General features: G+C 46.5%; 1 protein-coding gene across 2 annotated transcripts; it reads left to right on the top strand.

The window, feature by feature from the left end:
• Positions 1-13,761: 13,761 nt before the first annotated feature.
• LOC142496277 (uncharacterized) lies at positions 13,762-49,350 on the top strand. Of its 2 annotated transcripts, XM_075602934.1 has the most exons (6): positions 13,791-13,920; positions 34,284-34,339; positions 44,447-44,626; positions 46,750-46,849; positions 47,378-47,508; positions 48,231-49,350. In XM_075602934.1, the coding sequence occupies exons 3-6, from the start codon at positions 44,474-44,476 to the stop codon at positions 48,492-48,494; spliced, it is 648 nt and encodes a 215-aa protein (XP_075459049.1). In that variant the 5' UTR covers positions 13,791-13,920; positions 34,284-34,339; positions 44,447-44,473; the 3' UTR covers positions 48,495-49,350. The 2 variants fall into 2 exon arrangements, with proteins under 2 accessions (XP_075459042.1, XP_075459049.1); XM_075602927.1 differs by lacking the exon at positions 34,284-34,339 and having other exon boundaries at positions 13,762-13,920.
• The last annotated feature ends 22,739 nt before the right edge of the window (positions 49,351-72,089 follow it).

Genomic DNA, 72,089 nt, shown 5'->3' with positions numbered 1-72,089 from the left:
GGGGGGACTGGGTGGGGGAGGGGGGACTGGGTGGGTGGGGGGAGGGGGGACTGGGGGGGGTGGGAGGGGGACTGGGTGGGGGAGGGGGGACTGGGTGGGGGAGGGGGGACTGGGTGGGTGGGGGGAGGGGGGACTGGGGGGGTGGGAGGGGGGACTGGGTGGGTGGGGGGAGGGGGGACTGGGTGGGGGAGGGGGGACTGGGTGGGGGAGGGGGGACTGGGTGGGGGAGGGGGGACTGGGTGGGTGGGGGGAGGGGGGACTGGGGGGTGGGAGGGGGGACTGGGTGGGTGGGGGAGGGGGGATTGGGTGGGTGGGGGGAGGGGGGACTGGGGGGGAGGGGGGACTGGGTGGGTGGGGGGGAGGGGGGACTGGGTTGAGGGGGGACTGGGTGGGTGGGGGGGAGGGGGGACTGGGGGGGGAGGGGGGACTGGGTGGGGGGGGGGAGGGGGGACTGGGTGGTTGGGGGGAGGGGGGACTGGGTGGGGGGGAGGGGGGACTGGGTGGGTGGGGGGGGAGGGGGGACTGGGTGGGTGGGGGGGGAGGGGGGACTGGGGGGGGAGGGGGGACTGGGTGGGTGGGGGGGGAGGGGGGACTGGGTGGGGGGGGGAGGGGGGACTGGGTGGGTGGGGGGGGAGGGGGGACTGGGTGGGTGGGGGGTGGGGGGGGAGGGGGGACTGGGTGGGTGGGGGGGAGGGGGGACTGGGTGGGTGGGGGGAGGGGGGACTGGGTGGGTGGGGGGGGGGGACTGGGGGGGTGGGGGGAGGGGGGACTGGGTGGGTGGGGGGAGGGGGGACTGGGTGGGTGGGGGGGACTGGGGGGGTGGGGGGAGGGGGGACTGGGTGGGTGGGGGGAGGGGGGACTGGGTGGGTGGGGGGGGGGACTGGGGGGGTGGGGGGAGGGGGGGGAGGGGGGACTGGGTGGGGGGAGGGGGGACTGGGTGGGTGGGGGGGTGGGGGGAGGGGGGACTGGGTGGGTGGGGGGAGGGGGGACTGGTGGGGGGAGGGGGGACTGGGTGGGTGGGGGGAGGGGGGACTGGTGGGGGAGGGGGGACTGGGTGGGTGGGGGGGAGGGGGGACTGGGGGGGGAGGGGGGGACTGGGTGGGTGGGGGGAGGGGGGACTGGGGGGGGAGGGGGACTGGGTGGGTGGACTGGGGGGGAGGGGGGACTGGGTGGGTGGGGGGAGGGGGGACTGGGGGGGGAGGGGGGACTGGGGGGGTGGGGGGAGGGGGGACTGGGGGGGTGGGGGAGGGGGGACTGGTGGGGGGAGGGGGGACTGGGTGGGTGGGGGGAGGGGGGACTGGGGGGGAGGGGGGACTGGGTGGGTGGGGGGAGGGGGGACTGGGGGGGGAGGGGGGACTGGGTGGGTGGGGGGAGGGGGGACTGGGGGGGGAGGGGGGACTGGGGGGGTGGGGGGAGGGGGGACTGGGGGGGAGGGGGGACTGGGGGGGTGGGGGGAGGGGGACTGGGGGGGTGGGGGGAGGGGGGACTGGGGGGGAGGGGGGACTGGGTGGGTGGGGGGAGGGGGGACTGGGTGGGTGGGGGGAGGGGGGACTGGGGGGGAGGGGGGACTGGGTGGGTGGGGGGAGGGGGGACTGGGGGGGAGGGGGGACTGGGGGGGAGGGGGGAGGGGGGACTGGGTGGGTGGGGGGGGACTGGGGGGGTGGGGGGAGGGGGGACTGGGTGGGTGGGGGTTGGACTGGGGGGGTGGGGGGAGGGGGGACTGGGGGGGTGGGGGGAGGGGGGAGGGGGGACTGGGTGGGTGGGGGGGGACTGGGGGGGTGGGGGGAGGGGGACTGGGTGGGTGGGGGTTGGACTGGGGGGGTGGGGGGAGGGGGGACTGGGGGGGTGGGGGGAGGGGGGACTGGGTGGGAGGGGGGACTGGGTGGGTGGGGGGAGGGGGGACTGGGTGGGTGGGGGGAGGGGGGACTGGGGCGGGAGGGGGGACTGGGTGGGTGGGGGGAGGGGGGACTGGGGGGGGAGGGGGGCCTGGGTGGGTGGGGGGAGGGGGGACTGGGGCGGGAGGGGGGACTGGGTGGGTGGGGGGAGGGGGGACTGGGGGGGAGGGGGGCCTGGGGGTGGGGGGGAGGGGGGACTGGGGGGGACTGGGTGGTGGGGGAGGGGGGACTGGGGGGGAGGGGGACTGGGTGGGTGGGGGGAGGGGGGACTGGGGGGAGGGGGGACTGGGTGGGTGGGGGGAGGGGGGACTGGGGGGGAGGGGGGACTGGGTGGGTGGGGGGGAGGGGGGGACTGGGGGGAGGGGGACTGGGGGGTGGGGGGGGGGGGACTGGGGGGGGGGGGGTGGGTGGGTGGGGGGGGGGGGAGGGGGGGAGGGGGGACTGGGGGGGGGGGGAGGGGGGGGGGGGGGGGACTGGGTGGGGACTGGGGGGAGGGGGGACTGGTGGGTGGGGGGACTGGGGGGTGGAGGGGGGACTGGGGGGGGGGAGGGGGACTGGGGGGGAGGGGGGACTGGGTGGGTGGGGGAGGGGGGACTGGGTGGGTGGGGGGAGGGGGGACTGGGGGGGGAGGGGGGACTGGGTGGGTGGGGGGAGGGGGGACTGGGGGGGGAGGGGGACTGGGTGGGTGTGGGGAGGGGGGACTGGGGGGGAGGGGGGACTGGGTGGGTGGGGGGAGGGGGGACTGGGGGGGTGGGGGGGCGGACTGGGGGGGGAGGGGGGACTGGGTGGGTGGGGGGAGGGGGGACTGGGTGGGAGGGGGGACTGGGTGGGTGGGGGGAGGGGGGACTGGGTGGGTGGGGGGGCGGACTGGGGGGGTGGGGGAGGGGGGACTGGGGGGTGGGGGGAAGGCGGACTGGGGGGGTGGGGGACTGGGGGGGGAGGGGGGACTGGGTGGGTGGGGGACTGAGGGGGGGGAGGGGGGACTGGGTGGGTGGGGGGACTGAGGGGGGGAGGGGGGACTGGGTGGGTGGGGGGACTGAGGGGGGAGGGGGGACTGGGTGGGTGGGGGACTGAGGGGGGAGGGGGGACTGGGTGGGGGGGAGGGGGGACTGGGTGGGGGGGAGGGGGACTGGGTGGGTGGGGGGACTGGGAGGGGAGGGGGACTGGGTGGGTGGGGGGATGGGAGGGGGGGGGACTGGGTGGGGGGGGGACTGGTGGGTGGGGGGGAGGGGGGACTGGGAGGGGAGGGGGGACTGGGGGGGGATGGGGGACTGGGTGGGTGGGTGGGGGGACTGGGGAGGGGAGGGGGGACTGGGTGGGGAGTGGACTGGGTGGGGGGAGGGGGGACTGGGGGGGGAGGGGGGACTGGGGGGGGAGGGGACTGGGTGGGGGGGAGGGGGGACGAGGGGGGACTGGGGGGGGAGGGGACTGGGTGGGGGGGACTGGGGGGGGAGGGGGGGACTGGGGGGGAGGGGGACTGGGTGGGTGGGGGGACTGGGGGGGGAGGGGGGACTGGGGGGGAGGGGGGACTGGGGGGGTGGGGGGACTGGGGGGGGAGGGGGGACTGGGGGGGAGGGGGGACTGGGGGGGTGGGGGGGACTGGGGGGGAGGGGGGACTGGGTGGGGGGAAGGGGGGGAGGGGGGACTGGGGGGGAGGGGGGACTGGGTGGGGGGAAGGGGGGACTGGGGGGGGAGGGGGGGACTGGGTGGGGGGGGAGGGGGACTGGGTGGGTGGGGGGACTGGGGGGGAGGGGGGACTGGGTGGGGGAGGGGACTGGGTGGGGGGAGGGGACTGGGTGGGGGGGAGGGTGGACTGGGGGGGGGACTGGGGGGGAGGGGGGACTGGGTGGGTGGGGGGACTGGGGGGGGGAGGGGGGACTAGGGGGGGAGGAGGGACTGGGGTGGGTGGGGGGACTAGGGGGGGGAGGGGGGGACTGGGTGGGTGGGGGGACTAGGGGGGGGAGGGGGGACTGGGTGGGGAGGGGGGACTAGGGGGAGGGGGACTAGGGGGGGGAGGGGGGACTGGGTGGGGGGACTGGGGGGGAGGGGGTACTGGGTGGGGGGACTTGGGGGGGAGGGGGGACTGGGTGGGTGGGGGGACTAGGGGGGGAGGGGGGACTGGGTGGGGGGAAGGGGGGGAGGGGGGACTGGGGGGGAGGGGGGACTGGGTGGGGGGAAGGGGGGACTGGGGGGGGGAGGGGGGACTGGGTGGGGGGGAGGGGGGACTGGGTGGGTGGGGGGACTGGGGGGGGAGGGGGGACTGGGTGGGTGGGGGGGAAGCTGGGGGGGGAGGGGGGACTGGGGGGGAGGGGGGACTGGGTGGGGGGGAGGGGGGACTGGGTGGGGGAGGGGACTGGGTGGGGGGAGGGGACTGGGTGGGGGGGAGGGTGGACTGGGGGGGGGGACTGGGGGGGAGGGGGGACTGGGTGGGTGGGGGGACTGGGGGGGGGAGGGGGGACTAGGGGGGGAGGAGGGACTGGGGGGGGAGGGGGGACTGGGTGGGTGGGGGGACTAGGGGGGGGAGGGGGGACTGGGTGGGTGGGGGGACTAGGGGGGGGAGGGGGGACTGGGTGGGGGAGGGGGGACTAGGGGGAGGGGGGACTAGGGGGGGGAGGGGGGACTGGGTGGGGGGACTGGGGGGGAGGGGGTACTGGGTGGGGGGACTTGGGGGGGAGGGGGGGACTGGGTGGGTGGGGGGACTAGGGGGGGAGGGGGGACTGGGTGGGGGAGGGGGGACTAGGAGGGGGAGGGGGGACTGGGTGGGGGAGGGGGGACTGGGTGGGGGAGGGGGGACTGGGTGGGGGAGGGGGGGACTGGGTGGGGGAGGGGGGGACTGGGTGGGTGGGGGGACTGGGGGGGGAGGGGGGGACTGGGTGGGTGGGGGGACTGGGTGGGGAGGGGGGACTGGGGGGGGAGGGGACTGGGTGGGTGGGGGGACTGAGGGGGAGGGGACTGGGGGGGGAGGGGGGACTGGGGGGGAGGGGACTGGGTGGGGGGAGGGGACTGGGGGGGAGGGGGGACTGGGTGGGTGGGGGGACTGAGGGGGGAGGGGGGACTGGGTGGGGAGGGGGGACTGGGTGGGTGGGGGGACTGAGGGGGGAGGGGGGATTGGGTGGGTGGGGGGACTAAGGGGGGAGGGGGGACTGGGTGGGGGGGAGGGGGGACTGGGGGGGAGGGGGGACTGGGTGGGTGGGGGGACTGGGGGGGAGGGGACTGGTGGGGGAGGGGGGACTGGGGGGGAGGGGGGACTGGGGGGGAGGGGACTGGGTGGGGGGGAGGGGGGGACTGGGGGTGGAGGGGGGACTGGGGGGTGGGGGGACTGGGGGTGGAGGGGGGACTGGGGGGTGGGGGGACTGGGGGGGAGGGGGGGACTGGGGGGGAGGGGACTGGGGGGGACTGGGGGGGAGGGGACTGGGTGGGGGGGGAGGGGACTGGGTGGGGGGGAGGGGGGACTGGGGGGGGAGGGGGGACTGGGTGGGGGGGGAGGGGGGGACTGGGGGGGAGGGGACTGGGTGGGGGGGAGGGGGGACTGGGTGGGGGGGGGAGGGGGGACTGGGTGGGTGGGGGGACTGGGGGGGGAGGGGGGACTGGGGGGGGAGGGGGGACTGGGTGGGTGGGGGGACTGGGGTGGGTGGGGGGACTGGGGGGGGAGGGGGGACTGGGTGGGTGGGGGGACTGAGGGGGGAGGGGGGACTGGGTTGGGGGGAGGGGGGACTGGGTGGGTGGGGGGACTGGGAGGGGAGGGGGGACTGGGTTGGGGGGAGGGGGGACTGGGTGGGTGGGGGGACTGGGAGGGGAGGGGGGACTGGGTGGGGAGGGGGGACTGGGTGGGTGGGGGGGGAGGGGGGGACTGGGGGGGGAGGGGGGACTGGGGGGGGATGGGGGACTGGGTGGGTGGGTGGGGGGACTGGGGAGGGGAGGGGGGACTGGGTGGGGAGTGGACTGGGTGGGGGGAGGGGGGACTGGGTGGGGAGTGGACTGGGTGGGGGGAGGGGGGACTGGGGGGGGGAGGGGGGACTGGGTGGGTGGGGGGACTGGGGGGGGGAGGGGGGGACTGGGGGGGGGGGGGGGACTGGGGGGGGAGGGGACTGGGTGGGGGGGAGGGGGGACGAGGGGGGACTGGGGGGGGAGGGGACTGGGTGGGGGGGAGGGGAGGGAGGGGGGACTGGGGGGGAGGGGGGACTGGGTGGGGGGAAGGGGGGGAGGGGGGACTGGGTGGGTGGGGGGACTGGGGGGGAGGGGGGACTGGGTGGGGGGAAGGGGGGACTGGGGGGGGAGGGGGGACTGGGGGGGAGGGGGGACTGGGTGGGGGGAGGGGGGACTGGGGGGAGGGGGGACTGGGTGGGGGAGGGGACTGGGTGGGGGGAGGGTGGACTGGGGGGGGGACTGGGGGGGGAGGGGGGACTGGGGGGGGAGGGGGGACTAGGGGGGGAGGGGGGACTGGGGGGGGAGGGGGGACTGGGTGGGTGGGGGGACTAGGGGGGGGAGGGGGGACTGGGTGGGGGAGGGGGGGACTAGGGGGAGGGGGGACTGGGTGGGGGAGGGGGGACTAGGGGGGGGAGGGGGGACTGGGGGGGAGGGGGGACTGGGTGGGGGACTGGGGGGGGAGGGGGGACTGGGTGGGGAGTGGACTGGGTGGGGGGAGGGGGGACTGGGTGGGGAGTGGACTGGGTGGGGGGAGGGGGGACTGGGGGGGGGAGGGGGGACTGGGTGGGTGGGGGGACTGGGGGGGGAGGGGGGACTGGGTGGGTGGGGGGACTGGGGGGGGAGGGGACTGGGTGGGGGGGAGGGGGGACGAGGGGGGACTGGGGGGGGAGGGGACTGGGTGGGGGGGAGGGGGGGGGAGGGGGGACTGGGTGGGGGGAAGGGGGGGGAGGGGGGACTGGGTGGGTGGGGGGACTGGGGGGAAGGGGGGGGAGGGGGGACTGGGGGGGAGGGGGGACTGGGTGGGGGGAAGGGGGGACTGGGGGGGAGGGGGGACTGGGTGGGGGGAGGGGGGACTGGGGGGAGGGGGGACTGGGTGGGGGAGGGGACTGGGTGGGGGGGAGGGTGTACTGGGGGGGGGGACTGGGGGGGGAGGGGGGACTGGGTGGGTGGGGGGACTGGGGGGGGGAGGGGGGACTAGGGGGGGAGGGGGGACTGGGTGGGTGGGGGGACTAGGGGGGGAGGGGGGACTGGGTGGGGGAGGGGGGACTAGGGGGGAGGGGGGACTGGGTGGGGGAGGGGGGACTAGGGGGGGGAGGGGGGACTGGGGGGGAGGGGGGACTGGGTGGGGGGACTGGGGGGGGAGGGGGGACTGGGTGGGGGGACTTGGGGGGGGAGGGGGGACTGGGTGGGGAGGGGGGACTAGGGGGGGAGGGGGGACTGGGGGGGGAGGGGGGACTGGGTGGGTGGGGGGACTAGGGGGGGGAGGGGGGGACTGGGTGGGGGAGGGGGGACTAGGGGGGAGGGGGGACTGGGTGGGGGAGGGGGGACTAGGGGGGGGAGGGGGGACTGGGGGGGAGGGGGGACTGGGTGGGGGGACTGGGGGGGGAGGGGGGACTGGGTGGGGGGACTTGGGGGGGAGGGGGGACTGGGTGGGTGGGGGGACTAGGGGGGGGAGGGGGGACTGGGTGGGGGAGGGGGGACTAGGAGGGGGAGGGGGGACTGGGTGGGGGAGGGGGAGGGGGGGACTGGGTGGGGGAGGGGGGACTGGGTGGGGGAGGGGGGGACTGGGTGGGGGAGGGGGGGACTGGGTGGGTGGGGGGACTGGGGGGGGAGGGGGGACTGGGTGGGGGGGGGGGACTGGGGGGGGAGGGGGGACTGGGTGGGGGGGGGGACTGGGGGGGGAGGGGGGACTGGGTGGGTGGGGGGACTAGGGGGGGGAGGGGGGACTGGGTGGGGGAGGGGGGACTAGGGGGGAGGGGGGACTGGGTGGGGGAGGGGGGACTAGGGGGGGGAGGGGGGACTGGGGGGGAGGGGGGACTGGGTGGGGGGACTGGGGGGGGAGGGGGGACTGGTTGGGGGGACTTGGGGGGGAGGGGGGACTGGGTGGGTGGGGGGACTAGGGGGGGGAGGGGGGACTGGGTGGGGGAGGGGGGACTAGGGGGGAGGGGGGACTGGGGGGGGAGGGGGGACTGGGTGGGTGGGGGGACTGGGGGGGGGGGGACTGGGGGGGGAGGGGGGACTGGGTGGGTGGGGGGACTAGGGGGGGGAGGGGGGACTGGGTGGGGGAGGGGGGACTAGGGGGGAGGGGGGACTGGGTGGGGGAGGGGGGACTAGGGGGGGGAGGGGGGACTGGGGGGGAGGGGGGACTGGGTGGGGGGACTGGGGGGGAGGGGGGACTGGGTGGGGGGACTTGGGGGGGAGGGGGGACTGGGTGGGTGGGGGGACTAGGGGGGGGAGGGGGGACTGGGTGGGGGAGGGGGGACTAGGAGGGGGAGGGGGGACTGGGTGGGGGAGGGGGAGGGGGGACTGGGTGGGGGAGGGGGAGGGGGGACTGGGTGGGGGAGGGGGGACTGGGTGGGGGAGGGGGGGACTGGGTGGGGGAGGGGGGGACTGGGTGGGTGGGGGGGACTGGGGGGGGAGGGGGGACTGGGTGGGTGGGGGGACTGGGGGGGGGGGGACTGGGGGGGGGAGGGGGGACTGGGTGGGTGGGTGTACTAGGTGGGAGGGGGGACTGGGTGGGGGGACTGGGAGGGGGGACTGGGTGGGTGGGAGGGGGGACTGGGTGGGTGGGGGTGGAGGGGGGACTGGGTGGGTGGGGGGGGAGGGGGGACTGGGTGGGAGGGGGGACTGGGAGGTGGGACTGGGTGGGTGGGGGGACTGGGAGGGGGGACTGGGTGGGTGGGTGGACTGGGTGGGTGGGAGGGGGGACTGGGAGGGGGGACTGGGTGGGTGGGAGGACTGGGAGGGGGGACTGGGTGGGTGGGAGGGGGGACAGGGAGGGGGGACTGGGACACTTGGGTGGGAGGCAGTGACTGGGTGGGAGGCAGTGACTCTGACGGTGAGTGAAAGTGACTGGGTGGGTGAGTGACAGTGACTGGGTGGGTGACAGTGACTGGGTGGGGTGACTTACCTTGCCGCCGGACACTTTCCCCTGCTGCCCCCGATATCCCCTGCTGCCCCCGATATCCCCTGCTGCCCCCGATATCCCCTGCTGCCCCCGATATCCCCTGCTGCCCCCGATATCCCCTGCTGCCCCCGATATCCCCTGCTGCCCGGGACAGGAGGTGGGCTTGGGGGCTCGGGAGGGGGTGCCACGGGAGGTGGGCTCGGGAGGGGGTGCCACGGGAGGTGAGCTCGGGAGGGGGTGCCACGGGAGGTGAGCTCGGGAGGGGGTGCCACGGGAGGTGAGCTCGGGAGGTGGGCTCGGGAGGGGGTGTCACGGTAGGTGAGCTCGGGAGGGGGTGCCACGGGAGGTGAGCTCGGGAGGGGGTGGCACAGGAGGTGGGCTCGGGAGGGGGTGCCACGGGAGGTGAGCTCTGGAAGCGGGTCGCGGGGGGGAAGCGGGCCGCAGAGGAGCTGGTACTTCCTCCTCCATCCCACGTTGGGAGCGGGGGGGAGGAAGGGAGCGGCCCTGCTTGCCCTGCGCAGGACCGCGGGGGGAATCGCTGCCATTTTTTTTAACTTGAGCGGGGGGGGGGAGACACCGCGCGGCCAGCCTCGCTGCGACCCGGCAATTTTGGTGCCATGGCCCGGTGCCGGGTCGCGACCCACCATTTGGGAAACGCTTTTATAGGGGAAACATGGCATTTTGGTGGGCACACAATTAACCCCTTCAGTCCCGACAAGGTTTAGGGTTAACCAGCCAGGTATAATACCTTTATTATTGGCCTGGTTAATCCCTTCACCGCCACATAATTACACGTAATGCTTTTACAACAGTTGGGTCGAAGAGCTGACATTCCTGAACCCCAAAACATAGATCAGAGGTAACGAAACGGGCTTAACCTTTATTAGTGAGCCTTGCTACCTCTTCACCGTCACAATTTATATATATTTTTTCTTACCTTCTCCAGCGGCGGCATCTCCTCCTGCAAGGTCCAGTCAACATGGCCCGCAACATCAAATGGTCCAGAAGAAGGCAAACCAAAAAAAAAACACCAGTGATATATAAGGTTGTGTCCCTGCTGGCACTGAGCATGCTGTGCGCTCGCCACTTTGACTTATTGTAGTCTTACAGAAACATGGCTATCCTCTAAAACCCCTGATGCAAATATCGCCATTCAGGGATACTCCATTTTTCGGAGAGATAGGTCAAAGAGAGGAGGAGGGGTGTTATTTTATATTGCAGACACCTTACAATTTACACTGTTACATTGCCCACCAAGTCCACCCTCTTTTGAAACTCTAGTTGGCAAAATCTGCCTCCCCTTTTCTAAGCCCATCTTGCTTGCTGGCATCTACCGCCCCCCTAAAGCCCCACTACAATCCTTGACTGATATCACCCAATTTCTTGGCTCCATTTCCTCTCTGAATGAGAAGAGTGAGCTGCTAGTTCTTGGGGATTTCAACTTCAATTGGCTTGACCCTAAAAACCACAAAATCCAGATACAACTCAAGTCACTTAACCTATCACAACTCATTTCCCAACCCACACGGATAAACCTGAAGTCACATAACCATTCCTTGCTAGACTGGATTCTCTCCTCAAACCCCAGCAGAATCCAATCCCCTGGCATCCTTCCTGATATTTTCAGTGACCATGCAATAGTGTACTGTGTAAGGAAAATTAAACCGCCCATTCAATCCCTAAAGTTCTCCTCACTAGAACATTTAAAAACTTTAACCCACAACAGTTTCTGGATGACCTTACCAACTGCCCATGGCACAGAATCGATTTAATTCCCGACCCTGATTCTGCGCTCGACTATTTCCAATCCGAGTTCTTAAAACTCTGCGATACCCATGCTCCACTACGCAAAATAAGGGTACGGGGGGCCCACCTTCCATGGGTTACACCTGACCTTATAGCACTCTACCAGTTCAGGGATGCCTTGTGGAAAAGCTACAAAGTAACTGGCACTACCAAGGATCTCAATCACTACAGATGCATGCGGAACATGTGCACAAGGCAAACAAGGCATGCAAAAGCACAATATTACTCTGACAATCTCCACCAAAATACATCAAACCCAGCTAACTTCTGGAAGGTTATCAAAAATATATTCCAGGCTCCTAACCATCAACAACCAAGTAATATCACTAAGGGGGATATTACTCTGACAAACCCCACTGACATTGCAAATGCATTCAATGATTACTTTGTGGGGTGTGCCACTAACTTATTAGCGAAACGCAGCACAAACCCCAAACCTGAATCTCATCCTGGGAGTACCCCTATAGTCCCACCCCCTCCCAACACTGCCCACAATTTTCAATTTAGCCCAGTATCTGAAGAGGAGATTACACAAGCGCTCCTCAAACTAAAACTAAGCAGCCAATGTGGACCCGACTTACTACAATCTAGGTTCCTACGACTTGGTGCCCCAGCCATTGCCAAACCAATTGCGTCCATAGTCAACTCTATCCTGTCTGCAGGCCATATCCCTAAGACCTGGAAAACTGCCAGAGTTGTCCCAATCTTCAAAAGTGGGGACAAAAACACTGTCTCAAACTACAGGCCAATCTCACTTCTCCCAATTCTATCCAAAGTCATGGAAAAATGTGTCCACTCCCAATTAAGCGATTTCTACACCAAGACAAATTTCCCTAGCCAATTCCAGTCTGGGTTTCGTCCCAAACACTCCACCGTAACTACCCTGCTAAAAGTTTGCAATGAAATCCAGTGTGGAATGGAACGGGGACAACTTACTGGTGCAGTATTCCTAGATTTTGCAAAGGCTTTTGACACAGTTGATCATGTTATCCTGCTTAACAAACTCCAGAGCTCTGGAATAGGGAAACATGCTTTAAACTGGTTTCAGTCCTACCTATCAGGAAGATCCCAACATGTGTCCATCTCAGACTCTAACTCCAACCCCCTGGATATCACCTGTGGTGTCCCGCAAGGCTCTGTTCTGGGGCCCCTACTCTTCTCAGTGTTCATTAATGATCTTCCCACAGCTTGTAAAAAAGCCTCAATACACATGTATGCAGATGACACAATCCTGTATGCACACAACCATAGCCTCTCTGACCTTCAACACATACTTCAGTCTGACTTTTTGAGACTCGAAAACTGGATTTCCCAAAACAAACTGTTTTTAAACACTGACAAGACTGTAACAATGGTATTTGGGACCAAGACTAAATTTGTAAAGCTTCCAGTGACTGAGCTCCTGATTAGAACCAACGCTAACACCACCCTAACACCTGTCACTAGTTTTAAATACCTGGGCTTATGGTTTGACTCCCACTTAACATTCGGGATGCACATTGATACCCTGACAACCAAGACCTATGCCAAACTAGGGGTACTTTACAGGAACAAATCCTCCCTAAGTCTCCTGGTCAGAAAGCGTATTGCACAGCAGATGCTAATGCCAATTATTGACTATGGAGACATAGTATATGGCTCGGCTCCTCAAACCCACCTTAGCAAACTTGACACCCTCTACAATTCAATTTGTCGTTTTGTTCTCCAATGCAACTACAACACACATCACTGCGAAATGCTCAAAGAACTAGATTGGTCATCACTAGAGTCTAGGCGCAAAGTTCACCTTTCCTGTCTCACCCTCAAATACTTTCTGGGCAAGCTACCCAGCTACCTGAACAAGCTCCTCACCCCTACCACATGCAGTACCTATCACCTGAGATCAGACTCCAAAAGACTATTCATGGTCCCAAGACTCAACAAAGTATCTGGACGTTCCTCCTTCTCCTTCCGTGCACCCCAAAACTGGAACAACCTACCAGACTCTCATATCCACCACCAGCTTAAGTTCTTTCAAATCTAAGGCTGTCTCACACTTTAATCTGGTCTGTAATTGTTTCATACGCTCATAATATATATTTTCTTTAACTGTGCATGCAATGTCTTGTATATAATGTATACCTTGTTCATTTATGTAACTGTATTTGTAACCATGTATTATTTTGTTTTACTCTGTGCCCAGGACATACTTGAAAACGAGAGGTAACTCTCAATGTATTACTTCCTGGTAAAATATTTTATAAATAAATAAATAAATAAATTATGTGGAAGTCCCCGCTCACGCAGCACGCGCTTGAAACAAAAAAATAAGTGACTTTGAAGCGCGCTCAACATGCCTCCAATGCCCCCACGTGCGCGCTAGCAAAATATACAGGACACCCGACGCTCATACTTAGAGAGTTGGTGATGTCACCGCTCTCAAGCATGAGCGCGGTCAGCGCCAGTGGGGACGTAGCCTAAGGAGGGGGAATCTCTTCAGATTTCTCCCTGGATACAATAAAAGAGAATATACATAATAATACAACTACTTTAATGTGTCTATAATTGTATATACAGTAGAGCTGTTATAAATAAAATGAAAGTATGACAAAGGAGGTGCCTACAATATATATATGAGACAAGAAAATATACAGTATATAAATCTAACACAGTAAGAGAGAATGTGAAAAAAAGAAACCTGACATTTAAAAAAAAAAAAAAAAAAAAAAAATATATATATATATATATATATATATATGTATATATATGTATATATATATATATATATATATATATATATATATATATATATATATTGCTGAACTTAATCCCTTTATTTTTTAAATCTTAAATTAATAAGAATGTATACATGTTTAATATAGATGTTGCTAGTTTACATTTATAAATCTGTAACTTGATATGCTGTCTAGTATACCAGAGACGAGCCCTGTCACAAGACAGCTTGGTGTATGAGTCAATAATACAGGGAGGGGGAGACGGAAGGTGTGTTTTCCCCTTAGCCCTGAACCCTGAACCAGGAAACAGTCACTGACAGCCTATTAGCAGTGCTAGGCTGAGCGAGCAGAGTGTGGCTGCATCTGCATCTGCCAGAGAGGTTACACGATCCTGATCAGCATGAGAGGCATAATTAGTCTTATCCAACGTCGCAAATTCTGGATCCCAGCTGTGAGTATTGCATCAAGAAAGTCACCACTAACGGCAATGATCAGTATACTGTAGCTGGGTGTGTTGATTGTCAACACCACTTATATGGATAAGTTGTTATGCAGTCAGTCCTTCATACTGTCACACACAGTCACTGCTACCAATGACTGCCATCTACTGCACTTATTCCCTCAACTGCTGTCTCTGGGTTTCCTATCATACCACTTAGATTGTAAGCTCTCCGGGACAGGGATTTCTTTTCCTATTGTCTTATCTTATTGTACTATAATTCTCAATATTGTCTCTTGTAAAGCACAAAGTACAGCTGTGGGCACTATATAAATAAAGATATACATACTGTACACTGAAACATGTTTTCTGTTTCTTATGCGTATATACACACACACACACACACACACACACACACACACACACACACACACACACACACACACACACACACACACACACACACACACACACACACACACACACACACACACACACACACACACACACACACACACACACACACACACACGACCTAGGCGCAGAAAAAGAAAACAGGGAGGGGAAAACATAGAGTAGTATGTCTAATAATGTGTCACGTGTAGATGGTAAGATATACACTCACAATTAGATGAATATACAAGGGCCTGTATCCAAATAGCAAGGGTATGGAACTCTGTTCTGGTAGTTTTTTTTTTATCTCCAACACTTGTATCTTTATTGCAGGAATCACTCCAACTCAGATGGGCTGGTTCTCAGTATCAGACAGGCATCATAGGAATATAGATAGTGTAATACTGATTTATTAAAAACAATAAAACCCTATAAACATATAGGTTATACACTAACACTAGGTAAGTACAAAATGGGCAGTTGGAGAGATTATAATCAAGCTGAGTCTCTCACTCTCAGCTTGTGCCCCCGATCAATAGTTGTCAGCTTTAAGTTTTGACCTTAATTGAAAGTTTGCTGCAGGCTTTGACTCAACGCACTGCTCTGTGTATTGGCGTCTGCTGTACCTGACCGCCGAATGCTTCCGCGTCACGTGTCCTCTTTCCGATCTCGCCTGCACACTCGCAAACTTCCAAAGCTGCTTGGTCTCACTCTGGGCTCTCTCTCCTCAATCCTCCTCCTGCACGGCTACTAATCATCCAACGTTTCACCGACAAGGCTTCTTCAGGGGATTAATGTTGGCACTATTTGTCCCTACCCTATTTATAGGCACTTCCCCATTCCTATTGGTTCTCGTTAACATAAAGGAAATATATATAATTGGAGACATCTGAGCTGATAATGATACATATCAGAGACATAGAATTATTCCTGAACCAATGATTGTAGAGATCTAGAAACTGAATACTTGTATAAAAAGATACATGTTGTCAAGTAATTAATCATGAAAATAAGACCTATAAGATACAGTAAGCTATTTCCTGCACGCTTTTTGGAAATGTATTATAGGTGTCTAGTCACTCTAATTTTCTCATGCCACATTAAACATAGCTAAAATAAGCACACACCTCAAACCATGGATATACATTATTAATAATATGAAATGCATTCACCAGATAGAGGTGCTCTATACATTACTCATATTATACATCAGAAAGCAGGAGAAAGATATATTGGCTTCAAAATGTACCACAAAGGGAACTATCTCTAATATGGACTTAAATACATATAGTTTAACAGTATTGAGCTTATTTACAACATACATAATAGCACATTAAATCACACATTATATTATTGTTACATCACTAAACTAAATACATAGGGAATATCTTAAATAGACAACCCATCATAAAATGACATAATAAATATAAGTATAGGGAGTCATTATGAATTCACACAATTGGAAAGATATGGTGAACTAAATATGAGACAGAAGATCTTCATTAATATATTGGATAACACAAGGTCTTCAATCGTACAAAAAATCTCCTTACTAGAAATAGAACTGACTCAGGAATAGATGTGTGTGTTGGAGAAAGAATTATCGTTCGCACCAACGAACAAAATAAACTCATTCAACACATATATCGACATTAGCAAATTTACTAGGAAAACAACGTTGTAAAAAGTACTTTTTAAAACAAAATGTTACTTTTGAAAAAACTGATGGGATTAGCACAGACTGCAACAGATTCCAACATACATCACTGAGGAGGAACTCAATTTTTTTTATCCGAGTTACTTAAAAGGAGCACATATTGATACATTTAGCAAATTAGTACAAACAGACATTGAGAAGTTGGAGATCTCTAAAAAAAAAACCAAAGAACACAAAAAAATCTTACAAAAAAATCTTACAAAAAAAGAAATGGAAGCAGTACAGGAATTACGCAAAATGGACAACATTGTAATAAAACCAGCAGACAAGGGGGGGTTACATAGAACAGATTATGACAAAGAAGCATTTAGATTATTAAATGTTGCAGACACATATACAAAGCTTGATGGTAACCCAACAACTAAATTCCATAAATATCTCACAGAATTATTAAATAAAGGATATAGAGATGGAATCCTAAATAAATCTGAATGGGAATATTTAAACATAGAAAATCCAAGGATCCCGATCTTTTACTATCTACCTAAACTGCATAAATGCTTAACCAACCCCCCCGGCCGTCCAATAGTGTCAGGCATTACATCTCTGACATCAAACTTATCAGGTTATATTGACCAATTCCTGAAAGACCCTGTAACAAAACTATCCAAATGCTTAATATCTTGAAAGATACAGTGTGGAAAGAAGATTACGTCTGAGTTACATGTGACGTATCATCACTGTACACTGTAATAAACCACACAGACGGGTGTACTGCTATTGAAAATAATCTAACACAAAATGGGGTATTGGCTCAAAGTCAGATTGATTTTCTGTTCCACTGGTGGGTTCTATGTCTCTGATATGTATCATTATCAGCTTAGATGTCTCCAATTATATATATTTCCTCTGTGTTAACGAGAACCAATAGGAATGGAGGTGCCTATACTGTATATAGGGTAGGGACAAATATTGCCAACATTAACCCCTGAAGAAGCCTTGTCGGTGAAACGTCGGATGATTAGTAGCCGTGCAGTAGGAAGATTGAGGAGAGAGCCCAGAGTGAGACCAAGCAGCTTTGGAAGTTTGCGAGTGTGCAGGCGAGATCGGAAGGAGGACACGTGATGCGGAAGCATTAGGCAGTCAGGTACAGCAGACGCCGATACACAGCGAGTGCGTTGAATCGAAGCCTGCAGCAAACTTTCAATTAAGGTCAAAACTGAAAGCCGACAACTATTGATCAGGGGCACAAGCTGAGAGTGAGAGACACAGTTTGATTATAATCTCTCCAACTGCCATTTTGTACTTAACTAGTGTGAGTGTATAACCTATATGTTTTATAGGGTTTTATAGTTTTTAATAAATCAGTATTACACTATCTGTTTTTCAATCTCTATTCCTATGATGCCTGCCTGATATTGAGAACCAGCCCATCTGAGTTGGAGTGATTCCTGCAATAAAGATACAAGTGTTGGAGAGAAAAACACAGTCCCAGAACGCTAGATTCCAATATCAGAGTTCCAGACCCATGCTATTTGGATACAGGCCCTTATATATTCATCTAATTGTGAGTGTATATCTTAGCATCTACACGTGACATATTATCAGACATACTATTCTATGTTTGTTTTCCCCTCCCTCTCTTTTTCTGCACCTTTGTCATTCCTTTGCAATTCTACTTCTCGGCATACAGTATGTGGGCGCGTGGACCTAATTGACTGCATTTAATAGGGAAAGGTAGACACGGATAATCACCCCTTGTATTTACAGTATATTGTGGTTCTTAATCACATTTAATTAATATTAATATATATATATATACGTATTAGTTTATGGTGGGTGAAAAGGCCAACAAGAAACCTCCACCGTATTGCATATAGCAAATAAAAAGATCACTTGTGAGCATATTCACTTGTACCTCTGCCTTTCACCATTATCCCCAGCATACAGTGCTTCCACTGCAGCAAGGGATTCTGGGAAATGACATGCAAATGAGCACACAATGTGTCACCTTTTGTCTAAAAATTCATTGTGTGTGTGTGTGTATGTGTGTATGTGTGTGTGTGTGTGTGTGTGTGTGTGTGTGTGTGTATATATGTGTGTATATATATATATATATATATATATATATAAACACAGAAGAAAAAGGAACCTCTAAAGTAGCACTCAGACAATAATTTGCAAAAATAAAAAAGGGTACTTTAATTAAATCCAAAAGATAACAGAAATACAAACAACTGACTGATGAGCCTGCCTGTCTAAAAAATAAATTTGGTGGACACAAAGAATTGATCAAAAACACAGTATAATAAACCCAGAAAAAATAAAACTAAAAAATCAATGCCCTAAGAAAAACCTTGCTCACTGAGGGAAAGGATTATTTCCCGCAGTGCAGCAGTACAGACCGGCCGGTCACCAAAGATGTTAATGGCTAATAGACATAGAGAATCAAAAGAAAGAAAAAAAATTTCAGGCTGAGAAAATATACACAGAAAAAAGTATATGTGCTGTACTGATAGCAGTGAGAGTGTCAGATACACAAGGGTAAGCCTAATACAATTATATAATACTATAACAAGGAATATATGTCAAATAATACATTTAGTGACCCAAATACACAAATATAAACAGATGGGAAAAACAAAGGGAGAGATGAATGAACAAAGATACTCAGCTCCTTGAGAATGAAACACTGCAGTCATCAATCAGCACAGCACAGTCCACAAATAAAGTCCAGAATATTGGACAATGTTGATAGTCCCAAATAAGACTGAAGGCAGGCAGGGTCAGCAACAGCAAAAATTAAAATTAGCCCACTAACGCGTTTCGCCCACAAAGGCTTTCCCAAAAAAATATATATATATTTTAAAAAAAATGAAAATTGGTGAGGAAGCCTTTGTGGGCGAAACGCGTTAGTGGGCTAATTTTAATTTTTGCTGTTGCTGACCCTGCCTGCCTTCAGTCTTATTTGGGACTATCAACATTGTCCAATATTCTGGACTTTATTTGTGGACTGTGCTGTGCTGATTGATGACTGCAGTGTTTCATTCTCAAGGAGCTGAGTATCTTTGTTCATTCATCTCTCCCTTTGTTTTTCCCATCTGTTTATATTTGTGTATTTGGGTCACTAAATGTATTATTTGACATATATTCCTTGTTATAGTATTATATAATTGTATTAGGCTTACCCTTGTGTATCTGACACTCTCACTGCTATCAGTACAGCACATATACTTTTTTCTGTGTATATTTTCTCAGCCTGAAAATTTTTTTTTATTTTTTTTCTTTCTTTTGATTCTCTATGTCTATTAGCCATTAACATCTTTGGTGACCGGCCGGTCTGTACTGCTGCACTGCGGGAAATAATCCTTTCCCTCAGTGAGCAAGGTTTTTCTTAGGGCATTGATTTTTTAGTTTTATTTTTTCTGGGTTTATTATACTGTGTTTTTGATCAATTCTTTGTGTCCACCAAATTTATTTTTTAGACAGGCAGGCTCATCAGTCAGTTGTTTGTATTTCTGTTATCTTTTGGATTTAATTAAAGTACCCTTTTTTATTTTTGCAAATTATTGTCTGAGTGCTACTTTAGAGGTTCCTTTTTCTTCTGTGTTTATATATCTATACTTTTCCTCTAGCACCACCTACAGCTTATACTTTATTTCTGTTACAACTATATCAGTTATATTTTTCTGATTTAGGTAGGTTCATTTGACATTGCATTTATTTTTTTTGGAAGTGATGCGGTATTCACTTGTGTGTTTACAATATATATATATATGTGTGTGTGTGTGTGTGTGTGTGTGTGTGTGTGTATCACCAAAAAATCTACTCGCCACCTAGTACCACACGTGTGCTGCTTGGGCCAATAGGAGCTCGCCACGATGTGAAATCCACTCGCCCGGGGCGTGCAAATGTATAGGTTTGTCGAACACATATATATATATATATATATATATATATATATATAATCGATGGTTTGGGGCATAGGTCCCAATAACAGTGCTCAATCCAATTCCAAACTCCAGTCATATGTATAATGATAGTCCATATGTGTATGAAGCCAGTTAAACCATACAGTGAGATATTGGACCCAGTGCTATGTGTAAGCAGCAATACCACAACCACTGATAAATCCACTAATCAAGTGAGATGATCCATATGTATTGATAAGGAGATGTAATAAAGGTATAACATACCATGGGTGTGTGGAATAGTGCCATGCAGGTCACTATAGCTGCAGCGCTGTTACCGGTCATCAAGTCTCCTTGGGGAGAAAAACAATACTCACTGAGGTCTGCTTCCTTGGTTGCGTGCATCAACGCTCCATATTCAAAGTTTGTGGTAGAAATCCCTGGATTCCAGCGGTGCACAGCTTGGTAGATTCAAGAGACCAGCAAGGTGTAAGTTAAAAACAGAACTTTATTGATAGAACATGGTATATGGGGGGTAAAACTCTTACGCGTTTCGGACCTACAAAGTCCTTAATCATAGAGTTGATTCGCGCCGTTTGGTTCCCCAATCTTTAAAGGGTAAGCCCCTCCCCCCTGCGTCATCGCGCTGCGTGATTTTGGCGCGAAAATCGCCAAGCTATCCACTCATTGGTTAATGCTATCAGCCACTGAGCAGCCTTATGCCGCGAGTGTGTCCCGAGCAGGGGAATGACGCGCATGTTGGTAACTGCGCGCATATCCCCTCCTTCCTGACAGATCGCGACGTCGCTAGGCAACCAGAATAAACAAATACAATGAGTTGCCCGTCTCTGTGTTCTATGAGGATAAATACTGCATCGTGAGGAAATGGGGATGGTGGGGGGGGGTAAGGGGGAAGAGGGAAAGAAGGGTATGAGGACAGGGACAAATGACTGGGGAAGAACAGGACGAGTGTTCCATGAAACTGATGGACTTACTAATAAAAACAAAAATCCAAGAAAGGATCAATGTGAAGAAAAACATAAAAGATCTCCAACAGAAATTGAGCGCATTTAAAGAAATGGGAGAGTTCCAAACACTGGACAAGAAATTGTTAAAAAATGTTGAGAAAGCTGAGGCTGACATTATGTTGAAAAAACAACAAAAATTCGAGAGGGACCGTATGGATTATGAGCGTCATCAGATCTACGCCTGGCAGAGACCACCTCCACAGAGAAATAACACACGTCAGGAATCCGGACAGAGAGGATCTCAGAATAATTACAACAAAAAAGATAGATCTAGAAGATCAACTCCCAAGAGATCCATTCTGAAAAAATCTACGGAAACATCAAGTATTTCGGATATCTCTGATGGAGAGAGCCGCCAGCATATGGTTTCATTCTCTACAGATGAGGACACGGACAGATACAGTGAGAATACAGATTATGAGGCCAGGAGTATGAAGCAACATAGTGGGGCCTCCACATCCTATGATCTGAGAAGCCAAAAGACGGCAAAAAACTCAACAAAGGGACAAGGCGCTCGAAAAAAAGACGGAGCCCAGAAGCAATGAAAAATCGACCCTTGATGGAAAGCCATAATGTTATAAATATTTCAGGGATCACTGTATCAGATGGAGAGATAGCCGTGTTGAACAAAGGTCTTAATTTTGCACCTATGAATAACTTTAATTTGTTCAACACGGTTATCGACTTACAGAAGTATGTCCGTAAGTTGTCCTTAAAAAAGTGTTTTGCCTCCACCGACAAATCAACTTCTGAGCCTCCTCCCTTGGGTGATAGTGGTCTCACTGACCCCTCTCACACAAAGGATGAACCTCAGGAGGGGAGATTATCTTTCAAAGAGTGTGGGGTCCTTCAGGACATGTTAGATCTAGAAGGAGATGACACAATATTAGATTCTTTAAGTAACGAAGAGCAGTTCACATTTTTGAGTGGTACAAAACACACACAATTCAGGAGTAGGTCTATCTTCTGTCCTTCCTTCTCCAAGGGTCCCCATTTACAGACCTATGAGAGACTAGTGGAGAAGGATTTACAGGCTCTGGCCAAAGGCTATACATTCACTGCTCCCTCCTTTGATAATTTGTCCAAAGAAGATAGGACAAACCTTAATACACTTAAGAAAAGGTCCGATATCACTATCAAGAATGCGGATAAGGGGGGAGCAGTGGTGATAATGAGCACACAAGCTTACTACACGGAAGCCATGAGACAGTTATCCAACACACAGGCATACTGTAAGTTGGACAGGGACCCTACTCAGATGTATTTGATGGAGATTCAAGAACTGTTCGATCTGGGTAGAGAACTAGGAGTACTTAATAATCGTGAGTCAGCTTACTTGTACAATCCATTTCCAGTCGTACCTATTTTTCACCATCTCCCAAAGATCCACAAAACTCTAGTCTGCCCTCCAGGCAGACCTATTATATCTGGCATTGGATCTTTGGGAGATGGTCTATCTAGGTACGTTGATTACTTTTTACAAACATTGGTTAAAACATTACCCGCTTATTTAAGGGATTCTGCAGATTTGCTTCAAGATATTCAAATGATCAAATGGCTTAATGGTTACACTTGGGTCACGCTCGATGTAACTTCTTTATACACTATTATTGATCACACTTTGGGCACGAGAGCAATTAGTCACTTTCTTAATCACTCAAATTTAAATTTAGCACAAAACACTTTTTTGTTAGATTCGGTAATGTTTTTGCTACAGCACAATTATTTTATGTTTGATGCACAATTTTATTTACAGTCACAAGGCACAGCTATGGGCACGTCATTTGCACCTTCATATGCAAACTTGTTTATGGGATTTTGGGAGTCCACTCATATTTTTGGTGATAGCAACCCGTTTAGAGATAATATCATTTTTTATCGTCGCTTTATTGACGACTTATTATTTATTTGGAATGGGGATGTAGACACCTTACACTCTTTCTTTGAATATCTTGAGGCAAATACATACAATTTGAGATTCACACATTCTTACAGTGACTCACAGATTGATTATTTAGATCTGCACCTCTATATAGATACTGGACAACAAATTCAGACCAGTATATATAGAAAAACAAATTCCAAAAATTCTCTGCTCAGATCGAACAGTGCCCACCCGAGACCACTTATAAAGGGGATACCCAAAGGGCAATTTTTAAGATTAAGGAGGCTATGTTCCACAAAAGAGTCCTTTTTGGTACAAGCTCAAGAACTCAAACAAAGGTTCAGAGAGCGTGGTTATGGAGAGAGGGACCTGGAGAGTGCCTATGAACATGCTCTACAAGCAGATAGGGAACACTTGATTAAGAAAAGAAACCCCAAAAAACCATTTCATAACAACGATACTGAACAGGGCCCTCTCTTCATAACCACCTTTTCCAAACAAGCAGAGCAGATAAGATACATCTTACAGAAACATTGGGGAGTTCTAAGACTAGATCCAGAATTAGATCCTTACACTAGACAAAACCCGAGACTGGTTTTCAAAAAAGCCAAGACAATCGGCAACTATGTATCCCCTAGTATGTTTAGCTCTAGGAATAAGAAATCAACACATTTACCAAGGGGATTCTATAAGTGTGGCCAATGTACCCTTTGTAAATATGCGGAACCCCTAAAGTCGTTGAGGGATATCTATACGGGTCATACATACAATATTGAAACATTCATGACTTGTAACACCAACTTTGTGATTTATCTGCTGAAATGTGCATGTGGCAGTGGCTACATAGGTAGAACTATTAGAGCATTAAAAGTGAGGATCACAGAACATATCCGTAGCATCAAAAAACGTGACGAACGCTTCCCCGTAGCGCGCCATTTTAATACATGCCCATTAGGATCCATTAAAACATTTACATACAGCGCCATCGAGAATGTATCTATGCATCCTAGAGGGGGACACAGGGAGGCTTCATTAAATCGTCGAGAGATGTTCTGGATTTATGCCCTTGGGACAATGGCACCCAGGGGCATGAATCAGGACTGGGAGTTGAAACACTTCCTTAATTGACAAAAACATCAGTATAGTGTCCTCATTTTGGATTCACACATTGACCTATGATTATTCATTTGCCTCACGCATCAAAATACTTGAAATACTTAATTGTCAAAATAACTTCCATGAAAAATTTGGGGTCTACTCATATAATAGATTTTATCATACCTATTCTGATATAACAACTATTACAATATCTCATCTAGAGTATACATGCAGTATATATAATTTACTTTGTTTGTTTATATACCACAATTAATATACTATTGGTTATCACATTAATTAAAATATATGGGGTCAATATTAATTCCCCCATATGGTGAAACTAATATGGTACTCACAGATATGATTGATCACTATATCTTAACATGTAGTACAATAGGGACACATTGTTTGATGCTTTGAGATAAATATATTGCAATGATTAATTATGGAACAAATAGCATAAATGGATTGCCCTTTTCATAGACTATGTGTTCTCTATTGCAGCTAAAAGATTTGCTATATAAGGTTTTAACTGTTTTTGTCTGCTATATACGTTGTTAATTATCACTGTGCATGTTGCATCATGCCATTTTTTTATTTTAATCCGTTTTCCTGTTCTTCCCCAGTCATTTGTCCCTGTCCTCATACCCTTCTTTCCCTCTTCCCCCTTACCCCACCCCCCCCCCCACCATCCCCATTTCCTCACGATGCAGTATTTATCCTCATAGAACACAGAGACGGGCAACTCATTGTATTTGTTTATTCTGGTTGCCTAGCGACGTCGCGATCTGTCAGGAAGGAGGGGATATGCGCGCAGTTACCAACATGCGCGTCATTCCCCTGCTCGGGACACACTCGCGGCATAAGGCTGCTCAGTGGCTGATAGCATTAACCAATGAGGGGATAGCTTGGCGATTTTCGCGCCAAAATCACGCAGCGCGATGACGCAGGGGGGAGGGGCTTACCCTTTAAAGATTGGGGAACCAAACGGCGCGAATCAACTCTATGATTAAGGACTTTGTAGGTCCGAAACGCGTAAGAGTTTTACCCCCCATATACCATGTTCTATCAATAAAGTTCTGTTTTTAACTTACACCTTGCTGGTCTCTTGAATCTACCAAGCTGTGCACCGCTGGAATCCAGGGATTTCTACCACAAACTTTATATATATATATATATATATCAAAAATGAATAGACAATACCGTTCTGTGACTAACGACAGGGGTATCGTCTATTCATTTTTGCTTATTGAAGCTCGGCTAACACGGTACTGATACATCTACATATATATATTTATATAGAGGTATCAGTACCGTGTTAGCCGAGCTTCAATAATCAAAAATGAATAGACGATACCCCTATTGTTAGCCACAGAACAGTATATATATACACATATACACACACACACTGTTCGACAAATCCGGTCGCCCGCATGCCCCTGGTGACTGGATTTGACCTCGTGGTGACTTCGTGGCCGCCCAAGCAGCGCACGCAATTTTCCCGCTCGCGCTATATGAGCTCGCGCTTCTACGGGCATATTTTTCTCCTCCAACTGCAATGGCCGCGCGGCGTTTGTTGCCATGTTGCCATGCTAACATGACGCTCGTGATGTCATGACGTCACGCAGCATCAAGAAGCTGAGGAGACAGCCTCTGCTGAGGCACCGATTCGAGTCTGGCCCCCGTCCGCACCTCCTACCTGGCTGCCCGACATCCGGCCCGGCTGCCCGACATCCGGCTTGGCTTCACCCCCACCCCGTCTGGCTTCACCCGGCCCGGCTCCCCCCCCCCCCGGCTGCCCGACCGCCCGACCACCAGCCGGCTTTCCAGCTGGCCGCATGTGGAGGGCATGAACTGCTGCACAGGTGGGCCCCCTCCCTTTCAATGAATAAGTGAGTGTGTCTTTGAGTGTGTGTGTGTGTGTGTCTTTGAGTGTGTGTCACCCACTCTCTCTCTCTCACCCTCTCTCTCTTGCACCCTCTCTCTTTCTCTCGCACCCTCTCTCTCTCTCGCACCCTCTCTCTCTCTCGCACCCTCTTTCTCTCGCACCCTCTCTCTCTCCCACCCTCTCTCTCTCCCACCCTCTCTCTCTCGCACCCTCTCTCTCTCTCTCGCACCCTCTCTCTCTCTCTCTCTCGCACCCTCTCTCTCTCGCACCCTCTCTCTCTCTCGCACCCTCTCTCTCGCACCCTCTCTCTCTCTCGCACCCTCTCTCTCTCTCGCACCCTCTCTCTCTCTCGCACCCTCTCTCTCTCTCTCGCACCCTCTCTCTCTCTCGCACCCTCTCTCTCTCGCACCCTCTCTCTCTCTCTCACCCTCTCTCTCTCGCACCCTCTCTCTCTCGTACCCTCTCTCTCTCGCACCCTCTCTCTCTCGCACCCTCTTTCTCGCTCGATCGCACCCTCTCTCTCTCGATCGCACCCTCTCTCTCTCGATCGTACCCTCTCTCTCTCGATCGCACCCTCTCTCTCTCGTTCGCACCCTCTCTCTCTCTCTCGATCGCACTCTCTCTCTCTCTCGATCGCACTCTCTCTCTCTCTCGATCGCACCCTCTCTCTCTCTCTCGATCGCACCCTCTCTCTCTCTCGATCGCACCCTCTCTCTCTCTCGATCGCACCCTCTCTCTCTCTCGATCGCACCCTCTCTCTCTCTCGATCGCACCATCAGGTAAGATCCCAGGCGGGATTGCTGCTTTAGATATTGTGAAGCGGGGGCATCCAGACACTAGCTTTGGGGTTCAGTAAAACTAGTCATTCACATCTGGCTTTTTTTTCTAAATCCGACATTTACACACACATGTAACAAGGACTAATTGTAGTATAATGTAATACAATAAATAAACTAATGTCAAAAACGAATGTTGTTCTTACTAGGAATTTATTCATTTTTTTTTTTTAAAAAGCGGGTCTGGGGGCGGGGCTAGGTGGCGAGTAGATTTTTTGTTCAGCGAGTAGATTCTTGGGTTATTTGTCGACCAGTGTGTGTGTGTGTGTGTATATGTATATATATACACACACACACACACACACACACACACACACACACACACACACACACTGGTCGACAAATCACCCAAGAATCTACTCGCTGAACAAAAAATCTACTCGCCACCTAGCATCTAGCACCTACATATACATACACTTGTATTGTGGTCTTTATTAACCTATAATTGATATTATTTATTGTAGCGCTTATAAGTTTTTATATATATATTTTAGCTGATATACCCGGCGTTGCCCGTGATTTACCCCCCTTCACAGCTGGCTGGCCCCCACGTTCACAACTCCGTTCCCCTTCACAGCTCCGTCCCCCCCCCTACTTCACAGCTGCGGTCTTCCCTCCCTACACCCCACATCAGTCCCCACCCCCCCTGGCCCCCACATCACTGTCCCCACCTTGCATGTCACATGACCCCCCCCTTGCACCTCACATGACTCTCTCCCCCTTGCACCTAAGATGACTCTGCCCCCCTTGCACCTCACATCTCTGTACCCTCCCTTGCACCTCACATTACTCCCCCCCCCTGCATCACCCCCCGGCCCCCACCACACAGACTGTCTCCCATACACACACACATTGTCTCACACACACACACACACACACACGTAATTATGTAAGAAGGATAAAGTATAAATGTGTTACAATAAATAAACTGTTGTCAAAAACGAATGTTGTTCTTACTAGGAATTTATTCAATTTCTTTTTTAAAAAGCAGGGCTGGGGGCGGGGTTATGTGGCGAGTAGATTTTTTTGGTTCGGCGACTAGATTTTTGGGTGATTTGTCGACCTGTGTATGTGTATGTGTGTATGTGTATGTGTGATTCCACCTCTGAGATCACTTGGAAAGACACGTTTTGTTGGGCTACATGTGATGTATGTTCTCTTTACACCTGCATAGACCATACTAAGGGCTTAGAAGCCATCAATCACTTTTTACAATTAGATTTGAATTTGCATGTGTCACAAAAAGATTTTATTTTATCTTGTATTATTATTATTAATGTTAACAATATGGGGCTAAAATTCACCCATTCTATACATCCAGATACAATGGTATTTTTAGATCTTGAGCTGTTCATTGATAGGTCGGACATGAGGATACATAGTAAAACACACTTTAAACCTGTCTCTACCAATGGGTATCTGCAGTACAGTAGCAACCACTATAAAAAGTGGCTTAATAACATTCCTAGAAGCCAATTCTTTAGGATCCGCCGGAATTGTTCTTTGAACTCAGATTTCTGTGCCCAAGGAGAGACTTTAACAAATAAGTTTCTCCAAAAGGGTTATGACAGAACAGTGGTGCAGAAGGCGTTTGATGATGCTAAATCTACTGTTAGGAGTGCCCTACTTGAGAGGTCCAGGACCAGATCTGATTTTGCTGGCCTTGATCCAGCGGTGAACGGATTAAGCAGGAATCCTTTACATTAATTTCCAAAGTTTATCACAAAGTACAATACATTGGCCTATCAGGTTAAACATATTATTAACAGACATTGGAGCATTATTCAGAATGATCCTATTCTAGGCCCTAAGGTGCCAATACGAGCTCCAATTGTCTTTAAAAAAGCAAGGTGTCTGAAGACCATGATTGCCCCTAGTAGACTTAAGCCTATTATTGATTTACAATCTATAACATCTATCAAGACTCCTATAAGGGGAAATTTCCCCTGTGGTAGGAATAGATGTATTACTTGTGGGCATATAAGTAAGATTCATTCCTTCAAATCTTTTTCTAATGGCTCTATACATGAGATAAAACACTATATAAATTGTCTTAGTACCTACATTATATATCTCATTACTTGCCGTTGCTGTCTACAATATGTGGGCCGCACATCAAGGACTGTTGGTACTAGATTTCTCGAGCATCGTAGAAATGTGAAACATGGCCTTCAGTCACATTGCTTATCACGGCACTTTGATAGTGTACATAATAAGGATCCCTGCTCTCTGTCCATCTTTGGTATCGAGGCCATTCCACCTTCCCTTTCGGAGGGTGATAGGTTCAAGAAATTATGTGTCAGGGAGACCTACTGGATATATGTACTTGGTACGTTGTGTCCAGGGTGTCTCAATGACACAATAGATATTAGTACAGTAGTTTAATGACACCTTCATGCCTGTGATGGGGTGTAGTGTTTTCACGGAGGTCTGGGTTGAGCGATGTAATTCGTTCCCTCCGTGGTGACATTCATACTATCGCACTGGTATAGTTGATTGTTCCCTTTTTGACAATGGTTGAGATGTGGTATATCTATTATAAGATCTTACTGTGTATATAGCTGTATCAGCTTTGCTTGCGTGACCACCATTGATCCAAAATCCTTCTCCGTCCATTCTTCCATTTTGTCCATTCCCTCACTCCTTTTCCTCCCCTATTCACCCCCCTCCAATTCGTCTCCCCCCCCCACCACCCCCCCTCCCTCTCCCTTGCACTCCCCCCCCCCCCGCATCACTCTGTTGTCTTTTATACTTTGGCCTCTCTGAATCTCTGTATCATTATCTCTGTATATGTATTATCTAGTAGAGACCCATTTATTTAAATCACTAGGATCAATGTTATCTCTCTACTAACATCTGTTTATTATATTATTATTTGATTTTGCCGATGATGCAATATTATGTTGTATGATGTTATATTATATTTTGTTGTAGTATTTAAATGTATTTTAATTTAATTTGTTCAATTGTATGTTATCACATGTATCTGTTTATTTGGTCACTTTCTCTAGTATTGTTGGTCCACTTTGCCCATATGTGTTCTGGAACATATAGGGGTTAATATTATCCTTACATTGACCGTGTGTACCTGATTAGCAATTAGTAGTCTTCTTTGCCCTGATTGGTTCATCTTACTATAAAACTACGTCCCCTATCTATGCTATTATCTCCTGATGAAGTCTCTTTGAGACGAAACACGTAGAGAGTGTTGTGTGGAGGTTTACTGCCCAGTTTTATTATATTTCCACTCACTGGCTTGCTACAGCAATTTATTGTGTTTTTGGAAGTATTACTCTCAGCTGTCCACTCGTTGCATACATGGGAACTTTTTCCGGTCGAATCCACTGACGTCACTGATTTCTCGCGGTATCTGGAGCTGAGTACTCACTGTGTGACGCAGGATTTGAGAGGAAGGCGGCGTCCCTCGTGTTCCCCGGGCTCCGGAGGTGTCCATAGAGGCTGCTGCAGTGTACGTACACCGAACACTATACCAAATTCATCTGCTACCGGGTTCCTGCGTCTGGCTGGCTGAGTTTTACTCAAAAATGCTTTTTATTAAGCTATGTTTGTGAGTGTGCATTTTTAAATCCTTGACTCCATAAATATATTGTTATACCTTTTACGCTATGAGTGCGCCTGTTTTTTCTGTGTTTTTATAGATATCTTCAAGGAAGTGGTGTTCCCTTCAATCGGGCTGCAGAGACTCTTTTGGATAGCAATTGGAGCATTTTTTAGGATTTGTATTTTTTATATTATATATTTTTTCTGGACTTTTCATCTGTTATTTTTATATGTTTGTGTATTGTTTATACTATTTTTCTCCACCTTGTATAGTATAGGGTTTTTTTCATCATTTATATTCATTTAGTGGTTTAGGTTGGCGCCATTTTTTCTTTTTGTTGTGATATATATATATATATTGTGACAAACACCCCTCTTTTGTAGCGCTGACGTCTGTCTTCTAGGGTTAATTATACAACAAACAGGGTCATGCAAAGTATTACGTTGCTTAACTCAGGCTTCTGCCTGCTTTATTTTCATCCAAATAAGGGACTGCAGCTTTAACATGTGTAGGCAGGAGGCACTCAGAAAGTAACCTTCAGCGGTTTACTCATATCAGTGTTATAGCATTTCACACAGTGTCACTTTTCAGAACCAAACCAAATCAAATAAACAAAATCCTATCCCATTCAGGGATCTAACTATACCGCAGCATCAGCGTCTCTTAACTGCTGCTGGGCCAACTAACCTGGTTCCCCAGTTTAAAAGAATGCCCTTTCATTTAGGGTCACTAGATAAAGCATACAGTCTTTTAGATACAGCAATAAAGATTTGTTTGTCTTATCTGTTCGTGGTGGGAACTCGGTCCCAAGTGTCCAGGCAAATCCTCTGGTACTGTGATACTTGGAGGGGCCGTCCACCCCGAACTGGGTGCAGGGGAGCAGCGACACCCCCAGCCTCCAGGCTCTAAGGAGAGAGTGAAATGCAAACCTCTCTGCTCTAAATACCTGTGCTAGTGATTAGGAGAGCAGGTGAGGGAGAACTAGACCCATTGTAATCTGTGGTCTGGATTTTCCATCCACCAGCCTGAGTTAATGTGAAGCTGTGGAATGGATCATTTTTAACTATTTCTGCACTTTCTGACCTAAAACGGGGCAGAAAGCTGCCTAACATCTTTGGACTATGTCACTATATATATATATATATATAGTGACATAGTATAGACCGAAACGTTCGTTTTTTGTGTATTCTATCAAATATAGAAAATGTATGATTTACTTACCTGCGTGCTGTCCCTTGATGTCGTGTTGCAACCGGTATTGTATGGTCTGTTATTGCTTTATGGGATAAGCACCAAAACTTATTTACTTGCAAATGGTGTGCCGGCTGTGCACTGGATTTCCCTGTTGCGCTCTCTCCCTGTCGCTCTCTCCCTGTCGCTCTCTCCCTGTCGCTCTCTCTCTGTCGCACTCTCTCTGTCGCTCTCTCTGCCTTTGTCTCTCATTCTATCTCTGTGTGTGTTCTCTCTCTCTGTGTCTCTCTCATTCTCTCTCTCTGTGTCTCTTTTTCTCTGTGTCTCTCTCTTTCTTTCTCTCTGTGTGTGTGTGTCTTTCGCTCTCTGTCTCTCTCTCTCTGTCTCTCTCGGTCTCTGTGTGTGTGTCTCTCTCTCTCTCTCTGTCTCTCTCTTTTTCTTCTAAATCCGACATTTACACACACATACACACACACAAGTAACAAGGACTAATTGTAGTATAATGTAATACAATAAATAAACTAATGTCAAAAACGAATGTTGTTCTTACTAGGAATTTATTCATTTTTTTATTTTTAAAAAGCGGGTCTGGGGGCGGGGCCAGGTGGCGAGTAGATTTTTTGGTGATTTGTCGACCACTGTGTGTGTATATATGTGTGTGTGTGTGTGTATATATATGTATGTATGTATGTATGTATATATATATATATATATATATATATATATATATATATATATATACAGTGTTCGACAATCATATACATTTACACGCCCGGGGCGAGAGGATTTAACCCCCGGGCGAGTAAATATTGGCCCAAGCAGCACACGTGTTTGTTTTTTTAAATTTTCCCTGCTCGCGCTGAAAAAAAAAAAAAACTCCCCCTACCTGACAACTGATTGGCGCGCGCTCCCAGGCTTTGTGGCCGCGCGGCCAGGCTCTATATGTGCCCGCCCCCAACGAGCGGCCATTATTTTCCCATGGAGGACACAGTAAGTATTATCTGTGCCTTCCCCCACCTCCCTCCCCGGTACTCCTGCTGCCCGCAGTTATGGAGATGGTAGCGGGGATGCCCCCTCATGTCCCTGCTTCCCCCGCTTCCCCCCGGTCCCGTGTCAGAGAGCGCGGGGGGTGATGGGAGCGGGGATACCCCCTCATGTCCCTGCTTCCCCCCCCCATTTCCCCCTGGTCCCGCGTCAGAGAGCGCGGTGGGAGATGGGAGCGGGGAGGTCCCCTCAGGTCCCTGCTTCCCCCGCTTCCCCCCGGTCCCGTGTCAGAGAGCGCGGTGGGTGATGGGAGCGGGGATGCCCCCTCATGTCCCTGCTTCCCCCCCCCCATTTCCCCCTGGTCCCGCGTCAGAGAGCGCGGCGGGAGATGGGAGCGGGGAGGTACCCGCGGAGCAGGAGATGGGCGGGTGGGGAAGGGGAGCGTGGTGGTGCTGGTCGCGGCCTTTCCAAAAGGTGTGTAGAGAGAGAGAGAGTGAGTGTGTGTGTGCATGGGAGAATGTGTGTGTGTGTGTGTGTGTATATGGGAGAGTGTGTGTGTGTGTATATATAGGTGTGTGTGTGTGTGTATATATATATGGGTGTGTGTGTGTGTGTATATATGGGAGTGTGTGTGTGTGTGTATATATGGGAGTGTGTGTGTGTGTGTGTCTCTGTATATATGGGTGTAGAATGTGTATGTGTATGGGAGTATGTGTGTGACACCAGAGGTACCCCCCCCCAATCAGTCGCCCACCCCTTCCCCGGTCAGTCAGTCACCCCTGCCTGGTCAGTCAGTCACCCCTTCCCCGGTCAGTCAGTTACCCCTGCCCCGGTCAGTCAGTCACTCCTGCCCCGGTCAGTCAGTCACCCCTGCCCCGGTCAGTCAGTCACCCCATCTCCCCTCTCTCTGGTCTCCCCTCTCTCTGGTCTTCCCCCTCTCTGGTCTCCCCCGTCTCCCCTCTCTCTGGTCTCCCTCCTCTCTGGTCTCCCCCGTCTCCCCTCTCTCTGGTCTCCCCCTGTCTCCCCTCTCTCTGGTCTCACCCCTCTCCCCTCTCTCTGGTCTCCCCCGTCTCCCCTCTCTCTGGTCTCCCCTGTCTCCCCTCTCTCTGGTCTCCCCCGTCTCCCCTCTCTCTGGTCTCCCCCGTCTCCCCTCTCTGGTCTCCCCCGTCTCCCCTCTCTGGTCTCCCCTCTCTCTGGTCTCCCCCGTCCCCCGTCTCCCCTCTCTCTGGTCTCCCACGTCTCCCCTCTCTCTGGTCTCCCCTCTCTCTGGTCTCCCCCGTCTCCCCTCACTCTGGTCGCCCCTCTCTCTGGTCTCCCCTCTCTCTGGTCTCCCCCGTCTCCCCTCTCTCTGGTCTCCCCTCTTTCTGGTCTCCCCCATCTCCCCTCTCTCTGGTCTCCCCCGTCTCCCCTCTCTGGTCTCCCCTCTCTCTGGTCTCCCCCGTCTCCCCTCTGTCTGGTCTCCCCGTCTCTGGTCTCTCTCCCCTCTCTCTTTCTCTCCCCTCTTTCTCTCTCCCTCTCTGTCTCTTTTTCTCTCTCCCACCTCTGTCTCCTTCTCTCTCTTCTCTCTCCTCTGTCTCTTTTTCTCACTCCCCCCTTTGTCTCTTTTTTTCTCTCCCCCCTCTGTCTCTTTTTTTCTCTCCCCCCTCTGTCTCTTTTTTTCTCTCCCCCCTCTGTCTCTTTTTTTCTCTCCCCCCTCTGTCTCTTTTTTTCTCTCCCCCTCTGTCTCTTTTTCTCTCTCCCCCTCTCTCTTTTTCTCTCTCCCCCCTCTGTCTCTTTTTCTCTCTCTCCTCTCTCTCCTCTCTCTCTCCCTCTCCCTCCCTCTCTCTCCCTCTCTCCCCCTCTCTCCCCCTCTCTCCGCTCTCTGTATCTGGATATCTTATTTACCCTATATATCTTAACTGTCCTATACTACACCAAAATAACTTATACTGCTTTCTTCCAGATCTGACTCAAGCTTCACACGGAAGACATCGGAATCCCACCTAACCCAGAAGACAGGTAGGGAACACCTCCCCTCCAACTTATAACATTGCGGGAATGAGGTACCTGGACATTGAGGGACTGCGGATCAGGTAAGATCCCAGGCGGGATTGCTGCTTTAGATATTGTGAAGCGGGGACGTCCAGACACTGGTTAAGGGGTTCAGGAAACTAGTCATTCACCTGTGGCTTTTATTTCTAGATCTGACATTTACACACTCACACACACACACACACACACACACACACACACACACACACACACACACACACACACACACACACACACGTAACAAGGACTAAGTGTAGTATAATGTAATAAATACATTTGTCAAAAAAGAATGTTGTTCTGACTAGGAATTTATTAAATGTATTTTATTTATATATTTTATTTTAAAGCGGGGTTGGGGGCGGGACTAGGGGCTTGGTTGGGGGCGGAACTAGATGCGGGTTTGGGGGTGGGACTAGGTGGCGAGTAGATTTTTTGGTTGGGCGTGTAGATTTTTGGGTGATTTGTCGAACACTGTGTATATATATATATATAGATATATATATCTATATATATATATATCTATATATATATATATAGATATATATATCTAGATATATATAGATATATATATATACCACAATTATTAAGGTTATGGTGGGTAAAAAAAGGGACAAAAACCCTCCACAGTAAAGCATAAAGCAACTGTAAATATTACTGTATGTTCGTTTGCATGTTTTAGACAGGTCTGCAACCCTGTCTCTCCCCATTATCGCCCAGCACACAGCGTTTCCACTGCAGCAAGGGATTCTGGGAAATGACATGCAAATGAGCACATAGCCAGTAACCAACCTCACACTGATGATACCCCCCCAAGGTTGAAACATGTCTGTGAGTGGGTTTACTGGCTTTGCATCTCATCCCAGCCTTTGTCTAAAAGCTGTGTTTAAAACAGTATGCATTGGCTTGAGGATTTGCTTGTGTAATACGAGCTTGAGACAAAAGGTGGCACTGTATTTGAAAAATCTGGTGCAATGTTTTTCTTCCAGTTTTGCAGCTTGTATTCTTGGATATTGCAGTATGTGTGATACTGCTTCGATCGGCAGTATTGCAGTTTATAGAGTAGAAGAACAAAGTTCAGCAATAGTGCTCAAATGACCATAGAAAAACAGTTTATATAACATCCATAAAGTATTTCTTGATTGAAGAATGAAGATAAAACAGGCAAATCACAATTAAGTGAGTGTATGGTATATAGGTGAGCGTAATGTATTTGACATATCTCTAGAGGTCCTAGGAGTGCTGTAACTGGAGAATGATTGGCTCCACTACACCACACCTAATGAGGACAATGTCACACACGCTTGCAACCACCTTATTGATACCTCCCAATATAGTAAATGGTAGAACTCACATGAACAAAGCCTGTATTCTTCTTGTCTTTGGGGCGTGCATCCGTAATGGCAGTAGATCAGTAGAGATTCCGCACGAAGCAGAGTAGCAGAGCACAGCCATGCAATGATCAGGATCACAGCGGTGCAGTAAAAAACTTCTTTATTTGGACACCATGGTGCAGACAGGAATGGAGGGTAGCTCTTACGCGTTTCACGCCTGTGTGGCGCTTCGTCAGACGAAGCGCCACACAGGCGTGAAACGCGTAAGAGCTACCCTCCATTCCTGTCTGCACCATGGTGTCCAAATAAAGAAGTTTTTTACTGCACCGCTGTGATCCTGATCATTGCATGGCTGTGCTCTGCTGCTCTGCTTCGTGCGGAATCTCTACTGATGTATTGCAGTTTATGTATGTGCTTCCTTTACACCGAGTCCTCCACATGTTCCCCACTTTGCTCCTTGGTAGAGATGTGTAAGGTTTTCCACAAATATTTGTGCACAGGAAATAAAACATTCACAGTGCTGCAAAACTTTGTGCATTTTATCTTTATTTTAACATTAGCAAAAACAACCACAAGTTCACACAACTTTATGATTGAATTTTAAACCCTGAGTAAGATAGTCAAGTTGAGATCCATATTTTATTTATCTTTATTTCAGGCCCTTCTAAAATAAGAGAGGTCCACCCCTTTTTCTACTTCGGTATGCAAAACAGCCTCAAACTTCTTTTGTTTGTGTCGTTGGCCTGTAGTAGTTTGGGATATAATCAGGGGGCTTCCAATGTGGTGTCTTCTAACAATTAATCCAACAGCAAGACAGACGATAATAATAATAGTTAGAACAGCTTTGTGTGTGGGAATAGGGGATAACACTAAGTTTGTTAATACCGTTGCGTTAACGTGTGTAAAAGGCCATTAAAAATACTCCATATACAGTAGTATGACTTGCCAAGCTAGTAACCCCACTGTCCTCTTCCTCTGGTAGATGTAAACATATACTGTAGTAGTACGCACATGGCGGTGAAGAGAGAGACAAATAGTGAGGAGGCAGATAGTGTGTAGGTAAGATTGGATCTGGGTGAGAAAGAAGATGGTGAATGTCACGGTAACTTGTTATAGGTTATAATATACACCAAATATCTGGGTTGAATTGAACACGACTTAGATATAATAAATATAGTTTATTCCTTAAAGAAGGAGAACACACAAGATGATACAAATAACAGACGAGAAATAGCACTTAAGGGTTGGACAATGAAGCAATCAGGTACAGGGTTGGCAATTCATTCAGTAATACAGGTTCAAATGAAGACATCACGAAAGACACTGGGCATAGAGCTTACACTAGTTTATATGGAGTTTCAGCCCCATACCCTAACAGGAGGTGCAAGACATTGGATGACAATTATCTGCACCCAATCCCTCCTTGCCACCTCACTTGAGAGACCTTGTAGAATTGATAGAAGTATGTTCCTGATGTGCAAATCCTGTGTAAAAGACAGACTGACTCTGGCCTTGTAGAATTGATATAAGTATGTTCCTGATGTGCAAATCCTGTGTAAAAGACAGACTGACTCTGGCCTTGTAGAATTGATATAAGTATGTTCCTGATGTGCAAATCCTGTGTAAAAAACAGACTGACTTTGGCCTTGTAGAATTGATATAAGTATGTTCCTGATGTGCAAATCCTGTGTAAAAGACAGACTGACTTTGGCCTTGTAGAATTGATATAAGTATGTTCCTGATGTGCAAATCCTGTGTAAAAGACAGACTGAATTGATATAAGTTAGTATGTTTGAATTAAAAAGTGTTTTTTTTCCCCTCTTAACTCTGTGCTGTTAATTGACCAACTGGAACAAGCTGATTTATTGGGGAGGGGGAGGGTCGTGTGACTGCTTTTATCTGTATAATACCAACACCTTTCCTGCATCTTTGCAGGAACTGCATTAGGCATTAGACAGTGAGGCATTTAAAGTGAGCTTTTTAAGTGATAAATACAGTTAGACTACAGTTTGACTAGAGGTGACTGGGGACTGGATCTACTGCAAACTCTTTTACTCAAGACAACAAACGGTAAGCTATTCAGATCTCACTATGATCCCAAGCTTGCTAACCTGCCTATTTCAACCCCCCACCCCTTTACAACTTATTTACTGCAGTCTCTCCCAAAACTGACTGCACAATACACTGAAACCCTGAACTGACTCTAGCATTGCAATACAGCTAAACATTTGACAAGGAACAGGCACACACCTGCTGTTTAGTCTGCTCACACTCACTCTGCTCACAACAGCTCCTTGCAGCACTGCCTACCTCTGCCATCATGAACCTGCTATGTATTTTAACTTTTTTCTTTCTCCTGGCCTCATGGAGATGTTACTCCCTCTACCCACTACAAACTCCTCCATCCTGGCCCACACCCAACATCACCATACACCCTGGACTACTCAGAAGCCTTGCACTATCTACTGAATGTTGGTGGAGAACTCTAAAAACCAGCACACCAACCACTGCTCACTCAAATGGCAAACACCACAAATTTACAACTTGCAAACAACTACCCAAATTTCTACTCATACTGTTACTCTCTTTAGCAGGTGATATTGAACCTAACCCAGGTCCTCCCATTTCAGCTCTGTCCCATGCCCCTGAGAATTCCACCTTTAAATTCCAAAAAGGGCTATCTGTCGCCCATATAAACATCCGGAGCCTGCTGCCCAAACTGGATGAACTAAGGGCATGGTGCCTTATGCATAAACCCAAAGCCATCGTTCTTACAGAAACATGGCTATCCCCTAAAATCCCTGATGCAAATATTGCCATTCAGGGATACTCCATTTTTAGGAGAGAGAGGTCAAAGAGAGGAGGAGGGGTGTTATTTTATATTGCAGACACATTACAATTTACACTGTTAAATTGCCCACCAAGCCCACCCTCTTTTGAAATTCTAGTTGGCAAAATCTGCCTCCCCTTTTCTAAGCCCATCTTGCTTGCTGGCATCTACCGCCCCCCTAAAGCCCCTGTACAATCCCTGACTGATATCACCCAATTTCTTGGCTCCATTTCCTCTCTGAATGAGAAGAGTGAGCTGCTAGTTCTTGGGGATTTCAACTTCAATTGGCTTGACCCTAAAAACCACAAAATCCAGATACAACTCAAGTCACTTAACCTATCGCAACTCATTTCCCAACCCACACGGATAAACCTGAAATCGCATAACCATTCCTTGCTAGACTGGATTCTCTCCTCAAACCCCAGCAGAATCCAATCCTCTGGCATCCTTCCTGATATTTTCAGTGACCATGCAATAGTGTACTGTGTAAGAAAAATTAAACCGCCCCATTCAAGCCCTAAAGTTCTCCTCACTAGAACATTTAAAAACTTTAACCCACAACAGTTTCTGCATGACCTTACCAACTGCCCATGGCACAGAATCGATTTAATTCCCGACCCTGATTCTGCGCTTGACTATTTCCAATCAGAGTTCTTAAAACTCTGCGATACCCATGCTCCACTATGCAAAATAAGGGTACGGGGGGCCCACCTTCCATGGGTTACACCTGACCTTATAGCACTCTACCAGTTCAGGTATGCCTTGTGGAAAAGCTACAAAGTAACTGGCACTACCAAGGATCTCAATCACTACAGATGCATGCGGAACATGTGCACAAGGCAAACAAGGCATGCAAAAGCACAATATTACTCTGACAATCTCCACCAGAATACATCAAACCCAGCTAACTTCTGGAAGGTTATCAACAATATATTCCAGCCTCCTAACCATCAACAACCAAGTAATATCACTAAGGGGGATATTACTCTGACAAACCCCACTGACATTGCAAATGCATTCAATGATTACTTTGTGGGGTGTGCCACTAACTTATTAGCGAAACGCAGCCCAAACCACAAACCTGAATCTCATCCTGGGAGTACCCCTACAGTCCCACCCCCTCCCAACACTGCCCACAATTTTCAATTTGGCCCAGTACCTGAAGAGGAGATTATACAAGCACTCCTCAAACTAAAACTAAGCAGCCAATGTGGACCCGACTTACTACAATGTAGGTTCCTACGACTTGGTGCCCCAGCCATTGCCAAACCAATTGCGTCCATAGTCAACTCTATCCTGTCTGCAGGCCATATCCCTAAGACCTGGAAAACTGCCAGAGTTGTCCCAATCTTCAAAAGTGGGGACAAAAACACTGTCTCAAACTACAGGCCAATCTCACTTCTCCCAATTCTATCCAAAGTCATGGAAAAATGTGTCCACTCCCAATTAAGCAATTTCTATACCAAGACAAATTTCCCTAGCCAATTCCAATCTGGGTTTCGTCCCAAACACTCCACCGTAACTACCCTGCTAAAAGTTTGCAATGAAATCCAGTGTGGAATGGAACGGGGACAACTCACTGGTGCAGTATTCCTAGATTTTGCAAAGGCTTTTGACACAGTTGATCATACTATCCTGCTTAACAAACTTCAGAGCTCTGGAATAGGGAAACATGCTTTAAACTGGTTTCAGTCCTACCTATCAGGAAGATCCCAACATGTGTCCATCTCAGGCTCTAACTCCAACCCCCTGGATATCACCTGTGGTGTCCCGCAAGGCTCTGTTCTGGGGCCCCTACTCTTCTCAGTGTTCATTAATGATCTTCCCACAGCTTGTAAGGAAGCCTCAATACACATGTATGCAGATGACACAATCCTATATGCACACAGCCATAGCCTCTCTGACCTTCAACACATACTTCAGTCTGACTTTTTGAGACTCAAAAACTGGATTTCCCAAAACAAACTGTTTTTAAACACTGACAAGACTGTAACAATGGTATTTGGGACCAAGACTAAATTTGTAAAGCTTCCAGTGACTGAGCTCCTGATTCGAACCAACGCTAACACCACCTTAACACCTGTCACTAGTTTTAAATACCTGGGCTTATGGTTTGACTCCCACTTAACATTCGGGATGCACATTGATACCCTGACAACCAAGACCTATGCCAAACTAGGGGTACTTTACAGGAACAAATCCTCCCTAAGTCTCCTGGTGAGAAAGCGTATCGCACAGCAGATGCTAATGCCAATTATTGACTATGGAGACATAGTATATGGCTCGGCTCCTCAAACCCACCTTAGCAAACTTGACACCCTCTACAATTCAATTTGTCATTTTGTTCTCCAATGCAACTACAACACACATCACTGCGAAATGCTCAAAGAACTAGATTGGTCAACACTAGAGTCTAGGCGCAAAGTTCACCTTTCCTGTCTTGCCTTTAAAGTCTTCATGGGCAAGCTACCCAGCTACCTGAACAAGCTTCTCACCCCTACCACTTGCAGCACTTATCACCTGAGATCAGACTCCAAAAGACTATTCATGGTCCCAAGGCTCAACAAAGTATCCGGACGTTCCTCCTTCTCCTTCCGCGCACCCCAAAACTGGAACAACCTACCAGAGACTCTCACATCCACCACCAGTTTAAGTTCTTTCAAATCTAAGGCTGTCTCACATTTTAACCTGGTCTGTAACTGTTTCATACGCTCATAATATATATTTTCTTTAACTGTGCACGCAATGTCTTGTATATAATGTATACCCTGTTCATTTATGTAACTGTACTTGTAACCATGTATTATTTGTTTTACTCTGTGCCCAGGACATACTTGAAAACGAGAGGTAACTCTCAATGTATTACTTCCTGGTAAAATATTTTATAAATAAATAAATAATACCTGCCCATTGGGTGTGCATTATTCTAATCAGGGGCTCATTTCCCTAGCCCCCCTCCCACAAGACTGGCGTCACCCAGTCTGCTTGGGACAGGAAAACTTTTGTCCCAAGGTGTGAAACACAACACTTATCACAAGTACCCATGTCCTGCTTTCCTTTGTGCTATCATACACAAGCAGGGTGGGGGAGCCTTTGATCAGGGGGTTTATTGTAGACCACTTGTCTCCCCCTGAACATTAACATACTATATGTGCTCTAGCGTTCCCGGGCTTTTACCCTGGACCCAAAATACAATACATTCCTTAATATCTAAATATATTAAAATAATCCGTTCTGTGGGTCTGAGCGGGCTGAAATTTGCCAGGTCCTCATGGCAGAGGACCCTTGCCATAGTGGCCAAATATCAGCCTTCCATGACCCCCAGAACCGGAGATACAAAAAAAAAGTTAAAATCCCCTATTAACTTTAATGCAGGATTCTCCGCTATAAGCTAAAGGGAATCTCTGCGTTTCACTCTCCCATTGAAATCAATGGGCTCCGCAGCTATAGGCTTTCAATGGAGCAACTCCACCATTGAAGTCAATGGGAAAACCACAATTTTCACATTTGCCCATACTCCGTCTGGTTGATCGGGGAGGGCTGGAAATGGCCATGCAATCATGCCGGAGCAGTGACTACATACGACCAAAATCCCAGCCCTCTGGTACTCACAGAACTGGAGATGTAGGTTTACACTTTATACACTTTCGGACATAGCTGTTTCAAAGCCACGCGGCTTTCCTCCATTAGAATCAATATGGCCGGCGCCTCCATAGGAAATGCATGGGCCGGCGCCGCCATAGGATTCAATGGGACCTCCGCTACCATTAGAGTCAATGGTGCGACTCTAGTGGCGAGCGCGACCCTTTACGGGGGGTCCTTAATTCTCGGTCCCGGTGGTGGTCGAGTGTGGGGGTTCCTAGGGTCTAGGGGCAAAAATAATTTTATTCCTGGGTGCCCTAGAACCTAAGTTTCCCACGCCAATTGTATTTGAACTTGAACTAGTGTGATCACATCTCTTTTTTTAGATATTGTATCCGCTTCTGCGGTCTGCGGTTTGGATGGCTGCCAACCCGTTCCTGGAGGTCGGCATCGAGGAATCCCCATTGAAGTGAATGGCTCCATTGACTTACAATGGGGGACCGCCATTCCTCCTCTCGGGCGCCACCTGCAGGTCTTCTCTGATATCAGGCCCAAATTGCCAGAATCCCCATAGGATTGTATGGATCTGCCATGGCGGCCTATGGGAAACTGCAAAATGGAGCCATCAAAGGCGGGAAAATGGAACAAAGGGCTACAATCACTTCCTAACTATTAACCCTTCTCCTCCCGAATGGATCCCAGTGTGAGTGTTGGTGCAGACACTGGAATAGGGAAAATACATTGTTACAGGGGAATACACATTTGGGTGCTGAAGCAGGGTAAAAACACATTACTGGACCGCAGTCCAGTTAACCCCTTGCCTCCCAAGTGAGGTCAGGGGTGGCCATATGGGGTGCAACCCCTTTAATACCGGGCCAAACCACCTCTCCCATGACAGTGAAGAATCAGAGAAAAGAAAGATGATTGAAGAATTGAAGAATGGACAAGAGGAAACTAATTCAAGACTGCAATGAAAAGACAAAATAAAGAGGAGATTGGTCGTAGAATGTGAAAGTGTTCAGGTGTAAATGGCAAGATTTCATATAAGCATTGTCCAAACCAAATTAATTACATTTTTATTAAGTCATTAAAATAATTCTGAAGAAGGTGACTGTGACAACCAAAACGTAATTTTTTGTTGTTGTTTTTTTAGATTGGGTTAGTAAAAATGTAATGTATTTTTCTGAGGTTAATTAATACCCTGATGCAGTTTTGGGAATACATTACCATTCTCAAAGAGAGTGATTTGGCTTCTACTACAGTTAATGGGGGTGATGTATACGGTAAATGCAAATTTGGAGCAAAATTGAATTGTGCGTCTTTTTGCGTTGGCGTATCAAGGTTTTGCTCGGTTTTTCACCTTGCGTTATGAGGACTGTCAATAGGACGAGTTAGGGAAAATTTACATGACACACAGAGTGTAATGAGATGTTGCAAACTTTGCATTTTTGTGCATAATTTTTGTATTTGCATCAGAAAAATCCGCCAGGTCTGAGGTGGCGTAAACATTTCTAGCCAACAGTTTGCATCAAAACAAACTTCTATTTACAGGTTTTTTTTATTTTTTACTAACCTATCTCCCCCTTTGTTTATAGTGGAGGTGTTGATCAGTATGCTGTTGTGTTGCAAAGGGAGCAGGAAATAGGGAGATTTTGTAGAGCGATGAAGTAATAGAGTGTGTGCATTCACTCGTTGATAACACAACATACCGCATTATAATGCAGACTATAACAGTTTCATATAATTTATTTGCAGTATTCCACCATTATGCACCATTAGCAGCAATAACCTTTGCTACAGTACATCTATAAATATGGCCCCTTGTGTCCTATTCAGAATTATTTAAAAAAAGTCTCTGCATGCAGGAAGAAAAGTGTAGTTGAGTCAGATGGACATGCTGAAGTATAGATTTATTTGCAGCAGAAAAAAAGCGCAACATTTCAAGGAAACAATGCCCTTCGTCAAGTTAAGTGTCCTATTCACTTGAATGGGCTATTTTCTGTCGCTGGAAGATATCTTGGCCAATATCCCTAAGAAGATAACAAGCATAAAGATCCAATTTTTCTCTACCTAAGACATATTTATCTGTACACTGCACTCAATGTTTATAGCTAGAATTTAAGACATTTCTGAAATCAGTAGCAATTTGGAATCGAAGTGACCTGTAGAAATGTGACTAGAAAGTTCAAACAATGGCTCTAGTGGGGGGTGGGGGGATTTGAATAGTATCCACAGTAATCTTTTTACTAAAGGATTATATTTATGTACAGTTTGCACTTTAATTTTCTTTAAATGGATGACGATAGAAAAAATGAACTTCTCTTTTTTTAGCCCCTGTCTGTAAATGTATCCAAAGGAATGTTGAGATCCTCCCAGGCTGTTGCACTAGGACGCCATGAGTACTGCACACAATCCGAAGGGTCCTCAAGGCCAATCAGCCGCTACCCCATCCCCTATAAAAAGGACTTACCATATGATCTAGTGGAATTGATGGAAGAAGTAGAAACAAAGGTAAGAAAAAAGCGTCTAAAGACTTCTTAGAAATTAAGTGCATAACATTATTGTGCCTTGGTCCCGTGAATGTGTACTATATGATTCTTTCAGTTTCCACTCTGTCGGTGGGATTGGACTCAAATAGGTTCTTTGCTATATATGTGGTGGACATGTCTATCTTGAGTAAGGGCCAGTATCTCATAGTGCGTTTTTAGTTTTGTTGATGCACTCTTCTATTTTCCGTGTAACTTTAACATGATTTGCATTTGAAGATGTATGTGACATGCATTATGTCCTCCATGAATGGAATCTCAAAGACGTGGTCCAAATAATACCAATATGATAAAGTTTTGAACTAATTCAAGGATATATTAAGCTTTCAAGATTCATATCAAAAACAGACATGCAATGAAACCAGGAGAGTAGTAGACCTGAGGGATGTGTGAGTTTTTGTTAATGAAAGAGTAGCATATTCTCCCAGCAAAAGTGTTGGGAGCACATACACTATGAAAAATAAAAAAAATACCTTTCTGGTGCTTCCAATATGATTAAGAATAGTCTTGTTTAGTTACATCAGAAAATAACATTACAAGCAGAACTGTTAAAGAATAAGGTTGTCTGAAGGTTTATTCACATATTGGGGGAATGGGCCAGATGAAGAGATAGTCCCTCGAAACGTCGCCCCCCTAGCATACTTTCCGTTCTCCTTTTTTTGTGTATATTCCTTGTGTTTCATGTTTTTTCCCCTTTTCCTCTCCCCCCCCCCCCATCCCTCACTTTGTGACATGCCCATTTGTGATACTGGTTTCTGCAAACACATTTGATTTATTTCTGGTTTGTTTTATTATTAAATGTTTATTCTGCATTACAACTGTTTTCATCATTTAGCTATTAGACAGTGAGTGCTGGTACTTACGTAGATTTGTTAGTACTATACAGGGGAATAAGGGTCCCCTTTTGTTCCGTGCACCCTGCAATTACATAAATTTAACACTATCAGAGTGCTGTCTATCGTCCCCTTTTACCCTTAGAATGGTATTTGGTTCTTTCATTGGAAAAACACACTAGTATTTTTGGTTTATTCACTAATCCAGATGTTGGTGTGTTAGGGGAAAAGGTGGCAAACGGAAAGGATGGGTTTTTAGCATTTTTCTTTAGTTAATGTTTTAAAAGCATTTACAGGTGTGTTGTTTTATTTTCCATCTGGGAGTTTTTTATATTGCAAAACTGCCTCTCAAATCACGCAGGGCTTGCTTGATGGTGGTGACCTCTGTTGCACTGTACCGAACCCCACAGTTACCACGCTCTCCCCCACAACAATTTAAAATGATCGCCTGGAGAGTGTGTGGAGCCTCTGTATGTGTATCTTACCTTCTCCAGAGCGGATTTCATATTGCGCCGTGTTGCCATGACAATATGATGCTGCGTCTTAAGGAGATACAGTACCACTCCAGAAAAGGTAAGAGGCTCCGCCAAAACCCCACTGCACGGAGCGCTGCAATACCCCTAGTTGGCCCTGCACAAATGACACACCAGTTACCATTAGTTGGCCATGAATGCAAAAAGAAAAGCTTCATAGTTGATACGTGTGTTGCTGGTAACAGGTAGTGTTGTACATTAGAGCATTCACATGCCCAACTGTTTGTTTGATAATCGAAAAGAAAAATGGTTGAAATATTCGCAGAATCAATCTGTTTTTGTGTACAGTCGCTAGCTGGTATGAAAACCTGAATATTAAACCTCTCATATAAAAAAAATCACTTTTACATGTAAAAATAGCTGTCCTGACAGTTTTTATTGTCACACAAATTGTCATCTAGTGCTAGCCATAAATAAAATACTGATGGATGTTACTAGGATTCTATTTTCTCTATTAATACAAAGTGGGAAAGAAGAGGTAATGAACTTTCAATACATATGATTATAAAATAAAGTGAATGCGAGAAACACCGGGTAGTGGTTTGATAATACACTTAACGTTCTTCTTCATTCTGACTTTACAATGCAAAGTAATGCAGTACATTTTTCTACTAAAGTAACTTTTTACAATGGTTTTGATTTCATTGTAGGTGTTTTCTTTACATCTATAGTATAAAAACACCTTTAACGGATTGGATTGTCTCTCCCCTCCTTCTTTACAGGGCGGATTTTTGCCAAATGTCTTTAAGGCATTAGCTCACCGACCAGCTGAATTCAGAGCATTCTTCGCTTATTACAATGCTCTTATGAACAAAGAAACAGGTAAAACAAAGACATTTATATTAATGTAAAATTGTTGGGATTGCTGCTTCAACTTTCCATAGATGCTAGGAGGATACAATTAAACGAAATTATCAATACTTTTAACACTGGCGATATATCACTTTTAAAAAAAATTCTCAAATGAAAATGATTAAAATCCCGCCATTGCAAACACCCCTCCTGTCACTAAATGGTCCCTGTCACAGGCAGAGTCATACATTACATGACAGAATATGACAACAGAGATGCAAGACACTGAATGTAGCAGAAAAGAGAGGAGAACCATGAAGTCCATTACTTGGTATCATTTACTTTGATTTATTGATATTTAGGCCTTTCTTGAGTTACTACCATTCATGAAAAAATGTCAGATTACAGTTTTTGTTAATTGTGGTATAACCTGCCTTTAGAATGCTGGTATGTTTAGTGGACGATTCCAAACATGAACTATATTGTTACTGTGTGTATGTTAAATAGCTGATCTACGGTGTTATGCCATGCAAACTGAATATGTACTTTCATCTGCAGGTAATCTGACCAAAGCTGACAGAGAACTTGTTGTTGTGGTTACAAGTGCAAGCAACGGGTGTCCTTATTGTGTGATTGCTCACAGTGCTTTGCATAGAATATATTCCAAGAAACCAACATTGGCTGATGAGGTGAACTTTTTTTCCCCAATTTTATTTTTTCACTGCTCCAGCAGATTTCCAATGGAAAAATCTAATTGCTTTATTTAGAATCCTTTGTAATCATATTTCACTCACTTTATACAATACTAGGTCTTGCTGAAAACTATTTCTATGATCTGAAACTTCATCCAAGGTTGTGAGATTCTGTCTATACCAGGGGAGAGCAAACTTTTAGAGCTGCTCTCGCGCCCCCCCTTACCTTGTTTGGTGCCATGGAGGCAGGCGTGTGACGTTACTCCGCATGACACCGTGGCTTCATTTGACGCCTCGTTGCCATGGCGACGCGTCACAGCAACTGTTCTGAATCCCGGTAAGTGAGTTACAGAGGCCTCACGTGATCCCCCGGCATTTAATTTAAATGCCTCAAGGAAGAGCGCGGGGCCTCTGCAACTGCCCGTGCCCCCCCCCCCCCCCCACACAAAAAAAATCCTGCGTCCCCCACTTTGCGCACCGCTGGTCTATACTATGAAGTTTTTAATCTTTTATTCATATTAAAAGTTAAGTATTTGAATATACATTTTAGAAGTGATATTGAGGGCAGTCTCTTGGAGGGAGCGTTTTCTTTGACCAGCAAGTAGTTTCATCGAAACCGATGATGGAACTTGCAACGGGCTTTTCTAGCTTCAGAGCAGGTGATTAAACCAAAAAGCTGTGTTTGTATGTTTGATACTTAGCATGCTATGTCCTTGTAGGTTATTATCAACTGGGAACTGGCAGAGCTCAAGCAGCGGGAACATTCTATGCTGGAGTTTGCTCTAGCAATCGCCAAGGCTGAGAACATCACTGAGAAGCACTTTGCCAAACTGGAAGAGCATGGGTTTGACCGTGAAGATGCTTGGGACATCGCCATGATCTCTGCCTTCTTTGCCATGTCCAATCGCATATCTCACTTCATGGACTTACGCCCCAACAAGGAATTTTATACACTAGGAAGACTGCCCAGGGAAAAACCTTAAAAAAATTAATATTAAAGATTGGCATGACCAGACCGCTTGAGATTGCTAGAGGGCAGGTTGAGTCCGTCTTTAACTCTCGACTAACTTCTCGTCTGTTTTGGACAGTTACAAATATTTATGATTCAATATACAGTATATGATGATCATGTAGTTATAAATCTCTAAATGTAATTGGCAAAAAAAGGGGTTGACCGTACTTTTTAGGGCTATGCTCCACTAAACTCCAAAAGTTCAAAAGAAGTAAAGATTGGAACTCAAAAAATCTACTTTATATGTATATTTGTGATGCGATTAATCAGATGGTTATAAAACACCAGTCACCATCTTTCATCTTAATCAGTTACCAGGACATTTAAAATACTTGAACAGAAATTCTGTCTTCTTGATGTCGCTTTTGATAATAATGGGTCAAGTCATATTTTCTGTATGGAAAAACAAAGTATATCAGAAAAAAATCAGAATGTATAACATAAGGATTCATATCTACTAAGCAGTGCTATGCCCTAAGTCACCTAACCAACCAATGGCTTGAATAGGTTGAAATGTGCCTTCTGGCACCAGAAGGTGTCTTATTGAAGAGCACATACTATATTTTATTTTAAAAATCTAGTAGTGGGGAGTGCTGGTACAGTACTAGAATAGCGGAAAATGTTACCTGCGCTAAAATGTTACACAAAAAAAAGTGTGCCGAATACTACTAATCAAGAGCTTGCAAACATACTGTACTGTATTTGACAACTTTTTTAGTTGAGTATTTTTCATTGAGATGCTCAAAGTATTTGTATTATGGGGGGCTTCACAATTTTTTAATGAGTCCTTTTTTTGTGGAAAATAAAAATCTGCACATGCGAGAATATTTTCATTGTATCAACTGGCTTCATTTATATGGAGTGTAAGTCCTTTAACGAACCGTCAACAGTGACGTTTCCAAATTTAGCTTTTTAAGGTCAAACAATGTGTTCCACTTTGTGGAATTCCGCATAATGAATGTATTCTGTGCTTCCTATAGACACGGGAATATACAGAGATATATTCTGATGCTTTCATCAAGGGTTCCATAGCAGTATAGAGTTTTGTTATGTACCAGGAGGAACCACACAATGTATCTATCGCTATCTCTACATAAACCAGGGAACCATTTATACAACTTAATGCAGTTAGCCAAATGAGCAGACAAGACATATTCTGCCAACGATTTGAAAGAAAAAAAAAAGTGAGCCCGCGAGATCAGAACACGATGGCGGCTCCTTTCCGAGCCACACAGACTCCGAGGAAGACCCGGGCCCACAGCTCTACGAAAAACTACATAAGTGAACTTTATACTAATCTTAAAAATGCTTTTCAGCTTGAGGTCCAAAAGGTTGGTAAGGAACCCAGGGGAGACTTAATAAGGGAAAAAGGGACCCCTGCTCAGCTAGTTCCGTATGGGGCAGTGATTTTATGTGGTTACGGTGCTACTGCTGGGATAATGTTACTGACAATATACCAAAGAAAAAGAACCCAGCTGGTTGAGCACTCCGGTATCTCTAAGTGAAGTAGGTAAATGGGACTAGATTAAAACTTAATTTTAATGATATCCAAGTTCACGTGGGCCGTGATGCAAGACATTTAAACTTGCAGGAGATACTGGGCACCCAATATGGAAGCCTGTATCTCGGGAAGCAGGGGGTCCCCAGATCTGAAATTAAAGCGTTTCAGCTCCGGAAACCCCCTGCTTCAATCCTGCAGATGGAGCACGATTCATTGCTACATTTTTCTTGCGGGAGGCGCCCTCTCTACCCCTCCCCATGTGTTACCCACCTGCTCGTGGGTGATATGCAAATGTGTCACGGCTGGGATAATTGAGTTTTAGCATTGGTTGCAATACCGCTCAGAAGTAGGCGCTATTGTGCTATTGCGTCTTCAAACTCTAAATACAATGTAATGTAACCCATCCATTATTCCCGTTCATTTCGTACAATGCAATATGATATGTAATTGTATTGAAATGTAACCCACCTCTTATTCCCCTAAAAACTTCAGATGACTAAAAAGTATTTTAAAATACTAAATATTTTTATTAGATAACAGTAATTGAATGTATGAAGAACACAATAATACACATTTCTGCGCTCTTCCAAATATACAATCTTCATTCGGCATCTTCTTTGAGCTCTTGGACATTTTCACCTGTAAAGAGAGAATATTGTATATTAATAATTGCGAATAGATCCTCACCCAAAGTCCCACATAGCTGAAAGGGTTCCCCAAGACTCAGAGTTTATTAAAATGTATTTTGATGTGTTTTTACATTCAGAACCCATGTCCAAACAAGCAGCCCATGCAAACCTATGGGCGCTGGTATGTCTGCTGGACATCGGAGTTCAAAGCAGCCAAAGGGAATAGTTTCTGCACCCTCCACAATATGACATTTGGTCTTATACATTCGGACCATATAATGGTACACATCCCTCCATATGGGACTGCGCTTTAGGATGAATGAATTCATGAAATTAATTTATAGATTAATTCTTAATGTTTGATATATACAATTATGTGTACAGTGGGCACTTTTGTCCTCTATAGACTTCAAAACACCCTTTTCCCTGATAGTTGGTTTCATAGTATATACCGCGATTATTTGTATCTTTCAGGGCGTGAACCTAGATACACAACATTATGATATTATGACATTTCGCAACACTATTGCTTTTATCTTATAATTTACAAGGAGGATTTATACATGTATACATTGTGTATCCTTATACAATAGGTCCCCTTAGATGTGGACATATTGTGTCTCTGTTGTCTATACTGTATCATCATATAGCAAATTAGTTAGTTATGTGATTATCAAGCCATCAACAGGCTTGTCAGCATGTCATGTCATTTCTTTACATTTTAAATTTTAAGTGTATTATTTTCATATTTTTGCTTACTGAGCAGCATGATTTAGAGTTGTTGTGTTGTGTTATATGCAACACAACTATACTACACTCTGCATTTTATTTTGTTCAGCACTTATATGGTGGAATAACATGATTGTTTGGATTTCATTTAATTATCTTATTTGATTGCATTTTGTTGTTTGTCAGTATAGTTCTTGTTTGTGTCACATTTCTTTTGCAAAGTTCGGCTTTTATAGATTGCATCATTGGAATACTTTTGCTTTCCCCTATGCACTGCGGAACAAATATATGGTTCATCTATGACCCTTTACATACACACAGTGGAATGGGTTATAGCATTTATATCAATATTGGTCATTTATAAGGTTCCATCTCTCCCCATATAGTTGGCAGTGCATTTTGGAGAAAGACTTGCCAATAGATACCTTTAGGTTTGTTATTTGTATCACTTTTTTTACAAATGTTTTTTCATTCTTTTTTTCACACACATTTATATATGTAGCCCACTCTTTTTCAAGGGACCAAAAGTAATTGGACAATTTACTCAAAAGCTGTTTCATGGACAGGTGTGGGCTATTCCTTCGTTATTTCATCATCAATTAAGCAGGTAAAAGGTCTGGAGTTGATTCCAGGTGTGGCATTCACATTTGGAAGCTGTTGCTGTGAACCCACAACATGCGGTCAAAGGAGCTCTCAATGCAAGTGAAACAGGGCATCCTTAGGCTGCAAAAAAAAAAAAAAATCCATCAGAGAGATAGCAGGAACATTAGGACTGGCCAAATAAAACAGTTTGGTACATTCTGAGGAAAAAAAAAAAAACGCACTGGTGAGCTCTACAACACAAAAAGGCCTGGACATCCACGGAAGATAACAGTGGTGGATGATCGTAAGATCCTTTTCATGGTAAAGAAAAAACCCATTCACAATATCCAGCCAAGTGAAGAACACTCCAGGAGGTAGGCATATCATTATCCAAGTCTACCATAAAAAGAAGACTTCACGAGAGCAAATACAGAGGGTTTACCACAAGGTGCAAACCATTCATCTCCAGAATAGAAAGGCCAGATTAGACTTTGTCAAACAATATCTAAAAAAGACAGCCCAGTTCTGGAACAGCATTCTTTGGACAGATGAAACTAAGATCAACCTGTACCAGAATGATGAGAAGAAAAAAGTATGGAGAAGGCTTGGAACGGCTCATGATCTGAAGCATACCACATCATCTGTAAAACACGGTGGAGGCAGTGTGATTTCATGGGCATGCATGGCTTACAATGGCACTGGGTCACTAGTGTTTATTGATGTGACAGAAGAAGCCGGAAGAATTCCGAAGGGATATATTGTCTGCTCAGATTCAGCCAAATTCAGCGAAGTTGATTGGACGGCGCTTCACTTTACATATGGTCAATGACCCAAAAACATACTGCGAAAGCAACCCAGGAGTTTTTTAAGGCAAAGAAGTGGAATATTCTGCAATGGCCGAGTCAATCACCTGATCTCAACCCTATCGAGCATGCATTTCACTTGCTGAAGACAAAACTTAAGGCAGAAAGACCTACGAACAAAAAACAACTGAAGACAGCTGCAGAAAAGGTCTTGCAAAGCATCACAAAGGAGGAAACCCAGCGTTTGGTGATGTCCATGCATTCCAGATTTCAAGCAGTCATTGCCTGCAAAGGATTCTCGACAAAGTATTAAAAATGAACATTTTATTTATGATTGTGTTATTTTGTCCAATTACATTTGATCCCCTGATATAAGGGGACTGTGTATGAAAATGGTTGCAATTCCTACACGTTTCATACAATATTTTTGTTCAACCCCTTGAATTAAAGCTGAAAGTCTGCACTTCTATTGCATCTCGGTTGTTTCATTTCAAATCCATTGTGGTGGCGTACAGAGCCGAAATTATGAAAATTGTGTCAGTGTCCAATTATTTCTGGACCTAACTAATATACAGTGTTTGACAAATCACCCAAAAACCTACTTGCCCAACCAAAAAATCTACTCGCCACCTAGTCCCGCCCCCAACCCCGCCCCTAGTCCCACCCCCAACCCTAGTCCCGCCCCTAACCCCGCTTTAAAATAAAATATATAAATAAAATACATTTAATAAATTCCTAGTCAGAACAACATTCATTTTTGACATAAATGTATTTATTGTATTACATTATACTACAATTAGGCCTTGTGTGTGTGTGTGTAAATGTCAGATCTAGAAATAAAAGCCAGGTGTGAATGACTAGTTTCCTGAACCTCTTAACCAGTGTCTGGATGTCCCCACTTCATAATATCTAAAGCAGCAATCCCGCCTGGGATCTTACCTGATCCGCAGTCCCTCAATGTCCAGGTACCCTCATTCCTGCAATGTTATACATTGGAGGGAAGGTGTTCCCTACCTATCTTCTGGGTTAGGGGGGATTCCGATGTCTTCCGTGTGAAGCTTGAGTCAGATCTGGAAGACAGCAGTATAGGTTATTTCGGTGTAGTATAGGGCAAGTAAGATATATAGGGTAAATAAGAGATCCAGAGTGTGGGGGGGAGAGAGAGTGTGGGGGGAGAGAGAGAGTGTGGGGGGAGAGAGAGAGTGTGGGGGGAGAGAGAGAGAGTGTGGGGGAGAGAGAGAGAGAGTGTGGGGGAGAGAGAGAGAGAGAGTGGGGGAGAGAGAGAGTGTGGGGGAGAGAGAGAGAGAGTGTGGGGGAGAGAGAGAGAGTGTGGGGGAGAGAGAGAGAGAGTGTGGGGGAGAGAGAGAGTGTGGGGGAGAGAGAGAGAGTGTGGGGGAGAGAGAGAGAGAGAGTGTGGGGGAGAGAGAGAGAGAGTGTGGGAGAGAGAGAGAGAGAGTGTGGGGGAGAGAGAGAGAGTGTGGGGGAGAGAGAGAGAGAGTGTGGGGGAGAGAGAGAGAGTGTGGGGGAGAGAGAGAGAGTGTGGGGGAGAGAGAGAGAGTGTGTGGGGGAGAGAGAGAGAGTGTGTGGGGGAGAGAGAGAGAGTGTGTGGGGGAGAGAGAGAGAGTGTGGGGGAGAGAGAGAGAGTGTGTGGGGGAGAGAGAGAGAGTGTGGGGGAGAGAGAGAGAGAGTGTGGGGGAGAGAGAGAGAGAGTGTGGGGGGGAGAGAGAGAGAGTGGGGGTGAGAGTGTGTGGGGGGGAGAGAGAGTGGAGAGACACAGAGGTGGGAGACACAGAGGGGAGAAATGGTGGGTGACACACACAGAGTGTGGGTGATACACAGAGAGAGGGCGGGGGTGACTGACTGGGGTGGGGGTGACTGACTGGGGCGGGGGTGACTGACTGGGGCGGGGGGCGACTGACTGGGGCGGGGGTGACTGACTGGGGTGGGGGTGACTGACTGGGGCGGGGGTGACTGACTGGGGCGGGGGTGTCTGACTGGGGCGGGGGTGTCTGACTGGGGCGGGGGTGTCTGACTGGGGCGGGGGTGTCTGACTGGGGCGGGGGTGACTGACTGGGGCGACGGGGTGACTGACTGGGGTGACGGGGTGACTGGGTGACTGACTGGGGTAACTGACTGGGGTGATGGGGTGACTGACTGACTGGGGTGACGGGGTGACTGACTGACTGGGGTGACGGGGTGACGGTTGACGGGGTGACTGGGTGGCGGGGTGGGGTGACTGGGTGGTGGAGTGACGGGACACTTCTGGTATCCTACTCACACACACTCTCCCATGCATGCACGCACACTCTCCCATGCATGCACACACACACACCCTCCCATGTATGCATATGTACACACACACACTCTCCCATGTATGCATATACACACACACACACACACACACACACACACACACGACAGGGGGGAAAAAGAGGAAAGGCCGTGCGACCGAGCACCACCACCACTGCCCCGCTCGCCCCCCCCGCGACCATCTCCAGCCCCGCGCGGGGATCAGGAAGTGGCGCGGGAAGCCGGGGTAAGCGGGGAACACTCCCAATCAGCCCCGCGCGGGTATCGCGAGAAGGGGGGGACACCTCCGTCCCACGCGGGAAGCCGGGGGGGGGGGAGAAGGGGGGGGACACCTCCGTCCCGCGCGGGAAGCCGGGGTAAGCGGGGAACACCCCCAACCAGCCCAGCGCGGGGATCAGGAAGTGGCGCGGGAAGCCGGGGTAAGCGGGGAACACTCCCAATCAGCCCCGCGCGGGTATCGCGAGAAGGGGGGGACACCTCCGTCCTTCGCGGGAAGCCGGGGGGGGGGGAGAAGGGGGGGACACCTCCGTCCCGCGCGGGAAGCCGGGGTAAGCGGGGAACACCCCCAACCAGCCCAGCGCGGGGATCAGGAAGTGGCGCGGGAAGCCGGGGAGGGAGAAGGGGGGGGGGACACATCCGTCCCGCGCGGGAAGCCAGGGTAAGTGGGGAACACCCCCAGTACCATCACCAGGGGAACGGGGGAAGCGGGAAATGGCGCGGGAAGCCGGGGGGGGGGGGTGGGGGGTGAGAAGGGGGGGACACCTCCGTCCCGCGCGGGAAGCCAGTGGGGGGGGGGGGGGGAGAAGTGGGGGGACACCTCCGTCCCGCGCGGTAACCCGGGGTAAGCGGGTGCCGGGGAGAGAAGGGGGAACACCCACGCTACCATCTTCGGGGGGGAAGCGGGGAGTAAGGGGGAACTGCAGGAGGCAGGGAAGGAGCAGAGGGGATGGAGGATTGGAGAGTACTTACTCTCGTACTCTCCAACAGATCCCCTTGCAGAAAAAATGGCCGTTCATTGGGGGCGGGCTCATATAGAGCCTGGCCGCGCGCCCACAAAGCCTGGGAGCGCGCGCCAATCAGCTGGCAGGTAGGGGGAGTTTTTTTTTTTTTTGTTTCAGCGCAAGCGCGGGAAAAACTGCAGCGCGAGCGGGGGAAATTTAAAAAAACAAACATGTGTTCTGCATGGGCCAATATTTACTCGCCCGGGGATTAAATCCACCCGCCCCGGGCGTGTAAATGTATAGGATTGTCGAACACTGCTAATATATATATATATATATATATATATATATATATATATATATATATATATATAGTGTTCGACAAACCTATACATTTGCTCGCCCCGGGCGAGTGGATTTAACCCCCGGGCGAGTAAATATTGGCCCAAGCAGCACACGTTTTACACTAGGTGGCGAGTAGATTTTTTTGTGTGGCGAGTAGATTTTTTGGTGATTTGTCAACCACTGTATGTATGTATATATATATATATATATATATATATATATATATATATATATATATATATATATATATATATATATATATATATATATATATATATATATATATATATATATTAATATTAGAACAAAAGAGAAAGAAAAAGCACCCGATCCATGTGTAAATTCTTATATAAAAGGTTTCATTTACCATAGACAGACAATTGCACACTCACACTTTTTCAGTGTTTTAAAAGCATTTTATGGGACAAGCCCATGCACCAGGCGGACGTCAGACTTCCACTGCTTTCTTCCGTTTTCATGCGGTTGTTTGCACTGCACGATGTTACTGCTGCTCTTGGTGTCACCGTTTGAGCCTCTCTCCGACAACCCGGATGAGCTTCTTGTGGTTCCTGGTCTGCACGGCTGTACACGAACCTTCACCAATGAGGAAGCAGGGAACTCCTGTACTGGCGTCTTCACGTGACCCTACGCGTTTCTTCCGTCTCAGCGGATTTCATCAGGGGATGGACTCTAGTTGAAATGACTTGCTTTTTATAGTACTTTAGTCCAATAAAGCAAGTCAAACCCAAATGGTTCCAATCAATTAGATTAATATAGGTCATCTGTGCTGGATGTTAACAAACTGACAGATCACTTTAGAGAGGACAAGATTTAAAATATGCACATAACAAGTGGCCATAAGATATATTACATAGTTAACACAATAAACGAAACCCTAATGTATGATAAATGAATTGTCTATATTGATATAAACGACATATATATATATATATATATATATATATATGAGTGAAAAGAGAAAAAAGTAACCCGTATGGGGAGCACTCAGGTATGCAAATAACATATAATATTTTATTATTTTGACACAATGCAAAAAAGGATGAATAAACAGTACATGATTAAAAACACTTAAAAAAGGCTTGGACCCCTGTCACGGGTACTACCCATAGACACAAATGGGCAAAACTAGGGAATGACACAAATTGTCAACCCTTATCATGAGAAGGATAGTGACTCAAGAAACACTAGGATAGATTAGTATAGATCACAGTAGGTTAATGGGTTCACAGGCACCTATACAAAGCTAAAGATAATACGTACTACACACCAGTGAAATGACTAATCAAAATATAAATGACAATCTTAAACCATCATGAATCTGCTTGAGCATACAAATATGTAATCAATATCAACAGCTCAAAGTAATCACTTATAGGGAAAAGGTAGCATGATGGGATGAAGTCACTAGATGTGTAGAGCAGTGAAATGTATGAATAGCATGTATGGAAAATTACCTGATGAACGCCTATTAGATAACCTTGTGTGTGTTGTCAGTATCCAAAATGAAAAAATAGAGTGTCACAGTCCAAAGATAAGTTGCATCAGTGCTGGGTAGCATAGTTACGTGAATATCTGTCAGGGGTCCTGCCTAGCACCCCCACAAAATGGAGTGGGGGTGCTAGGCAGGACCCCTGACAGATATTCACGTAACTATGCTACCCAGCACTGATGCAACTTATCTTTGGACTGTGACACTCTATTTTTTCATTTTGGATACTGACAACACACACAAGGTTATCTAATAGGCGTTCATCAGGTAATTTTCCATACATGCTATTCATACATTTCACTGCTCTACACATCTAGTGACTTCATCCCATCATGCTACCTTTTCCCTATAAGTGATTACTTTGAGCTGTTGATATTGATTACATATTTGTATGCTCAAGCAGATTCATGATGGTTTAAGATTGTCATTTATATTTTGATTAGTCATTTCACTGGTGTGTAGTACGTATTATCTTTAGCTTTGTATAGGTGCCTGTGAACCCATTAACCTACTGTGATCTATACTAATCTATCCTAGTGTTTCTTGAGTCACTATCCTTCTCATGATAAGGGTTGACAATTTGTGTCATTCCCTAGTTTTGCCCATTTGTGTCTATGGGTAGTACCCGTGACAGGGGTCCAAGCCTTTTTTAAGTGTTTTTAATCATGTACTGTTTATTCATCCTTTTTTGCATTGTGTCGAAATAATAAAATATTATATGTTATTTGCATACCTGAGTGCTCCCATACGGGTTACTTTTTTCTCTTTTCACTCATACTATTTTCAACCCGTGAGCACCGCCAATTCTTACTAATGTAAAGTTAAAAATAAATTTTTTGGCTCATGGTGGCATTAATATTGTAAAAGTAGATGCGAGGTTCCTTTTCCCCACCCTCCCCCCCTTTTTCCCCCCGTTATTTGAACATATATATATATATATATATATAGCAACTGTAAATATTCCTGTATATTCATTTGCATGTCTTAGACAGGTCTGCAACCCTGTCTTTCACCATTATCACCCAGCAAACAGCACTTCCACTGCAGCAAGGGATTCTGGGAAATGACATGCAAATGAGCACACAGTGCCACCTTTTATCTCATGCTCACATTACATGAGCAACCCTTAGTCAATGCATGCTGCTTTAAACACAGCTTTTAAGCAAGGACTTGGGAGATGCAAAGTCAGTTAACCCAGTCACAGACATGTTTCAACCTTGATGGGTATCATCAGTGTGAGGTTGGCTTGCTGACATTTGCTCAAATGAGATAAGAGTAGGTAATCACCACGACTATTAAGGTTATGGTGGGTAAAAAAAAGTGACTAAAACCCTCCACAGTAAAGCATAAAGCAACTGTAAATATTCCTGTATATTCATTTGCATGTCTGTGGAGGGTTTTAGTCACTTTTTTACCCACCATAACCTTAATAGTCATGGTGATTACCTACTCTTATCTCATTTGAGCAAATGTCAGCAAGCCAACCTCACACTGATGATACCCATCAAGGTTGAAACATGTCTGTGAGTGGGTTAACTGACTTTGCATCTCCCAAGTCCTTGCTTAAAAGCTGTGTTTAAAGCAGCATGCATTGACTAAGGGTTGCTCATGTAATGTGAGCATGAGATAAAAGGTGGCACTGTGTGCTCATTTGCATGTCATTTCCCAGAATCCCTTGCTGCAGTGGAAGTGCTGTTTGATGGATGATAATGGTGAAAGACAGGGTTGCAGACCTGTCTAAGACATGCAAATGAATATACAGGAATATTTACAGTTGCGTTATGCTTTACTGTGGAGGGTTTTAGTCACTTTTTTTCCCCACAATAACCTTAATAGTCGTATATATATATATATATATATATATATATATATATATATATATATATATATATATATATATATACAAAAATAACATATGACTAATATTGTTAGTTATTATGTAACATACAATATTCCATAGATCCGTTGTGTTCAAATACGTTAATAGAACATAAAAAGTAATAATTAGGTCTTCCTATTTAACCACAATGATAACATGTCATAGCAATAAATTAGATAAATCTGACAAATAAATGGAATAAATGTTAAACCATAAATTAAATTGCACTACTGCATTTATAAATGTCTAAGCTTGAAATTTTAATCACACAACGTTTGCATTGACAGCAGAACGCTATGTGATTTAAAGAAGAAATGAAACCATGATCAAACATAATATTTATATTTTGAATTAGTTTGATCCAACCATAGAATGGACAACAAAATGGATTGAATAAAAACTTTGGGATTCTGTGTGTATATAGATGTGAAAACACCATCTGAACTATGCATGGGTATAAATTCCAGATAGAGATGATAACAGAGACAGATATCTAATAAAAATTAATACATATTATTTTTCATAGAATAATGTATTACAAAAGAACCATGTGAATATATATTTAAAAAATGAGGAGACATATACAAGTTTAATCACAAATGTAGTGACCCCAAATATAAAATATATCAATATGAATATGTGATGTTAGTACAGGTACCCCGATAAGGGAAGAGAGACGGGCAGAGAGAGAATATAGATGTAAATATGGAGACGTAATGTCAAAGAATCAGCAATCCATATTTACAAAATTTATAATATACTAATACTTTAACTAAAGAACAAAGTGTATGTTTGTAACAAACATGTATAATATAATACACTATACATGGTGTATATATAAATACACACACAAACTCATCAATTAACATTAATGAATTATGTGTCTTAACAATTATATGTAAAATAGTGTTATGAACCTTATATTGGTTCACAATCGTGTATAATAAACATAACCTCACAAGTGTAATATGACGATATATGTATATCGAATAAGTAAAGAAATAATAAACTAAACACTAAACTAACTATTATCATTTGTATATAAATGTGAAGTGTAGAATATAATATATACAAAATACGCAAAATGCCTCTGACCAGGGGCCCCCTCTCAAACACTACTTGGGGAAACAGAGGGAACATGCTACACACGTTCAACCCAGACCTCTGTGATAAAGCGCTCCTACAGCGCGAAACGCGTCAGAGGTACCCCCTTTTTTGTAGCCCGGTCTACTAATGCCATAAATTAAAGCATTTTTTAATCTGCAAGCAGCCTCCAGCCCTTTTATTTATTTTTTCAAGCAGTGCTCCACCACTTTCTTCTTTACTTGGATTCATCATATTGGAACGAGGCACGCTACACCGGTAAGGAAGGTTTTGTGAGTTACTTGTTTCTGTGATTGCAGTTCCAATATTCATGTTATTATCATGTCTTATGCCTATGGGTTGAGGGGTGCCGTCCCATAAGTGGGTGTGCTCTCTTCAATGAGGGTACATTTCACACACCTGCTATGGTGCTTGCATACCACTCTATTACCCTATTATATGGCCATCAAGTGAGCATTCAGTGCCCTACATACTGCATTAGAAGTTAACTCTTGCCTGGACTCCTATGCTATATTGCACAATACTGCAGAGACATTTGTAGCACCTACAGGGATTCATTTCCCATACCTGCTGTGACCCCAATGATGTTGAACAGAGGAAAATAGCCACTACACAATTGTACTCGTATCGATGCAATCATTGAGACCACCCGGACTTAGTGTATCCAACACATAGATCCAGTAGGTCTCCCTTAAATTAAGTTTCTTGAGTCTATCACCGCTAAGTAATGTGGGTGGTATTAGTTCTAACCCATTAACCAAGAGAGAAGATGGATCCTTGTTGTGTTTTTCAAGATAGTGTTTAGATAAATTGTGTGAAGTTATACCATGAATAATATTTCGCCTGTGCTCTAAAAAGCGTGTACTCAAAGTACGTGTTGTCCTACCCACATATTGATAGCCACATGGGCATGTGTCACAGTCCAAAGATAAGTTGCATCAGTGCTGGGTAGCATAGTTACGTGAATATCTGTCAGGGGTCCTGCCTAGCACCCCCACTCCATTTTGTGGGGGTGCTAGGCAGGACCCCTGACAGATATTCACGTAACTATGCTACCCAGCACTGATGCAACTTATCTTTGGACTGTGACACTCTATTTTTTCATTTTGGATACTGACAACACACACAAGGTTATCTAATAGGCGTTCATCAGGTAATTTTCCATACATGCTATTCATACATTTCACTGCTCTACACATCTAGTGACTTCATCCCATCATGCTACCTTTTCCCTATAAGTGATTACTTTGAGCTGTTGATATTGATTACATATTTGTATGCTCAAGCAGATTCATGATGGTTTAAGATTGTCATTTATATTTTGATTAGTCATTTCACTGGTGTGTAGTACGTATTATCTTTAGCTTTGTATAGGTGCCTGTGAACCCATTAACCTACTGTGATCTATACTAATCTATCCTAGTGTTTCTTGAGTCACTATCCTTCTCATGATAAGGGTTGACAATTTGTGTCATTCCCTAGTTTTGCCCATTTGTGTCTATGGGTAGTACCCGTGACAGGGGTCCAAGCCTTTTGTAAGTGTTTTTAATCATGTACTGTTTATTCATCCTTTTTTGCATTGTGTCGAAATAATAAAATATTATATGTTATTTGCATACCTGAGTGCTCCCATACGGGTTACTTTTTTCTCTTTTCACTCATACTATTTTCAACCCGTGAGCACCGCCAATTCTTACTAATGTAAAGTTAAAAATAAATTTTTTGGCTCATGGTGGCATTAATATTGTAAAAGTAGATGCGAGGTTCCGTTTCCCCACCCTCCCCCCCTTTTTCCCCCCGTTATTTGAACATATATATATATATATATATATAGCAACTGTAAATATTCCTGTATATTCATTTGCATGTCTTAGACAGGTCTGCAACCCTGTCTTTCACCATTATCACCCAGCAAACAGCACTTCCACTGCAGCAAGGGATTCTGGGAAATGACATGCAAATGAGCACACAGTGCCACCTTTTATCTCATGCTCACATTACATGAGCAACCCTTAGTCAATGCATGCTGCTTTAAACACAGCTTTTAAGCAAGGACTTGGGAGATGCAAAGTCAGTTAACCCAGTCACAGACATGTTTCAACCTTGATGGGTATCATCAGTGTGAGGTTGGCTTGCTGACATTTGCTCAAATGAGATAAGAGTAGGTAATCACCACGACTATTAAGGTTATGGTGGGTAAAAAAAAGTGACTAAAACCCTCCACAGTAAAGCATAAAGCAACTGTAAATATTCCTGTATATTCATTTGCATGTCTGTGGAGGGTTTTAGTCACTTTTTTACCCACCATAACCTTAATAGTCATGGTGATTACCTACTCTTATCTCATTTGAGCAAATGTCAGCAAGCCAACCTCACACTGATGATACCCATCAAGGTTGAAACATGTCTGTGAGTGGGTTAACTGACTTTGCATCTCCCAAGTCCTTGCTTAAAAGCTGTGTTTAAAGCAGCATGCATTGACTAAGGGTTGCTCATGTAATGTGAGCATGAGATAAAAGGTGGCACTGTGTGCTCATTTGCATGTCATTTCCCAGAATCCCTTGCTGCAGTGGAAGTGCTGTTTGATGGATGATAATGGTGAAAGACAGGGTTGCAGACCTGTCTAAGACATGCAAATGAATATACAGGAATATTTACAGTTGCGTTATGCTTTACTGTGGAGGGTTTTAGTCACTTTTTTTCCCCACAATAACCTTAATAGTCGTATATATATATATATATATATATATATATATATATATATATATATATATATATATATATATATATATATATATATACAAAAATAACATATGACTAATATTGTTAGTTATTATGTAACATACAATATTCCATAGATCCGTTGTGTTCAAATACGTTAATAGAACATAAAAAGTAATAATTAGGTCTTCCTATTTAACCACAATGATAACATGTCATAGCAATAAATTAGATAAATCTGACAAATAAATGGAATAAATGTTAAACCATAAATTAAATTGCACTACTGCATTTATAAATGTCTAAGCTTGAAATTTTAATCACACAACGTTTGCATTGACAGCAGAACGCTATGTGATTTAAAGAAGAAATGAAACCATGATCAAACATAATATTTATATTTTGAATTAGTTTGATCCAACCATAGAATGGACAACAAAATGGATTGAATAAAAACTTTGGGATTCTGTGTGTATATAGATGTGAAAACACCATCTGAACTATGCATGGGTATAAATTCCAGATAGAGATGATAACAGAGACAGATATCTAATAAAAATTAATACATATTATTTTTCATAGAATAATGTATTACAAAAGAACCATGTGAATATATATTTAAAAAATGAGGAGACATATACAAGTTTAATCACAAATGTAGTGACCCCAAATATAAAATATATCAATATGAATATGTGATGTTAGTACAGGTACCCCGATAAGGGAAGAGAGACGGGCAGAGAGAGAATATAGATGTAAATATGGAGACGTAATGTCAAAGAATCAGCAATCCATATTTACAAAATTTATAATATACTAATACTTTAACTAAAGAACAAAGTGTATGTTTGTAACAAACATGTATAATATAATACACTATACATGGTGTATATATAAATACACACACAAACTCATCAATTAACATTAATGAATTATGTGTCTTAACAATTATATGTAAAATAGTGTTATGAACCTTATATTGGTTCACAATCGTGTATAATAAACATAACCTCACAAGTGTAATATGACGATATATGTATATCGAATAAGTAAAGAAATAATAAACTAAACACTAAACTAACTATTATCATTTGTATATAAATGTGAAGTGTAGAATATAATATATACAAAATACGCAAAATGCCTCTGACCAGGGGCCCCCTCTCAAACACTACTTGGGGAAACAGAGGGAACATGCTACACACGTTCAACCCAGACCTCTGTGATAAAGCGCTCCTACAGCGCGAAACGCGTCAGAGGTACCCCCTTTTTTGTAGCCCGGTCTACTAATGCCATAAATTAAAGCATTTTTTAATCTGCAAGCAGCCTCCAGCCCTTTTATTTATTTTTTCAAGCAGTGCTCCACCACTTTCTTCTTTACTTGGATTCATCATATTGGAACGAGGCACGCTACACCGGTAAGGAAGGTTTTGTGAGTTACTTGTTTCTGTGATTGCAGTTCCAATATTCATGTTATTATCATGTCTTATGCCTATGGGTTGAGGGGTGCCGTCCCATAAGTGGGTGTGCTCTCTTCAATGAGGGTACATTTCACACACCTGCTATGGTGCTTGCATACCACTCTATTACCCTATTATATGGCCATCAAGTGAGCATTCAGTGCCCTACATACTGCATTAGAAGTTAACTCTTGCCTGGACTCCTATGCTATATTGCACAATACTGCAGAGACATTTGTAGCACCTACAGGGATTCATTTCCCATACCTGCTGTGACCCCAATGATGTTGAACAGAGGAAAATAGCCACTACACAATTGTACTCGTATCGATGCAATCATTGAGACCACCCGGACTTAGTGTATCCAACACATAGATCCAGTAGGTCTCCCTTAAATTAAGTTTCTTGAGTCTATCACCGCTAAGTAATGTGGGTGGTATTAGTTCTAACCCATTAACCAAGAGAGAAGATGGATCCTTGTTGTGTTTTTCAAGATAGTGTTTAGATAAATTGTGTGAAGTTATACCATGAATAATATTTCGCCTGTGCTCTAAAAAGCGTGTACTCAAAGTACGTGTTGTCCTACCCACATATTGATAGCCACATGGGCATGTAATAATGTAGATGACAAATGTAGATAAACAATTAATCTGGCCTTTTATTGCATAGATGGACTTATTGAAATATGAAGTGACATGATCCCCTTTAATCATATGTCGATTTGTTAAGCATCTACTGCGTCCACAGGATGAGTTGCCATTTTTTTTTTTTTTCAAATAGTTTTATTAGGCATTGGTACAACAGGTGATTTACAGTTTCATTACATTGCCTAATACGTAAACATTTGAACTTTTTCTGGGGTAAAGAAGGGGCAACCTTGGTTGTCCCAGAAGAGGTCCTCTGAGAGTGAGGACAGAGGGGTTGGGGGGGGGGGGGGGGTGAGGGAGGGAAGGAGGTTCACATCCTGGAGACCTTTTTTCTGTGGCCCTTGGTCCTAATGGGCTGACTCAGGGATTCAGAGGAATCTAGATTGCTCCCATACGTGATTTCTACCTATCAGGGCCTTCATCTGTTGAGGAGCCACCAGGGTTCCCATATCTTATCAAAGGCAATAAGCTTTTGCCTTAGCATTGCCGTCAGCTTCTCCTTTATCATCACTTCACCGACCCTTTTTTTAATGGACTTTTTGGATGGTGTAGTTTGTCTCTTCCAGGAGGCCGCTATCTCACATCTGGCCGCAGTTAAAATTTGGGAGATTAATTTCCCAGTTGTCCGGACAATACCTGGTATTGGTCTTGCAAGTAGGAAGGTCAGCGGTTCTATAGGTAATTCTAGGTCTGTGACCTCTTTTATCAAATTTTGGACCTTGGCCCAGTACTTAACAATTTCCGGACAGGTCCACCAGATGTGGGCCATGTCCCCTCTATGACCGCAGCCTCTCCAACATAAATCTGACGCCAGGGGGTAGATCTGGTTCAACCTCGCTGGGGTGAGGTACCAGTAGTAGAGAATTTTATAGATATTCTCCTTCGTTACGGTGCATAGGGACGTTCCTGAGGCTGCCTGACAAATTTCCTCCCAAATCTCCCTTTCTACTGTAATATTCAAGTCTGCCGCCCATTTGAGCATGTAATCATGGTCTTGGGTGACCGTTGAGTTTTCTAAAATGGTATATATATTGGAAATGAGTCCCCTTTGGTATGTGTTCGCTTGACACAGTCGTTCGAATTTTGTAAGGGAGGGGAATTCTGGGGATGGGCATATCTTTTGGGCAAAATGTCGGATTTGTAGGTATTTAAATGTGTCCAGTTCCCTGATTTTATATTTGGCTTTGACTTCTTGGTAACTCAAGAACGTGTCCAGGCTCAGAAGGTCCGCGATCGTCCCGACCCCCCCTTCTGTTAATCGTTCGTACAGCTTAGATCCGCATCCCGGGGGAAACTTTGGGTTGTTGGATAGGGGCGTGAGTTGTGGGTTAGCTGAGCATAGTCCGAATCTGGTCTTGTGTTTTGACCATATTTCCCATGTAAACATGGACGCTTGTAGTTTTAGGTTGTGTGTCTGCCTATCTCCTCTATCTAAACTCCAGAGGCAGGCCTGCAGAGAAGGCATTCTGGCATATTTGGATTCAATATCGATCCAGCAATGTTTGGCTGGGTCGGCATTCCACATAACAGCTTGTTTCAATTGTGCTGCTATATAGTATTTGTGTATATCTGGGACGGCCATACCCCCCCCCCCCCCCATCCTCTTGGCGCCAACAAGACCGATCTTGCTACTCTGGGCCTTTTGCCCTGCCAAATAAAATTAAACATTCTGTTTTGTATGCTCTTTAGATCAGCGCCAGGCACATGGACCGGGAGTGTCTGGAAGTAGTATAAAAGTCTAGGGAGAATGTTCATCTTAACGGAGACCATTCTCCCAATCCATGATATCTGGTAACCTTGCCACTGTTCCAAACCTTTCTTAATTGTAACCCAAAGCGCTGGGTAGTTATCTTAGTATAGAGCTCTGTAGTGTCTTGATATATTTACCCCCAAGTATTTAATATATGAAGGACACCACCGGTAATTGAAATTTAGTTTGAGTAGTTGCACTTCCTCATCTGGTAGGCTGATATTTAAGGCCTCCGATTTTCCACTGTTTATTTTGTACCCAGACACTTTACCAAAGTCCGACAGTTCTCTTTGAAGGTTCGGAAGAGAAGTTTGGGGTCTGGTCAGGGTCAGAATGATATCGTCCGCGAATAGGGATATTTTAAAATTTGTTTCACCTATCTCGACACCCTGTATATTTATATTGTTCCGAATTTTGGTCGCAAGTGGTTCGATCGTGAGGGCAAAGAGAAGAGGTGATAGGGGACAACCCTGCCTTGTGCCATTTTTAATTTGAAATCTCTCGCCCGTTCCACCTGGGAGTTTAACCGCGGCGGAAGGGTTCTGGTAGAGAGCCCGGACTCTTTCCAGGAACTTATCTTTAAAGTCAAATTTTTCCAAGGCCTTGTCTAGGAATAACCAGTCTATCCTATCGAATGCCTTCTCTACATCTAAACTCAGTAGCATCACCCTTGTTTTGGACATATGGGCATGGTCAACTATGTTTATTATTTTACGCATGTTATCCGCGGCTTGGCGCCCTGAGACAAATCCAACTTGGTCTGAATGGATAACTCTGGGTAGTATAGGGTTTAGCCTGTTCGCGAGTATTTTACTGTATAGTTTTAAATCATTGTTCAGAAGAGATATGGGCTGATAACTTCCGCACTGGGTCGGGTCCTTCCCTTCCTTATGAATTATTGCTAAATTAGCTGAGGACATAGAGTTTGGTATTGGGTTCCCCTCCATAAAGGAGTTAAATAGATTTAGAAGATGGGGTGTCAGTATGGGCAGGAACTTCTTGTAGTAGGAATTTGTATAGCCGTCAGGTCCCGGCGCTTTGGAGGATTTGGATGCTTTTACAGCCGCTGACAGTTCTTCTACTGTTATTTTACCGTTTAGCCTTTCATTCTCCTCCTCTGTCAGGGAGGGAAGATTACAATCGGCAAGGTAATTTATTATTGCTGCTTCTGCGGTTAACTTTGGAATAGCGGAGTCAGATCACAGATTGTATAATTTGGTGTAAAATTTGGTAAATTCCTCCGCTATTTTTTTCTCATTATAGATTATCTCACCAGACCTGTTCTTGATCGCTGTAATCTGTGATCTTTTTTGTATGCCTCTTAACCTGCTAGCAAGAAGTCTATCAGCTTTGTTCCCTTTGTCGTAATACCTCTGGCCCGTCCATTTTAGAGCTTTTTCTACATTATCTAATTGTATGTCCTTTAGTTTGGTTCTGGCAGCTGTCAGTAATTTGTAAATTTTCCGGGACGGGTTCAGTTTGTGTTGCTGCTCTAATTGTATGATTTTGTCGGTGAGCTCTTTGGTTAATTTTACTTTGGCTTTCTTCCTATATGATACTATCGAGATAAGTTGGCCCCCGATAGCCGCTTTGTGGGCTTCCCACAGGGTAGCTGGGGAGTCCACCGTGCCTAGGTTTAGTCTGAAATAATCCTTAAGGGCTCTTTTGACCTCTCTTTCTATCTCGTTATTGTTTAAGAGAGAGTCGTTTAGTCTCCAGTTATATGTGAATGTTTTTACAAATGGAGCCGTGAGATTAAGAGAAATAGGGGCGTGATCTGACCACGTGATTGGGCCTATATCTGTGTTGGTTGTTGCTTCTAAAACGTTCTTGGTAGCAAGGAAACAGTCAATACGGGAATAGGTCTGGTGAGGGGCCGAGAAGAAAGTATAATCTCTTTGTCCCTGGTGTTGTGCTCTCCAAATGTCTACTAGCGAGAATTCCTTTACAATGTCCCTAAAATTTTTCCCCAATCTTATTGCTTGGGGCGGATGCAGGCGTCCCGGTGTGGTTGATTTGTCCTCTGCTGGATTAAATACCATATTTAGATCTCCTCCTATTATCAGGGAGTATAGGTATTCCGGGTCGATCTCCTCTAGTACTTTTCTGAGGAAGATCGGCTGATTCTCATTAGGGGCATAGAGGTTGATCAGGGTGATCGCGGAACCCGCCAGAGATCCATACACCACAACGAATCTACCCTCTTGGTCCGTTGTGACTTTTGTTAAATTGAAGGGGGTGCCCTGTCTGATCAAAATGGCTACTCCCCGCTTTTTGCTACTGAATGATGAGTAGTAACTCATAGGGAACGAGTTGCCATTTTTTGATATCCCCTTTGTGGGATGATTGATGTTTTGCTTTAGACTACTAGGAGCCAACAGAGTTTTTAGATTCCTTGCTTTCCTATAAATTATAGGAATTTTTGGTGGTAATTTTGGACCAATAATAGGATCTCTTAACAATGCTCCAATGCTTGTTTAAAATGGATGTCATACCTTATGTTGTGTTGTTATATGTTGTAACAAATAAGGGTGATTTAACAGATGTACCAAATTTACTTACATGAACAGTCCTATCTTTCAAATAGTTCTTTTTGGACTTGTTGAGCAAAGCTATACGGTAAAAAGCACTCATCTGTCTAAATGTCTCTTGGATTATGTGAACGTCATAACCTTTGGCTATAAAATTTTGGACTAACAATTCCCCCATAAAAATACATTATTTTTAAATATATATTCACATGGTTCTTTTGTAATACATTATTCTATGAAAAATAATATGTATTAATTTTTATTAGATATCTGTCTCTGTTATCATCTCTATCTGGAATTTATACCCATGCATAGTTCAGATGATGTTTTCACATCTATATACACACAGAATCCCAAATTTAAAGTTTTTATTCAATCCATTTTGTTGTCCATTCTATGGTTGGATCAAACTAAATCGAAATATAAATATTATGTTTGATCATGGTTTCATTTCTTCTTTAAATCACATAGCGTTCTGCTGTCAATGCAAACGTTGTGTGATTAAAATTTCAAGCTTAGACATTTATAAATGCAGTAGTGCAATTTAATTTATGGTTTAACATTTATTCCATTTATTTGTCAGATTTATCTAATTTATTGCTATGACATGTTATCATTGTGGTTAAATAGGAAGACCTAATTATTACTTTTTATGTTCTATTAACGTATTTGAACACAACGGATCTATGGAATATTTTATGTTACATAATAACTAACAATATTAGTCATATGTTATTTTTGTATATATATATATATATATATACAGACATGCAAATGAATATACAGGAATATTTACAGTTGCTTTATGCTTTACTGTGGAGGGTTTTAGTCACTTTTTTTTACCCACCATAACCTTAATAGTCGTGGTGATTACCTACTCTTATCTCATTTGAGCAAATGTCAGCAAGCCAACCTCACACTGATGATACCCATCAAGGTTGAAACATGTCTGTGAGTGGGTTAACTGACTTTGCATCTCCCAAGTCCTTGCTTAAAAGCTGTGTTTAAAGCAGCATGCATTGACTAAGGGTTGCTCATGTAATGTGAGCATGAGATAAAAGGTGGCACTGTGTGCTCATTTGCATGTCATTTCCCAGAATCCCTTGCTGCAGTGGAAGTGCTGTTTGCTGGGTGATAATGGTGAAAGACAGGGTTGCAGACCTGTCTAAGACATGCAAATGAATATACAGGAATATTTACAGTTGGTGTATATATATATATATATATATATATATATAATTAAGTCGTTTATATCAATATAGACAATTCATTTATCATACATTAGGGTTTCGTTTATTGTGTTAACTATGTAATATATCTTATGGCCACTTGTTATGTGCGTATTTTAAATCTTGTCCTCTCTAAAGTGATCTGTCATTTTGTTAACATCCAGCACAGATGACCTATATTAATCTAATTGATTGGAACCATTTGGGTTTGACTTGCTTTATTGGACTAAAGTACTATAAAAAGCAAGTCATTTCAACTAGAGTCCATCCCCTGATGAAATCCGCTGAGACGGAAGAAACGCGTAGGGTCACGTGAAGACGCCAGTACAGGAGTTCCCTGCTTCCTCATTGGTGAAGGTTCGTGTACAGCCGTGCAGACCAGGAACCACAAGAAGCTCATCCGGGTTGTCGGAGAGAGGCTCAAACGGTGACACCAAGAGCAGCAGTAACATCGTGCAGTGCAAACAACCGCATGAAAACGGAAGAAAGCAGTGGAAGTCTGACGTCCGCCTGGTGCATGGGCTTGTCCCATAAAATGCTTTTAAAACACTGAAAAAGTGTGAGTGTGCAATTGTCTGTCTATGGTAAATTAAACCTTTTATATCAGAATTTACACATGGATCGGGTGCTTTTTCTTTCTCTTTTGTTCTAATATTAATATATATATATATATATATATATATATACATACATACAGTGGTTGACAAATCACCAAAAAATCTACTCGCCACACAAAAAAATCTACTCGCCACCTAGTGTAAAACGTGTGCTGCTTGGGCCAATATTTACTCGCCCGGGGGTTAAATCCACTCGCCCGGGGCGAGCAAATGTATAGGTTTGTCGAACACTATATATATATATATATATATATATATATATATATATATATATATAT

Source organism: Ascaphus truei, chromosome 1, assembly GCF_040206685.1.
Source record: "Ascaphus truei isolate aAscTru1 chromosome 1, aAscTru1.hap1, whole genome shotgun sequence".
NCBI classification, from domain to species: Eukaryota; Metazoa; Chordata; class Amphibia; order Anura; family Ascaphidae; genus Ascaphus; species Ascaphus truei.
The sequence above is the reverse complement of the archived record's forward strand: the minus strand, read 5'-3'. Positions and strand labels throughout refer to the sequence as shown.

Coding starts and splice junctions, on each gene's coding strand:
- LOC142496277 (XM_075602927.1), top strand. CDS start 13,870: ATGAGAGGCATAATTAGTCTTATCCAACGTCGCAAATTCTGGATCCCA. Junction 44,627..46,749: donor TGGAAGAAGTAGAAACAAAG/GTAAGAAAAAAG, acceptor CCTTCTTTACAG/GGCGGATTTTTGCCAAATGT. Junction 47,509..48,230: donor AACCAACATTGGCTGATGAG/GTGAACTTTTTT, acceptor ATGTCCTTGTAG/GTTATTATCAACTGGGAACT.